At 38.0% G+C, this 72,089-nt stretch overlaps 1 protein-coding gene across 1 annotated transcript; it reads left to right on the top strand.

The window, feature by feature from the left end:
* Positions 1 to 15,580: 15,580 nt before the first annotated feature.
* OLFM3 (olfactomedin 3) lies at positions 15,581 to 62,563 on the top strand. The gene is made up of 6 exons (XM_030226787.2): positions 15,581 to 15,790; positions 47,481 to 47,627; positions 50,044 to 50,199; positions 51,220 to 51,439; positions 57,953 to 58,059; positions 59,824 to 62,563. The coding sequence occupies exons 1-6, from the start codon at positions 15,722 to 15,724 to the stop codon at positions 60,499 to 60,501; spliced, it is 1,377 nt and encodes a 458-aa protein (XP_030082647.1). The 5' UTR covers positions 15,581 to 15,721; the 3' UTR covers positions 60,502 to 62,563.
* The last annotated feature ends 9,526 nt before the right edge of the window (positions 62,564 to 72,089 follow it).

Below are 72,089 nucleotides of genomic sequence, written 5' to 3'. Positions count from 1 at the left end.
CAGGCATACATATATTGATATGGCATTCACTTTTTCCATTAAAGACTAAATTAGCAAAGTATTAAAGAAGTCTTTAAGACTCTACCACACATTGCATCAGAAATGCCAAAGAACACCAATGACAGACATAAATGGAAGCAGGGTAAGTTCTGTTAGCAGGTAGAATTTTAGAAATGACTGCATGATCAGTAGTCAATAGCAGAAGGAATAGTTTACAGTAGCATTAGTAGCAGCAGTAATACCAGTAGCACAGCATTAATAGCTAGTATTAATCTGAGTCACATCAGCAGTTGTCACAGTGGGTGGGTTTCAACTTGAATTACCCCATGGCAACCAAGCTAAAGAACTCTACTGCACTCAGATTTAGCCACATAATATTTGCAGAGTACATGGTTTGTGGCACTTGCTCATATCTACTTAAATCAATGTGCAGGCTGCTATTTGCTCCTCGGCCTTCAGGTGACCTCTTAGGTATAACTGTAGTCATTCTAATCAACAAGAGAAAAAGCACTTGCAACACCATAATATGCACTTGCAGACATTAGGCAGAGAGCTTAGCTAGAGACCATGCAGCATGGCTCTTCAGAATAGAAGCTTCAACGCTGAAATTTACTTCATTAATAAAAAACCTTACTGCATTCAGTATAGCAACCATTTATTGGAAACTGAATTTCCTTAGGAAGATCAATTCAAAATGACTGAACACTTGACTGGAGATCAAGCCTCTAATCAGGAATTACTTGGATTGTAAACCAGATACATTTTCTTAAGAAATTTCATCAATGAAAAGTAAAAGTATACTTAACTATACTAACAAAAATAGACATTATTTCATATGATATCTCAGCATGTAATGGTGTATTTGGTCAATGGATGGGAGAAAAATTGCACTGCCTAATTATACACACTTAAGGTACTGGTTTAGCAGTCCAGCCTTCAAAATTCATGTATATTTTTATCCAGTCTAAAAAGGCTCAGTCTAAAGGACCTCACAAAAACAATCACATTGGCAGAGATTGTTATTCCTTATGCTGATTTCCACAATACCTTTAATTGCCTTTAATACACATCGACTTCTGATTACTCACTATAGAGGCTCTAAACCATCCAGGCAGATGTCTGGATTCCTCAAAGTGATGTTACACCAAATTCACTGAAGTCCTGTGCAGGTTTCTCTTTGCATCAACAGGGGCATTTATTTCACCTGTCACCTACTTTACAACTGGTCTGCTTGAAGTCTGGGTAGAAACTCCTTCTGTCTTCATTGTCTTAAGCATGGGTCATGAACAGAAAGCTGTGCTATGAGGTCCACTATGGGAGCTGCCGTTAGGTGAAAAATTAACAGAATTAATTATGACTGACCCTCAGCAGCACGTAGAGCTAAAAATCAACAGTAATGGCAGCTCAGGTATTTCTATAGCTATACTGTTTAATCTGCTGCAATATATTGGAAGCCTAAGTTTTGATCAAGGGAATGTACTTTGAATACATATGTAGGATTATGTAAATACCTTTTTCTCACCCTTGGTAAAAATAAGAATACTGTTATGTGAAGGACTATTACAAGAAATCATAAAATACAAAGTTTTCACTATAGAGAACAAAGATTTCTTCTTCTGTCATGAACATCAAGCCTTTCTGAGTTCTCATTATGAGAACAAAGATGATGCTGTAGAAAAGGCAGCTATACCATCTTCCCCCTCAGTCCCTCTTGATCCTTTCAGACACACCTTTCATTTCCTTTTGGGTGTTTTTTAGGAGAGGCATTGTTGTGACTAGAATGATAAAGTAATAAAATGTTGCTGGAATAATAAAGTGTTTCAGGAAAAGCACTTGAATGCAAAAAGCCACTCTCCAGCTGAAAAGGAGGCAGCTGGTACCCTGTAACTATGCAGCAAAGAATGCATGAACATTTATTTCAATTATTCCATCATTCTGGGTAACATAAAACATACTGCTTTAAAGCAAACTGTCCCTGTAATCTTTTCCTTATTTCAACCTGAAAACACACTACCTGAATCACTTCTGCTTAGTCTTTATTTTTACATTCTCATTGTGTGTGCACTTTGAAGGCTTGAGATAGAACATTTCCTTGCAGACAATTAGAACAACTGCTTTTTTATACATAAAAGTATACTGAAAGTATCTCTCAAAATTTTTCTTAAAGCTGTCTTATATCCAGACCTCTGATTAAAACTGATCTTGTACTTTGGGAAATAATTTGAATGACAATAAGCTTCTTTAATTTTTCCAGTATGTTCCTTCTTTGCTTGGGAAATTTTTTCTTCTGCACAAGAGAGATATGGGGATGAAGGAAGAAACGTGACTATATTTAGATAATTGTATAAGATACTGTTAATGTTTACAGAATCATGACAAAGGGAATTTTTTTGATTAATGAAGTTACGCAATTAAAAATAATTTAATGTGTTGGATTAGCAGGGTATTGGGGAAAGACTGAAACAGTTACCTGGCAATTGATCAAGGAGCCTTGTCTCACAGAACAATACTAGCATAAAAATAGCTCATAAATCTGAAAAGCTGATTACTGAAACTGTTGTGGGAGCTTTATTTTTTAGAAGAATATTGATTTAATGAGGAATAATACAAAAGGGGAGTTTAATTATTCTGAATAGAACTACCCTGGCCACTCAGGATGAGTGTGATTATGTAGGTCACATATCTAAAATGACTTTTATGCATATTTCATTAAAAGCCACATCTCTTCATGAAGGATAGGAAGCAATAAGCCCTTTTCAGATAGTACTCTCTCTACAGTGCCTTAAAAGAAAGCTATTTCCTTTGTGGTTATGGAGCTGTTCAGATGAGCTATCAATAAACACAAAACCAGGCATATTTCATTTTCACAGTGTTGCTTGCACACAAAAATAAATTGTTTTCTTTCCCACTCTCTCCAAACTCTCACAATTATTTTAAGTGTACACTAATTAGACATTGCCCAGTATTCTTAGTCTGCTTGTACCTCTGGAGGGTTACTATCAAACTGATGAGAATACTAGGTAAGCATTTCCATGTTCTTTCAAACAATGAAGTCTTGATTCTGAGTCAATTTGTAAGAATTTTCTATGAAATTTTACACATAAAGATGAAATTAAACAATCAATAATGAAATTATTGAGCAAATATATTCATTTTTTTCAGTTGATAGCCACTTTGCTGTTTTCGGACAGGAAATATTTTACATCCCATTTTAACTGGGTTTCAGAATTTTTTTCAATGTAATAAAACATTTCTCACTAGATTTACACACGTCAATGCTTTCAGTTTTTTAATCATTGTTGTCATCTTCTCTTAGCTGTAAGACTGAGATTTAGTGTACTGCACATACTTAGGAGAAAGGGGGAAAAGTTTGATCGATTAAGCATCAGAAAGACTAATTACAACTTAAAATGATAATTTTTTGCCTAGTCTTGAAAAGCTAATAAGCACAGTGGAGCATTAGAAGGTTGATAAGATACTGTCATACTTAATGCTAAATCCTGGATGTCTCAGCTCAGTGATTGAGTGTGGATAAAGGTCTGGTTCATCCAATACATTTTACTGGTGAACTGAACCGTGTGTCTCCAGAACATGTCTTCAGAACTGAAGGTCTATGGAATCACTACAACATCCACTTAGATTCCTAAATAATTGCTTGCAATTTTGAGGTTTAGGGGAAATAACTTCCCAAGTATTCCTGAACTCCTATTTTCATATATATTCACACCTTCATATAAGGAACAATAATGATAAAACTGTGCTAAATTGTTGTTAAATTACGAAGCCACAGTTTCTATCACCTCTTGGCATATATCTTGGCGGTGGTACTTCTGAGTCTGAAATGTTTGATGGAGCTTCAGATTTATTCCTCCAAACTTCAAATATCAAAACGAATTCCATTATGATTTTCACAGCTGAACAATTCCAGTCTTCATTGAACACTATAGAAAATGTAGTTGGAGTTGTTAACCAGGAATAAGGAAAGAAAGGCATCATGCGAGAAAGATGGTTTATCCAAGCAAAAACACTAGTTCAGCACTGCCTGAAACAGCACAGATCACAGTATATTACATGATTGTTTCTCTTGACAAGAGAACTGTTATCAGTCCCTCTACTTTGCAGTTGAGACTGTAAAGCCTTCTCTGGAAGCTTTTAACCCAATTCCTCCCTCAGTGTTCTAACACTCCTCAGCACCTTCTTGAATGCCATTGTGCTCTAGTGGCTTATTATGGTACCAGCTCCCTTCTGAACAAACTGTGCCAGCAATCCATTGCCTGATGAACCTGTGGCATTCTGAACTATCTTCTCAATAGACAAAACACACACGGGTCCTTTGGTTGGTGTGAAGTTTCCAACCCACACCAACCTGAGGGGAAAAGCTTCCCATTCCCCAGAGAGACTAACACCCAGAGAGACTTGAAGCTGACAAAAAACCCAGACACATCCTAAACCCAAAGTAGGAAGGGTGGAAGCTGTATTCTTAGTGTGCAACAGAGTTCAGGCCAGAAAGTGCATGGGATTTGTACGCACTCCATGTTGTGTGCAGAAACTTACTGCACTCACCAGTGGTGTTCTGATGTCCCATGCTACCAAATTATGTCCACTCAGAGAAAACCTTCCTTTATCTCCTCCTTACATCAATGTCATTTATAGCCCTCTTCATACAGGTACATGCTAAATGTCTGAAACTGTGGGAGCCCCTCAGACTGACTCCCAAGCAAGAAGAGTCATCTTTCAAAGGAGCCCTGGCATCCTCCAACAGGAATGCACAGAGCAAGGATAGACAGGGTCTACACCAAATGACATTAAATTCTGTCATCACTTCTCCTGACCCATTTTCCCTCACAGGAATTCATAGGCCTTAGCAGATCCCACACTAGCCCACTGCTTTAGTGATTCATACACAAAGCACTTGGAACAGGTAAGAAATATTAACCCATTCAGAGTTGCAAGCGATTCATGAGCTAGTGCCTTGGGGCTATTAAATTTCTACAAGAGAATGAAAAATTATATGGATTTTGACAAGTTTCTTAATAAAAAACCCCTAATGCTATATGCTTACACTTATGGATACCTGTTGTGCTTTCCATTTTTTCTTGTGTTTTTTCTTTTTGCTTAGTTTTCATGTGTTGCTAACATTTCAAGTATTTAATTTGGCATGGAATTAACTCCTAGTCTGTACAAGACCATATGCCTCACTTAGAGAGCAAAGCAAATACAAACAAGGAGCTTTCATATAATCTCTATTTAAATTTGCAACGATTCTGACCACTGTAATATGAAGGAGTACCATACCAATACCAACATAAAATCAGCAAAATACTCCAGAGAGCACACCTACTACAGCAACTAAATTGTGCCTGACCTCACCCACATATAAATTGTGACTGGGCAGAATGTGGGTAGCTTATCATGGGGCTCATAGGAAATTAATATTTTTCCAACAATTACGCCTATGAAACTTATAGAAGAAACAAAATGATACCCAGGATCTGTGCACTCCACCATTTTTAACTGGCAACAACAGTTAGACTTAGTCTCAATATTTCCAGTATTTGCTTGATAGCTCTTGATCTGATCCTAGTAGAGAAACCAGAAGACAAAACGGCACTAGTTTTTATAAACACAATTAAAACTAGAGAGATAAAATCACTGAGTTTAGCACCACAGGAAAAAAAGTAAGAATTGAGTAAATTTTGCATTGTTCAAGTAGATATGGGTAAATTCCAGCTAGCTCTACTCATTCTTTGCTACACCTAACTGAGGTCTTCCTGATGCTACTTTGTGATAGCAAGGCAGCAGGTGTTCATTCTTCAAGAGCTCTTCTCAAACAGCTTTTGAGAAGAGAAGACAGTCTTCCTTTAATTTTGACTGTGACTCAGATGTTGAGTTATAAAAGGGACAACAAAAACATCAACACAAATATTTTCCAGTATAAGGGACACTTCATCATCTCAGCAATGAAACCACATTTTAAGATCACTGTACCTTATACAAGGGGAAAAAACCAACACTGTAGCAACCATACCTTAAGGGTTGCTTTCTTCTGCCTGAAAGTTAAGTGACATTGAACATTTCCAAGGCTCTGTGTTACACAACAGAAACAGCTTTCTTAGCCATGTATGCATGTTATATATGTCATTTACACTGACTGACAGTGACTTAAAGGTCAGCATCCAAGCAAACCAAGACTCTTGGGAATGGCATATTGCAAATTAATGACAAGTAAATTTCAAAAGGTTACTCAATTTCAAGTCAGCTCACCCTCTGTAAGTATGGAATGCTGTATCTATAAAAAGAAGTACATCTATGACACAGGGTTGTATCACACGTCAGTGCTGTCTGAGAGTTATAAACATTACAGATATGATTACATGGAAATTTTTCTGCATTTTCAGTTTTAATTAGTTGAAACTCAAACTTTATAACATAACTCAAAATAAGACAAATTCAATAAAACATGTTTTCACACGTGCTTATGGTTGGGGCTTTTTAACTTAAGTAGGAAATCAGAAATTAAGAAAAAAATTAGTTAATTTTTTTTATTTGTTTCAGTTTTTGTTTTGCTTTGTCACTCAATTTTTTCTTTTGTTTCAGTCCTTTCCCTCTTTTTTTAACCTCTGTTCACAGATCGTCCCCTTCTGTTACTTTCATTTCTCTTCTACTGCTATTTGTATAATAAATATCTGCACTGCATAAACATTGTCTAGGATATGACTAAACTTTTCTAAAAAATCTGTAACTGATGAGGCCAGAAAATATCAAGACTAATCAAAAAGATTTCTTTCTACTTCGTACCCTCTCAGTTACCAAAACCCACCATTTCTCCTCACAAATAATGAAAACTGTTTACAAAACCCAGAAATACTATTTCAGTTAGTCTTCCCTCTGTTGACATAATTTCTATACATTTAAAAATAAATTAATATAAACAGTTTCATATGAAACTTTTCAACCAACCCACCTGAAGACTACAGCTGAAGTTCTAAAACACAAATAGCAGAATTTTATGTAAGTACTTCTAATATCTTCCTCTACTAGCCTGGGGAGCTGTGCCATCTTTACAAATCTTTGTTGTGTCATGCTAAGCTTCTTGAGAAAGCAACTACTGTTTGTACCTGGTTTTGGTTTTTTTGAATGCCTTTGATCCTACTTTGATCTTGTTTCAGTCAGTCTCACAGAATGGGAGACCAAAGTTGTATTATAATCCTTAGCATATTTCTAAAAGCCATCATTTAATACTTAGGAAAAAGTGAGACCACTAAAAATCTTTTAGCAAGTTTTCTGTAGAGCTTTGATTGAAAAAGTTAGTTTTCAATTCTTAGATTATCAATATCAATTATCAATATCTAGAATATAATTAATACCCTAAATCTAGTTAGGCAACATATTTTCTCAATTTAAAATTAATAATAAAATCAAGATCCTCTAGTTCTGTGTTTTTGAACAATCCAAGTATGCAGAATGCCTTTAATTTCATTTAGGGGAGGGCAACTAACTGCGAAATTACATTTTAGAACATAGCTAAGCACATTCCTACAGAATGTAACAAGTATGACAAAGTCAGTTACAAAGTCCTCAAGCCGAGAGCTTGCTCTTTCAAAGGTAATCATACTCCTCTAACACACAGCTCCAAAATGTTTGAATACAAGTGGCAGTTGCAGGTCTGTAAGATAATACCATGTAGTCCTATTCTAATATATTTTGTCACAGACCCATATAGTTTACAGACAGGTATTGATCAATCCGAAAACTGATACAATCCAGATTTTTTTTTTTTTCCTAAGAATTTGTACAGAGGAACTGGACTATTTAACAAGAAATTATCAAACCTATGTCATTGACTACAACTGAAGATTCATAATAAGAGATTAGGAATACTTCTCATTCAAAATGTGCTTGCCTTGTTCAAGGACTTCTCAATATGCAATGCATAAGAGATTCCTTTGGCCCACGACTGGTTTAGAAGTAAGGACCTCCTGATCACCTTGCTAGCACACAGAACAGCAAAATGTAAGATCTCTCTGCAAGCAGTGCTCTTTTAGGTCTCTCCTCTGTACCACCACTAATTCTTTTCCCCCATATTTCAATATTAAAATAATTTCCTTGATACATCCATCCCTCTCTTAAATTTGGATTAAATTAGCCAATATTTCTTTTCAAAAAAATAAGGTGAAGATGAAGCATGGAGCAAACAAAGTGTTTGCTTTTTTCTCCTGCAAGAAACAGGATCAAAAAACCCAAACACTCTCTAACATAGTCCATGCCTTGCCAGTCTGGTACTGTTCAAACAGTCCTCCAAAAAGCATCACATTATTTTTTCTCTTCCGGACAATTATTTTCAAGTATTTAATGTTATTTTGAGCTTAAGCCTCATACTTTAGCAAAGAAATTCTACACCGTGGCAGGAAGGAAAGAGCATCTTCTCAACTAAATGATGCAGGGATTTGATTATGAGGTCACAGCCTCTGTCAGAAGTTTGACTGGAGCCACTGTGTGCCTTCTTTGTGATTTCTAGTATCCAGTTATTTAATTAAATAACAGAGGCCCATGGAAAATATTTTATTAAGGCAGTAAGGGCTTCAGTAACTTTCCAAATAAGTAATTCACACAGAGAATTCAGAAGTCATTAAAACTTTACAAGCTGTTATCATTCTCTTCCTGGTTCACCCTGCAGATCTGACCACTCAGTTTTTTTTCTTTTGCATACTATGCTTTACTGCATCAAAGTATGAAAGTCTACACACAAAAACTGTCTACAGTAATTTGGACAGTTTTGACCATTTCTAAAAGGTGAACAGAATTTCCACTGCAATGGATGTGCATGTAAACTATTCAGTAGTGGCCTAGACAGTGCCAATAACTTCTAACTTGACTGCAGGCATCTCAGCACAGCAGAGTGACAGCTACAAAAAAATCAAACTGAAAGCTTACAGTAGTCCAAACTGTTGGCTTTATGGTTGAATGAATTAATCAAAACTAATGTTCATAGCCTGTCTGTAAAAAAAAAAATTAAAGACTTCCTAGACTAGAGGTGATTATTTTTCTTTCTTCATCTCATTCTTTCAATGCTACATTAATATTCTGAGCTGTGATTTTATGTGGGCATTTATTTTGTAACAAGATCAAAGATGAGAAAGCAAATATTTGCCTTTAAATGCAAACGAAAGAAACATAGATGTTATTATGTGAATAAAGCTCTTCTTTCTCTCCAGCCCTCTTTAATCAGTTGAGAAATTAATACACTTGAACAAAGACAGGAACACTGATTTATGTATTGTGCTCCCTAACTCCTGTCAAACATATTATAACAGTTTGTTCGTGACTTTTACAGAAGATCCAACTGACTCACACTCCATATTAACTGCAAAAAACAATTAGCTGGGAAATGAACCCATTATGTTCTATATTACAGGAATTAAATTTTTAAGGATGGGTGTAGAAGGGGAGCCTCCGTAACATGAAACACAGGATGGAAACACAATGTGGTTTCTTTATGGTTTGACTGGAAACCCCTCTGAAGGTTAAGCACAGCCCTATATCTCCATAAAAAATTTTAATAAGGCATCAAAAAAGCTTCAGAATTCTGCATCCATAATTAACACAAAAATCTGCAACCAAAAATGGTTACAGACTTAGTTCTAAGAGTCAGGGATGAAAAAAAAAAAAAAAAACCTCAACAAACCTAGTTAAATGAAGATCTTATTTTTACAAAGATCGACAAACAAATTTCATCTGAATTGTAATAAATGCAACCACTTCACAGTGATGGAAATACAGACAGGCAACACTCTTATTAACCTCACTGACTGATGTTCCTACCAAGTTCATCTATGATTATAACTATGCATATAAATCTCTTCAGGATCAGGAGCTTACACTGCTTCAGAGAGAACTGAAATTGTAATTAATGATTTTTTCATTAAATCAGTGATCAAAAAGAGCATATTCCTTTATTACCAACTATGTGTAACTGGGTAAAAAATATCTACTCGTTGGGAAATTTTCACAGTTTTCTGAAAAAAATTGTAGTTGTAAGGTTTCTTGTAAGACATGCAGGACTTGGTACAAACCAGCAGTTAGCGCTCATAAATAATTAGTAGTCTGTGTGATTGAGTTTTTTGGGTCACAGTACAATGATCCCTTTATGGACTCCAATATTTCACTAACCTTTCTTAAGTGAATGGAAGATAGTGAGATACTGATTTCTCATCATATATACACAAATACCATCAGCAGACCTTAAAATTCACTTTATACAAACACACAAACAGAAGAAATGTTTCTTGAACAGCTAAAAAGGAATATTTAAAACATTCAGCAATAGTCAAAGTCTATAGCATTTTTCACACAGAAGAGTTCACCTTAAGAGCCTTGGGCAAAATTCAGCATAGCTGAAAAATTCAGCATTTTAGATTTTTGTTTAAAGTATCCCATTATTCCTGTTTCTGCAAATCTGACAAAATTACAATGAAAAATACCATGTAGATTGGAAAAACCCAGGGGGGTTTTCTACCTAACATGGTGATTTGTTTTACATAGTTATTATATGCCTTCATTATTGACTTTCAGAGTTTGATAAAATGTCATTTACTCCACAGCTATGGTCTGCTATTATAAAACAGAACTGGACAAATACAAATGACATGAGTACTGCCATTAAATAATCACATTAAATAATCATGCCCTTTTTTTTTTCTTTCCTTTTTGCATGACCTTTTATGGCCTAATCCCAGGCCCTGATCCTGGTGCCACTCAGATATGCATTTGTGGAAATGTCATATTTGTATTTTAAGGTTTGAAACATTGGGCTTCTGAATTGTTCTCTACTGGTTTTATACATTTTCTTTTTTTCAACATGGTTGTATTCTAGGAAGAAAATTATCTAATTCCACAATTAATTTCTACCTGCTGTGACAGTGCACCCTCAGGGTAAATATGATATTTTATATAAACACACTGAAAGCTTCCACTATGATTGACCTTAAAGACACTCACAAATTAATTACTTTGCTCATCAATATGGCATGGCAGCTAAAAGATTTGAGCAGATACCCAGCCAGTTAACATGAATGCTGCCATCTGCTGAATATGACAAGGGATTTGTACTACTCTCTCTGAAAGAAAAGCTGTGCTGCTTTCCAAGAATATGTTATCAAACTCCTCATTCCCAAATCAAATAATGACTGTTCATGTTCTGTAAAAGAATTGGTAATCTCTCATGGGTTTTTTCACCCATGGGTTTAAAACTAAAAAGGAGACTATCTCAGCAAATTCATTTAAACTTTGGGGTTGAATCCACTGCTTAACAGCTGAAGCTTGGTAATATTCAAAAATATCATTAGATTTAAATAAACCCTCAAGCAGTGCAGATGTGAGAAAGGAAATTCACAATTTATGTACCTCATTGTCCACCCTCAGTACTACTCTGACTTAAAATGCTGTCCTCTGGCTTGGGACAAAAAAAATTGTATTAATGTGTAAGCTGAAATTCCTGTAAAACAACAGTCAGGGGCCAGCACAGAGAAGCAGCTTTTTAAAATAGTTATAAGAGAGTTTTAGACCGTTCATACAAACACTACATCTAGCTTCTGAAAAAAAGCAGAGGTGTTCCAAAAACACATTTTCAACTTGTACACTACCATTCCTGTAATTCAAATTAATAACAAACTGATCTATATTGCAATATATAAATATATCTATACATATAAAACTGTATAATATATATCATGCTGGTCAAAAATCCATACTGATGGGAAATGCAGCACCTACACTTTCTCAGATATGCTGAGGAATAAGATAGGTGGCTGGTTCCAAGTCCTGCTCACAGCAGGAGCTAAGACAGCTGTGCAGATCACCACCACTCACATTGTTACAGGATAATTCAGGCCAGAGGAGACCTCGGGAGGTCTCCAGCTCAAACTGCTGCTCAAAGCAGGGTCAGCTGAGAAGTCAGATTTCAAAGTTACTCAAAGTTTTATTCAATCTGGTCTAGGAAACCTCCACAGATGCAGATGGTATGGCCTTGCTGGGAAAACTGTTCCACTGCTTGGCTGAATAGTGAAAAAGAGTTTCCTTATGCCTTAAAATGTGAGGTATTTATAGTTTTTATGCTTTCTGAATATTAAATATTTTAGGTATTATTTACTTTTTAGATACAATAGTTATAAACTGGGGGTAGTTTTATAAAAGATAAAATTACTGAAATGGAAACCACAGTTTGAGGGAGAAACATGAAATTTTGCTCCAAAGCACAGCTTTATTACAGTTTTTTTTAATGGGTTATTTAATACAGTTATTTCTTCTACAATTTAAAAATGGGCTGATATCTTACAGAAAATTGAATAAAATCTTTATAAACTTTTTTTCTCTAAAGAAGAGATCCTATGTTTACTTTGACTAAGTATCACAGCCAGAGCTATGAGTGGAACTGGAATGAATGGAATCATTGTATCTGTCCTTCTGTGGCTGCTGAGCAACAGGGTAGGAGGAAAATCAAAACTACATGAGAGCCAACTCTCAAGTATTTGGGGTAACACTGGGCAAATGGAATAGGATAAAAAAAGGGATAATATGTCCCACATGCAAGTTATAGACTCCTAAATCTGATACTGCAATGAGAAAATCGAAAACAAATGACACTGAGCGTTGTGGAATGCAGAAGGAGCTGAGCTGCTCAGCCCAGCCAGCACAACTCTTCATTAGCTCACTGCACTGTTTTGAGACCTGGATGAAGTCACCTTTCTAAAGTATTTCTCTTCCTATCATTTACCTCCTGAAAAGCTGCCTGCCTACTTAAACTGATCTCAGAGAGCACACTGACAGGCTCCTTCCACTGCACCCACACCAGTATTCAAAATCTAATCCTAAAGAAGCACCCTGGGGATTCCAGTAAGCCTCATCTTGAAAAATTACCTTTTTTCCAAAATTAATTATATTCTAACATCTACCTGGAATTGAATGATCAAATATGTGTCAACTTACAAAGAGTACCCTAACAGGGCCTGAGTTTATGCCATCAGTTATAAGAAGCCCTTGGCTATATGGTACAGAATCATGAACATTGTAATAGTACCACAAATAGCACAACACTGGTAGGTTCTTTTAAAATCTGAAACTTATTAAAAAATCAAAGCAATGAACTACTGTATTACAGAAAACACCCACCTCTTAAGCCCATTTGTCTTTTTGACAAGTTCTTACACAAATTTTTCTTTCTCCAGTCCAGCAGAAATTTCGGCACCCAAGAAAGATTCTACATAGACTGATTTTTCATGTGATTGGCCTAATCTTTCCCTTTTCATATATGATTGGCCTAATCTTTCCCTTAATACTTAATGCACCCTTAAAGTGATTATGACGAAGACTGGTGCTGCAACTGAACTTTAAGTAGCAATTCCTTATTATTATTTTATTACTTTGAGACCCAGTCCTGCAAGATGCTGAGTCACAGGAACTCTACAATGATCAGCAGTTGAGGATACTCTGGCCTTTCAATTCCCACAAACTTCATGCTGCTGCACCAGAATACTGCAAGCAGCCTCATTACTACGACTCTTTGGTCAATAAGTATTCATATAAATGCTACGAGACACAAACTAGTTTTGCCTGCAGATAAATATTTAGACAATACACCAAAATAAATTCATACACATGTCATCATACAGAATTCTGCTCTTTGTTACTTCTGCAGTTGCATTTGCAAAGTACATTAAAAATACATAAATTAGAAGAGGTATTTAATATTAAATGTTCTATGGATTCCTGAGACTGAGAGTGAGACTTAATCAGCTACTTAGCCATCCTTAATTGTGACTTGACAGGCTAAAATTTATGTATTTTTAGAGATAATAGTCAACTTTAAATATTGCCAAGTGAGTATTATAGCAGTTAAAATCATATTATTCCTAAACATATTGGGTTGGACAAACCAAATTCTATCAAAAAACTTCTAGATTTTTCCATCTGAACTCTATTCTAAAATAAAAAGTATTTTAATCTTAAGTCTCCAAGTTTCACTTATTCTACAGGATCATACTTTTTTGTGCTCTTGTAGAAGAGAATCTTAATCCTTAAATTTTACAATATTAAAAATAATAGAAGTCCATACGCATAACCAACAATCCAATTAAAGGCTCCTCTGTTGGGATGTGTTGTAATGTACTTGGCCATACTGGAAGGGGAAAACACCAGAACACTTCTGAGCAGAGTTCCATAACCTTCCAGGAAAAGCATTTTTGGTAGAGGTACATTCTTTATAGATGCTGTCTCTTTTACAAAGAATGCCCTTCCTAAATTTCACACTGATGAAATCTTTAATTACATTTTCTCATAGCTAATCATAGTGATTAAAATATAACTATAAATCTGAATATCCTCTAGCTATATTTTACTCTAAAGATTATGTTGACTAAAAAAATTTCTAACTATGAACCTAAAATAGATTTTTACCACACAAAGGTAAAAACACATTTATAATAATCTTAACTGTGTCATAAATAAGGTTACCCTGACCATAGGTCTTGAATTTGAGTCCTCTAAGGGAAAATAATTGAACCATTAAGATGCTTTGCCCATGTTAACCTGATAGTGCTGTTATTTACACTTGGGCCATGTTCAGCTGTGCTGAACGCACGTGCCTGAGGAAGCCAAATCCCATCGCTGCCTGTCCTGTGAAACTGACCTGTGAAACTGACCTGTGGAAGTGTCCTGTGGAAGTGTCCTGTGGAAGTGTCCTGTGAAACTGACCTGTGAAACTGACCTGCACAGGCGGACAGCAGCCAAGGCAGAGGCCTGGCTGGCAAAACAGCGCTGTCTTGACTGCAAAGATGCTGGCTGATGTAGGGAAAAGGAAACTCCTGACTGCCCTAGGGCAGGTTTTCAAGGGTTCCTCTCAGCAAATGACCTCCACCTGCCTGCAGCTGCACAGGCCACCTCAGCTCACAGGCCAAACCACGGAGACACGATGATCCTTTGCTGCCCACGGGCCAGCTGGAAAGCATAGGTGGCTTTACCCTCACCAGAGCTCAGTCAAGCCCTGATTTAACTTTCTAGACAGAGATGCGAAAGGGATTTTCTTGAGGAGAAGCCTCTTCCCGCAGCTCCCCACATCAACCCACCCTTGCCATGGTGCCAGGCGCTCCTTTCGGGACAGCGGCTCCTCCCCACCTACAGCTGCGCTCCGCAGAGCCGCCGGCCTCCTCCGACCACTGCCGGGGGGAATAACCCGCAGCCGGGGGCGGGCTCGGCGCTGACCCGCGGCCGGGAGCGGGCTGGGCGGGGCCGCCCTCACGGGGGCACCGCGCCCCCCAGCGGCCCGGCCACGCCTCCCCTCACGCGCGGCCGCTGCCCGGAGCCCCCGCACCGCCCGCGCGCCCCCCGCCCGCGCTGATGTCACATCCGCCGCCCGCTCCCGTCCAGCCGCGCCGGCTCCGCCGTCTCCCGGGCCCAAACTTTTGTGGTGGGCTGGCCGGGGGGAGGGGAGGGGCGGGGTGGGACGGGGCCGTGGAGCCGCTCCGCCAGCTCGGGCAGCGCCGTCCTCGCCCGCCCTCCCCGCGCCGAGGCTGCCCACGGAATGAGCGTCCCCGGGGCGGCTGCCGCTGCCGCCTCCACTCGGGCTCCAGCGGGCGGGCAGAGAGCGCGGCTACCGGCGCGGTCGCTGCTGCGGGAGCGGAGTGAATGACCGAGAGGAGCGGCGCGAAGAGGCAGCCCCGGGATCAGGATGCGGGCGCCCGCCAGCATCCTCAACCTCCTGCTGCTGTCCTTGCTGGCCGGTCTCGATCCCTCCAAGGTAGGAGCCGGCCGGGCGGCAAGTTCGCAGCGGCGGAGCCTGCCCGCACACGGCGTCTGCGGTAGCGGGCGATGCGAGGGGTGGCTCCGGGGAGAGGAGGGTGGCGTCCTTGGCTGTCCGAGCGGCCAGGAGGGAGAGTCCGTGTCGGGAGCGGCTGGCCCCGGCCCCGGTTCCCGGCCCGGGCGGGGGGCCCTGGGCCGGGCGCGCAGGGCAGGGCACCCCGCAGCCGCCCGCGGCCCCGGCAGGAGCTCGCTCGCAGGAGCTGAGCCGTGCCTGCCGCGGAGGGACGGGGCTGCCGTGCCCGGCAGCTGTCCAGGGCCGGTCGCTGTCCAGCGCAAACCAGCGGTGATCCATCCCGCTCCAGGCAAGGAGGCGTTTCCAGCGCCGGGTGACTGCACCAGTTCTGAGGAAGCTGCGAGGCGCTGGGAGCGGGTATCGGCAGCCTCCGACTGGAAATAAATTTGTTTCGAGTGAAACTGGAGGCGTCACGTGAAGACTGAATTTAGTACTACAGCCACGCGTCGGGCTCCTGCAGTTCTGTTATTTACAAACGTAGAGTCACCGAGATATGGCAGCTGAAATTGAAATAATGATAAAAGTAAACAGTAGGTTTTAGCCGTGCAGCCTGGCTGGTGAAGGAGATTTCAGATTAAGTCGTTTAGAAAACCAGAATTGCACTCTACCACTTACAAGCAGTAATGACAAAGCCCCCAGGTCTGCAGATGTCTGTAGCGCTGTATTTTATAGATGTAGAACTTGTCTCATTTGTCGGGGTTTTTTGTGGCATACAGTCTTGTAACTGTGATATTATAAAAACGTGAGAAAGAGAAAACGTGACAAGAGAAAACATTGCTATAATATTGCAGTCCATCACCAGCAGCACTCTGTGCCATGTTACCACGATATACATTACATGGTGGTGAATGTCATATTAATGGTGCCAGTTAGGAACCTGCCAATGGTGTGAGGCAATGCTCAGCTTTTCTGGCAGCTTTTCCATTTAAAATAAAGATATCAATCTGTACATATACAAATATGTACTGAATGTCCAACAATATGGAAGGGATGCTCCTCTTTGAAAACAAAAACAGAACCTAAAAAGCAATTCAGTGGAAATCTGATTTACAGCTGCAGTATTCTGACTGCTTTTCAATCAATAAGATATAGTGGCAACTTAAAGAAGCAGGAGGTGATAGAGGATTAATAACACTAAGAAATTAGTTATATCAGCTCTATTAAATAAGAGCTATTTGGAAGTCAGGTATTGCTGTGCCTGTAAGGAGACTCATCAGGCAATGCACACACAGGAGTTTCACATCTGTGTGAACAGCAGCACATGGTCTCATCATAACTACAGGTTTCCACACACATTTTCTTTATTATTTTGTCTTCTGTTGCACTTAGCAAGATCTACTAAAGAGACTGCATAAAAGCATGAAAAGCAAATTTATGTCTTTCTATGTCCAAAGAAGAGTAAAACCACTACTGAAGCAAACAGATATGGCAGAGCAATTCTTTTTAGTTCAGACCCCAAAATAACACTGGGAAAAAATGTTCCATTTTCTGTCTCTGTCACCATCCAGCACTGAAAAACAGGATGAGGCACTGGAATGAAATAGCACAAATGAACTTTGGTAACTGTGCTTCTAGCCCTTTTTGCTGTGCCATGCTGTGCAAAGGGCATGAAAATGGCCTTTTATTCATCACTCTGTGTGACATTTTCAGACATATTCAGATGTTCTTTCCAGGCTCTTTTGACTTTGTCAAGGGTCAGGAATAAAAAAGCTCAAAAGTCCTTAAGATTACATTAAAATTGGAAGTCTGGTTTTTATCAGAGCTAATTGGGTTTTCATAAATTTTAAAAAGTGAGATCAAGTGGATCCTACACCACATTAAACATAAAAAGGTGTCACATGGCAAACAGTCCTTTTTGTTGACTATGAACAATATATTTCATACTTCTGTGGAAAATTATGTAAAAATTTTAACAACATTTTTCTAGCAGAAAAGTACAAGTTTTGACTGAACACACTTCAGAAATAGAACTAGTGCTTAGTTATTTCTCTTGCTGCATGCTAAATTGAAGTAAAATAATAATTTTCTGCCCTGCAGAAAGCAAATCTATGATATGAACGTAATTGTAGGAAACAAGGGAATGGTAAATTCTTTCTTTTCCAGAAAGAATTGGGCAGTATGCCCATGCCTAGAAAGAGAACTTTCTACATGCCCTTGAGACTCACAAGCTACTTAGCTTATGGAGATGAATCACAAGAGATATTTCTGGTATACACAATACATTTCTAGTCATGTCCTACATAATTTTCAGGTTTTATTGATCAGCTATTTTAAAATAATGCTTTGGGGAGTAAAAAAAATCTTTAATTTAGTACCACACTGTGTCAAGACTGCTGTCTTCAGGCACTCTTGTTATGACAGAGATGTGCTCAACTTACTCAGTTATTTACTGATAGTAAAGTGTTTAAGTATCGCCATCTTATGGTAAAATTTGTAACAAAAATTTATATATTGTTTATTTCCCAGTCTCTGAAACATTAAGATTTTTTTTCAATCATAGTAATTTATTGTCCATGCTCTTGAATTCTTTCTTTTAAACTTGATATAAAATATTGATCACCTTTAGAAATTCTTCTTTAACAACTGGAAGGCAGCTCACTAATGATAATTTTAACACAGTGTTAATTACTGAATTTCAATTTAAGATACTTATTAAACATTACATTTGTTGACTTTATTTTTTTCTCTGTATTACATAGGAATTTTTTTTAATCATCAATGATAATTTATGTCAGTAAAGATTTATTTCCAACAGGGTGGCTAGACATTCAGCAGAAAGCCAGCTACAGCAAAAGGATTTTGACAGAGAAATCTTCCTTTCTCCTACTCACAAGTGCAGTATCTTGAAAGAAGGAAGCATCCATAGGATACTAGGAAATTTCTAAGAGTTACTGCTAGATGGCATCTCTGTGCTGCGTTTCTCCACCTGGAGTTTTCTGTAATGACCTTCATAGTATGTCAAGTGGACTTCTTTTATAAGGGTTGCTTTGCTTACCATCATTTGATAATTACAGTGGTATAACCAAGTAAGCATTTTGTAGTGTGATAAAGCTGCTCCACATAGAAATCAAGCTCAGAAATTTTTGGAGTCTAGATGACATTTTGTAAGTTTAATTTTATAAATCTAAATAGATCTAATAAATATGTTCATGTTTGAGGGCAGTTAATGACCTTTAGGCCTTTAATGGCTTTATATCCTACATCTATTTATTTTCCATTGTTTGAATTTTGCAAAAAAATATTTCAGAAAATGACTGCCAAGTACAATCCCAGATAGAAAGTAAGTACAGTATTATTAAGGACAGTTACAGAAAGGAACTGTGATTTATATTCATTGCATGGGATAATAGGATGGTTTGGAATATTAACATTAAAAAAAAAAGCTGGTTTGAAATCAGGCATCTGTTTTTGAATGCTTAAACTCCTTGGAATGGCTGTGTTACTAGATTTTAAAAACCTATGATTTTCACACATAATCAGACTATACAAATAGCCACTAAAATCATTATTTTTCCTGGATTTCAAGAACTTATCAGTAGGAAGAGTGCACTGCTTTAGTCCTGGTTAGCAATACAAATCAATTTATCCCTATTGCAAGAATTTACAAGAACACTATGTACAGCAAGGGTTACCACAATAAACTATTTTACTGAAAATATGACTCATAGGAATACACTACACTGCTAAATTAAATCTTGAAAATTAAATTACTTTGTTTCCTACAGTATTAGTAGTTAGTCAGTATGAAAATCTGACTAGGTTTAAGAAAAACTTCCAAGGTTTAAGAATGCTCTAAATCATTAACTGCTGACTGTAGACAAGTCTCACTTGGTGTCTGCTCTCCCATTTCTGTGAAGCCTGACTAGACAGCCATTGAAGAACATCCTATTGCTATCAATATGCCCTGGGCTCTCTCCCAGGTGTCATTCTAGACAGGCATTCACTACATCATTTTAAGTAAGATATATTAAGATATTGGAAAAGAATATGCACAAGCACATGAGAGTGACGACTGACATCTGCCTGAGTGCTAACTCCCCTGTTGCTATCAGATATCATGTGGTCTTTAAAGGCTTTTTAAAACTGGTGATGGGAAGAGATCTTTTTTTTTTTTTTTTCCCCTCTGGTTAAAAACCAGTTCCTCTGTTGCTCATGGCTGGTATGATTTTTACTCATTTGAATGCACTCAAAACCAATTATATAAGTTATAGAAAATCTCAAATATACTTGTATATGTATACATATACACAGACATACCCTCATAGGAAACAATTATTTTTCCAGTAGAGGCATATTGCCTTCAGGCTTCCACCTTTCTTCTATGTTTGGCCAAGTCGTGAGCCAGTGAAACAGAATCAATTCACTAAGTCTGCAAAGAGGAAAAAGCTGAAGCAGAGAAGACAACCATCAGAAACAAGAAATGCAGTATTGAAGCTATTAAAACATCACCAGCTCTATAAATGGTATTTCTAGTTGGCTGCAGATTTAACACAGTTGTGTTTAAAATGCAAGTTCAAATATGTAAAATTCATAAGGGACCTATTAAGAAATGAACAGGGAGTCTTCAGAGAGGCCCCAGTCTGGGGCACTGAAATCACCTTTTTGAAAACTGCAGTAGGACAAAAGTGGTTTGGGGCATCACTTAAGCATTCTTAGTGAATCTTGACTGAAAGGCTGGGAAAATTCAAAGACATTCTGTAAATCTTTGCAGCAGAAGTGTGAGACAAGTCCTGTCAAGGACCATCTTCAACAAAAACAGCAATTTATCCTTCTGCTTCGTTCCACAAGGCAGTAGATTTCTTGTTTAGGACCAAACCTAGAGAAAGCAAGGACTTTGTGTGCCTGGGTTTGAGTACAGAATTCTTTTCATGAGTGAGAATTCAGAAACAGTGAAAAAGTAACCTGACTTTCAGAATTTCAAAACTTCTGGAAGAATTTACATACTGAAAGGTTCATGGTGGCATACTTTCATACTATGCTATGCTGCCTTCAGCTTCATGACAGAGGTTTGCACATCAAAAAAGCTAAAGAAGCAACCAGGTATATTTTTCATAACTTAGTACACAATCTTAAATTGGAATGTGAGTTACAGCCAAAAGTAGATTGAATACCAGGCCTATAGATATAGCATTTTGTAAACTCCTACCCAGCTGCTTCTGCAGCTATGTCTTTTCACAAGAAAAACATTTTATGTAATTGCTCATAAAATATGCAGTCCTCTTTCTTTAAAACATTTTTTTTCCTCAGGAGGAATTAAAGAAACTTTAATATTCTAACCTCATCTGAGCCTTTTTCAGACTTTTAAATAACTTAAGTAACTAACCTAAAGCAGCCCCAGATAACACAAATGCAGTGTTTTTCATCCTGCATTCCCCTGAAGAACAGTCATCTGTCTGCTGCACTTTCTATCCAAAAAAATCCTTGTAACTGTGATTTAATGATTCTGTTTACTTGTTTCACTGAAAAGCATGTATCAGTCAGCATAGCAACAGCGTAAGCAAATTCTGAGAACAAGTAGCCCTCTTCACTGCTTTGGTTTTGAGAAATAGTATTTGCACCCTCCTCAAGCTGCAAAGTAACCCATAAGGGGGCAACCAGAACAACTGGAAAAAACTAACTCCAGTCTGAGTGAGAACTGAATAAACTCTCTTATTGAGTGCCATTCATAACATGGTGAATATTATTCTTAAATTATTGGAGCACTTTATTAAAAGATAGTTTATAGAGATTTTAATGGATTTTCTTTCTTAGAACCACAGCTAGAGGAATATACTGCAAAATGTGTTTGTGTGTCCCTTTGAAGGAGACAACTAAGCATATTAGTAGTTTTTCATGTATGAAATTGTAAATGCTATTTGAGTTTGGACTACAGATTTAAAATCAAATTTATATAAATATGAACTTCATTTAGAAACATTTTGAATACATTAATACTTGTGATGACAGCAAATATTATTGACCTGAGATCTCATAAACACAAACCTATCACACCCTTCCTTACTCATATTAAATGTGGTTGCTCAGTCTCAGCCTCCCTACTAAAATTAGGTTTTTGTCTTCTTTTTGTATAACCTCCTACATATTATTCAAACTTCTACCTTCTTATTATAAGACTGTTCATTTTCAAGATACATGTTTTTGCCAAGAAAATTCATAGAAGGCAGTGTAGTTGTAACAAACTATTGTACTGAGTAACCATCAGTACACAGAATACATGATGGTACAAAGAGCACAGGTCCAGTCCTGAAACCTTGTGTGACAGGTTTGCATTTATAATCAGATCTCAGATCAGTATTATTTGCTGTCATCACAGGTGTTTCTGGGCACCTGCATAAAGAATATAGAGATGCATGTTAGGTAGAGTAGCCTAAATACAAAGATTGCCACTGATCTGTTTTCCATCCTGTCCCTGAATACATACACAATTATCAAAACACTAAAAACATACATGTTAACAGTGTCACATAGAATCAGCTTTAGCCACAAGCAAAGAGGATGATCTCCTGCATTTCTGACTTTTTAAAGCCTCAAGTTTACTTCTGATTCTTTAACCTAGAGGCTAATCCTACTGCCACCTCTGCCTGCCACATAACATGTAGGAATTTATGTACCTATAGTAACATGTGCAATTAGACTAGATATGCAAAAATGTAGTTGGAAAGGCAAATGAGCAAACTGGAAACTGTATTCCATACTATGTCATACAAAACTTCAGTTTTTAGTCATACAGAAGTGTCCTGGCCCTGAAAAATACACTGAAACCAGTGTATGCAAAGAATAAGTTCCTCTAAGGTAGGAGCATATGTAAAGAGTGGGAGTGGCTATGTCTTTACCCTTCTGCTGAACTTGTATTTAAAACCCTTGCAGTTACATTTGCACTGCATAATCCTATGTCCTTTGATGTAACAGGTTCACTTAAGACATCAAAAAATCTGTCAGCTGTGGCTCATGCAAGGTTAAATAGCTGATTTGCATTCTAATCCTTTTCAAGAGAAAGTTTATAAAAATAATTTTTAATGACCTTCTGCTATACTAGTTCTGCAGACACAGCTAAAATAAATACTTCCATATTAGCAGATAATACAGATATATATTTCTACTTTGTTTCCTTTCCGTATATCTTGCTGTGATCAGCAGTCTGTCCAGCACAATTCAAGAAGCTCAGATTTCCATGCTGTAGTTTGGGGGTTTTTTTTGCTGATTTTTGCCCTCTGGACTTGCTTTCTTCTAAAGCCACATACATCTGCTGTGAATATCCTCACTGTGGTAATAGAGTAAAATAAGTGTATCCAAAGTTCTGGGTACTGGCCTTGCATGTACATATGGTGCCCTGCTTTAAATGTTTGCTGTTATCCTTATCTGAAGTGGATGTTGCTGTTACCATTCTGTGAGATCTCACAACACCAGCAGTGTTCTGGTCTTTCTTTGAAACAGCAAAATACAGCTTTAGCCTACAGACACACACACACCTATATATAGATCTCCTCTTATCTGTCAACAAAAAAGAGCAGGCATCTGAAAAAAACTGTGAAGCAAGACATTTACTGAATCAGTGTTCTTAGAATGCCCATTTTATGTAGACCGTAGTGTTTTATCTTTTTTAGAGAAAAAGTTCTCCCTCTCTAAGGTGGTTCTGTCTCATCTCAAGTTTTTCTGGAGAAAAACTGTATTGGCTAAAATACTCAGTCATTATTAGAAGTATTTCATAAAGTAATAACTTGATTTTGGGAGCACCACCAGGGACTAGATTGTGGAATATTAGGGCAGGCAGAGAAGTAGTTTCCTGTCCTCAAAACACCTTTATTTATACTTCAGTCAGTGCTAGCTTTCCCGCTCTTCCTCCTCCTGCTCTGTGCTTCAGACAGCAGCATGTGAGGACAACCACAAATGCTACTCATCTGTTCTTCCAACTCCTTCAACATCACCGGTGTGTGCAGGGACATACAGGCAGATCTACTCCTCTACTTGTCAGACTTGACAATGTAATTATCCTGGTGGATATGATGCACAAGGAGAAGGACTGTGTTGGCTCAATCTAAGTTTCTTCCAGCCTGCTTGAGAAGTGAAGAAACATTCTTCCTTTGGACATTTCAAAACCAAAAGAAGACAGAATGACATCAGGCTTCCCTGATGTCTCTGATAAGGCTGCCATACAAGAAGCCACCAGGAAACATGGAAAGCCTCGAATTTTGATTTTTGTGAAAATGAAGGAGAAAGGATTTTCACAGATACTGCAATACTGGCAGTAGTTGAAGTATTCCAACTGAAGGATTCCAATTTGTCCAGCTCTAGATTTGTCAAGTGTGCAAGCTACACTAATGGTTAAGGCCACCACTGCTGTTTATACAGATGAAAAATTTCCCCAGATGCTAATGGCATTCATATTACATTCACCAGTGTTTTCAGGAATAAAATTAATTGCTGATAGAACTGCAAATAGTTCTATCCCATTTGGAAATGGCACAGAAATGAAGTAAGGTTAAGACTGAGTAAGCCAGTGGGTCCATGTCTGTACAAGGGACATGACCCTTGTTCAGACCCTGACAACAGTTCATGTTTTCTCATGTGGTTCCCCAAATCACTTTCTAAATGGATAGTAAGAGTGATGCTGATTACTGAAAAATATGCCTGATATGCCCTAACTGCCCGGCTCTTCTGTTAAAAAGACACAAGGTTGCATCTTTTCTCCTTCAGAATTTTCCCAAACCACATGCAATTGGATATCATCCAGCACTCACATTTCTGTTCTCATTAGCATTCTTGCATATATGCTATTTGTATTTTGTGATTTTCTGGTTTTAGTAGCCTCTAATACTTAAGAATGACCAATGTTACCTTTTCACTTTCTAGTCCCTCTGGACCACCACCTTCAGAAACTCAGTATAACTGAGTGCCATGGTGTGTGTTCATTACAAGTCTTTACTTTGAGATCAACTTCCTTGAAGAGTAGCTGGCTGAAAGACCAAAGATAGCACTGGAGGTCCTGGGGAGTTCAGAACAAACCCTTAAATGCCTGACTGTGGATGAGGGCTATGCCATGCTGACTGAAAAAGGAGCTCTATATCCAACTCAAAACCATATGCAGGACCACCTGCACTGCCTTGTCTCTATTGTCCCTTGAGAAAACAACTTCTGTTGTCACATGGCACCAAAAATGTTTGGTTTGAATTGTGTCATTTGGAACATGAATACATTTTAAAAATGCACAAGATAGGAGTCTTACAGGATGAAATGTAAAATCTATCTCAAATGAACAGGTTGTGAAGCTGAGAGTTTGTGATGAAAAGAAGGATGAAAGCAATAAGCTAACTAGAGGGCACATTGTGAAAAATGTACTAGGTACTCTGAAAAATGGAAAGAATAGGCTTAGAAAGGGAAGATGACAAGGAATCCAAATGATACAATGTGAGGTTAAAATAAATAATTCTACTGGGAACGGCCTGGAAACATTGAAAATGGGAATATGTGAAAAAACTTGCTAATACCTGAAGACTATTTTGTCTTTCATAAAAGCACTGACCTGTTAATAAAAATAAACCTAACAGTACCCAAATAGATTGGGACTGGGATATATTTCATTAAAAAATACACTGCTGAGTGCCTGAAGAAAGCCCTGTGGCTGTATCTCCCGCTGCCCATCCATCAGTTGTGAGTTAAGAGTGTTCCCTTACTTTTGGCTGTGTCTGCAGGCCTGTGCCCATCACAGACCATGTGGACAGGAGATTATTGTGAACAAGCACGTCAGTGCAAGACACCTATGAAGAAAGTGAGGATGAAAAAGCAAATTATTCAATATTTGTGTTTCTTAACACACTGCCCTCGATACATAGGAAGGAAAACAAGTGAAATCTTCCACAAATAGCTATTCCAATTTTTAAACAAGTGGAGGTTAAAAATTGTTTGTACTACTTTCCTATCAGGCAAAATCAATGATGAAGCAGAATGTTAGGTGAATACTATCATTTTGAATACACATTTATAATTTCTACTTGCATGTGTGTAAGATAACAAATTTTGTGTACTCACTTAAGAAAAACCAATATATCTATGGCTTATCAGTCCAATGTTGCTCAAATTTTAGTATTCAGATTTGTGAATTATTCATAAAATAGCTGTGAAGTAGGAATTATTTATAGAAATGTTGCCAAAAACAGCACTCTTTTTAGACTGAGTCTAGTAAAAGAGAAAGCTAATTTTGTTAAATTGTTTAGATCAAATTATCTGCTTAGCCTTATTATTGAGAATACTGTGCAGTCTATTTTTAACTACACAGTGGGGCTCTCAGCACTTCTGAGAAGAGTGAGATAGAGCCTAACACATTCCACTGCTGCTGTTCTGGAGGCCTGCTGTGAATATGCAATTATGAATGGATTCAGTGTATGAATTTGCTTTGAACTGTACTATCTTGTACTGTGTTTCTGGGAACTGTTAAGCCATCCTGTTCTGTTTCTGTCCAGAGTTCTGTCATTTGAGGATATCATACATTACTGCAGAAGAAATAAAAGAAATCTTCCATAAGAGAAAGAGCAGGCAGAGCAAACAACATGACTGTTTTTATGGGATTCACAAGGGATTTGTATAGTACAATCTCAAGAAAATAAATTTTCTTATTCAATAGCTAGAAGGAGAATGTGTTGGAGTCTCAGGTACAATTAAAATGTGTTAGGAGCCCTAGGCCAGTGTATCTGTACAAGAACCAGTGCAATTACAAATGCTGTCTGCAGTGCAGCAGGGAAACAGTGGCAAAGGCTGAGGATTGACTGATGGCCTTTTCTCTGGTCTGTTTCTAATTGAGAGATGCTGCAGCCCCTGAGCACTGTCAGAAGTCAGACAAGTTATACCAGTTGAAGATCTGACCCTAACTAAGTTCCCAGTTGTAATTTTGTGGTGTTACTGAGTCTAGAGTGATTCTGCCATCCCCAAGCCAGTAATTACTGGTTGTGCCTGGGCCTGACATCAGCACAACACTTAAAAGTTAGATAAGATGTAATCTGTCCACCATTATTTAATATCCTTGCCCCCATTTTCTTCCTTCCCTCCTCCTCACTAAAGGAATCCTAAGCTGAAATTACAAGAGACATTTTTTGCATCATTTCTGTCACCAGAGGTTCTCAGAGAAGTCTGGCTGAGGACCCATTCTAGTGCTCAGAGAAAGAAATCTGTTTTCTGTGTAGGGGAATTCTTAATTGCCTTTTCTCCTCTCCTTGAAACCTTTTAAACAAAGAAAGTCATGCTGCTATTTACTCCCTGTTCATCATTAGCTAAATAAAACTCCTTAAATATTTCATTCTGGTAAAACCTTAATATTCAAATAAACCAACATAATCCAGCAAACACATCAATTATTGCAGATTACACTGAGTTGATCAGGCACGTATAAAGATTTGTTTCTGCCCTAAACAATGGTTATTTGAGTTTTATGTTTTGAAAGAGAAAAAGATAATACTGTCTTAATTCCATTTGTCTGGTGAACCAATGAGCAAAAGCAATTTGCAGAGGAAAAAATTGTGACATCCTTAGTGGTGTAAACTAGGTACCATACTGAAGGCAGTCCCTTCAGGGTTAGTCCTAGATATCAGAAGACACAATGTGCCTCTATAATTTTAGAGAAGACAGATACACTTGCACAATACAGTGACATTTAATGCTTAGAGTCATCACTAGCAACCTCCTTAAAGAACATCAAAGTTGCATTTCATACACAGAAATGTTTATGGAACTGAACATCATTTATATTCAGTAAGGATTTTGCTTGTCATTTTTCATTTTTAGTTATCATGCAGACACTGTTTCATTTTTTGCTAACACCAGGACTGGATATCTACAAAACACAGATATGGTAGTTTGAACTCACACTTCTGGGTTTTGGTTTTTTTTAGTTCAGTTTTCAGGGACTAATTTGAGAACAGTGCAATAGCAAAGTGTGAAAAAGAGAATGGTTCCATTCTTTCTGGGCACAGTGACAATGTCTTTTACCATGCACACCTGTAACCAAGTAATTAGGTTTGGTAAACAGGCAATAGGGAATAAAATTCTTAATCCTTATCCTGTCTGAGTAAGAATTTGGGGATTTATCTCTGCATAACAGTTGCTTCATATTATTAATATAAGATTACCTTTACCCTCTGTAATGGTGAGAGAATATGTTGTTACCTGGTGTTTAGTATTTATTGTACTCAATCTAGAAACAAAAGGCATTTATGTGGTCTTACATGCATTTCTATTCTCCATGCATTGTGAAATAGCATATAAATGTGCTACTTCCTTGTACACAAGTTAGATGTTAATGATACCAAATCTGCACCTCACGAGTTAGATTTCACCACCAGTGTATTCAATTACAATCAATAGAGGTCACTTCCAGGTCTACCTCCCTTGCTGTCACTCCAGGGTTTTAGCAATTTAACTGTAGGTTCATATCCATGACAAGAACACACATTCTTCATACCACAGGGAAAGCAACAGGATTTTAGAATTCCTCTTTGTTGCTAGGTGGGACTGAACACATTAAAATATTGAAATTAAATATTAAAATTTGAAACACAATGAAATAGAAAATAATTCAGTCAGACTTGTTCCAGACTTAAATACTTTCTGTGAATTCAAGCTTGGTTGACCAAAGAACCCAAGCTTGGATAAGCTAAGATTAACCCTTATGAAGCAGTTTTGTGGTGTGCCTCTGACAAGCTCCTATGGCCCTTAGGGGATGGCTGATTACCTGCACTGCTGGGGCAGCTTCCCCCTCCCTGGAGTTTCCACTGCATGGCTATCAGAAAATCCTCACTGTTGACTGAACCTGAAAAGATGAAAGTGCCAAGTGACACAAGTTGATCCCTTGTCCTTAATGAAAATTGTGTTCCAAAACCTTCAAGCTTTTGTAGCACTTATATAGGTACAACTCGTTTCCAGATGAAGTGAGACATTCTTTGTCTGTTTATAAAATTGTAAAGAAAGCCTTTGGAAACCATATAGGTCATCTACTTCCAAATTATGTCCTGGGATACAATTCTCAATGACCATTATATTGGTTTACTATTATATGAACAACACAGAGAAAGATTTCTTTCCCCCTTTAATCCCAAAGATGTTAATTATTGCTATTAATAAAAGAAAGTATTTACTATTCTTGTCACACTGCCTCATTTGCAATGGCATATTATCTTGGGAAGAGAAATGGTTTTGTATTCCTCCCTATTCTAAAATTCTCTATAGCTCCCTGTGGGAAGAACAAAAGAACAGGGCTCGTTCTTCCTCAGCATTCACACAGCTGATCTCACAATATGATGCTGAGTTCATAATGCTTCCAAGTGTTTACCAGAATAAGAGAGAAAATGATGTTTGTTGTGTTTGACTTCAGATTATGAGATTTCAGGAGTATGTACTCCTGAACCAATGAGAGGAAGGGAAGACTGGTCCAGAGCTCATTTTGGTTTTTAATGCTCCTTGTTCTTTCCATTCTTATTACTTCCCCATTTACAAAAGCAATAATGTGGAAGAAAAAGTATTTGTAAAGGGACACAGGAGGGACCCTTCTTTTGTTCACTCTGACACTTGGCATTTATTTTATCTCATTTTGGCAAAATTACATTGCAGCTGTCTGGAAGTGATATTTAGTCTGTTATGAACTCTGCATGGAGTATTTTTAGATTTGATTTTGGTAAGCCTCCTCTTAGTAAATTATTTCTAATTCATGTGAGTTGCATGAACCTGAGAGCTCCATTAACCTTCATTATGCCTTCTCCTCACTTCATAGTCTGAGCTCACATACAAACACAAAGAAAATATTTAAATGAAACAGTGTCTTTAAAAAGATTCCAAACTTAAACTACTTGATTTAAGGAGGCACAGCTACCTTATCTATCCTAACATCCCACCATTGTTCTGCTGAACTGTTTTTAGTGGACCCGAGCCAAATCAGTAGTTACTGACATTAGCCTAGGTTTCTTGTCAGCTCAGAAGAGCTCATTTTCTGTCACTCTGTTGCCTTCTAAAAGCATTGCTCATTTTAAAGGTATTTTGGGGGAACCTATCCCCCCCTCCCTTTAATCTCAAATGAAAAGCAAAAAAGTCTCTTAGAAACTTCAGAAATTTCTCTCTATCCCAGTTCACTCCCTCCACCCAGAAACAGATCTTGTGCTCCCTGCCTTCATCAGGGCACTCACAGAGTCATAGAAGATAAACTAGAAACAGAAGCTTCAGAATGGCTTTAATCCATTCCTCCAAAACAGAACCATTTAACATACTTGCATCATAAACTCTTATCCCTGCATCATCGTAGAAATACAGCCAAAATTAGAGTGCTTTATGCTGACCGATGATGTCATAAGAGCATTTTCTCAAAAGTAAAATGAACACATTTGTCTCAAACTAAGACTTCAGGCCATTAGCTCTTAAGTCTTCAAAAACAGTGCATTAATCATCTGAGCATTATGGAGTTTTCACTCCTCCTAACTTGTAACTATGCATGGAGCTGGCTGATGGAATGTGTAGGTGTGATTGAGGAGATCCAAATATTGTGCTATGGAAAAGAAAGGAAAACAGTTGATCAAATGTCACAAATTATATGCAGCCTGTAGCTCAAGAATGTTATTCTAAAGATATCTGGCATTCCTTATGTTCCCCTTTAGGCTTTATATCACTTCAAGTTCATAAACTCCTTTGTTAGTGTTATGTCAGTTGCAAAAGATGGTAACTTATATTGGGACTTCTAAAAACATGATCCTGGTTTCCTAGGTAAATTTCTTAGAGCCCTTCTATTTCAACCAGCAGGATGCTTCTTGTATTAAAATAACCTGAGCCTCCCTCCTTCAGCACTGTGCAAGGTTTGGGTTCAGAAAGTGGGGGTGTTGCTGTCCTCTGGAAGGGCTCCTCTCTTTAGGGCAGCACAGGATGGACTTGCCTGGAAAGGTTTACCTCAGTCTTCTGTTTCAGAAACCCACTAAAACAGAGATCTGTGAAGTCAATGATACTTGGTCTTGTGGCATTGCAAGGAGAAATGTACTAATTGATTGAAAGTATGACACAGTTTCATGAATTCATGTTATATTTTATAAAACTCTTTAAAAAGCTGCAGTACAGGTTCCTTAAATCTAAGTGTTCTTTGAAAAGAGTAACCAGTAATTTGCATATTGCTTCAGAAGCAGAACCCATGTCCAGAGCCTTGCATGTACTCCTTTAGTTATAGGATATCCATGAATCTGTGCAATAAACAGGCAAAAAAAGTACTGAAATAACAATCAGTAAGGTTCTATAAGGTGGAATTTGGAATATGAGGTTTTCTCTCCTAATTTCAGGGATTGAATAATCAATTCATACAGAAAATTCTCTCCAGTTGTTGATTAGAACAATAGATGTTTCACTGAGCCACAAAAAAATTTATTCATATTTACATACCTTTGTGCTTCAGTAAAACTGAATCAGTCCAGGGTAGTGGGATTCTTTCATGCATGGAATAAAAACCATCAAAAAGCACCACTGTACACAAGATTTTTAGTGATATGTCCACACTCCTTTACTATTGATAAGGAACTCATGAGAGACAATAACACACCAGTCCTTTTCCCTTAAATTTGTATCTCAGTACTAGAGGCTGTCATTTCTGCTGCATTTTCCTAAAGATTACAGGTTTGCCTTTCAGGACCCTCTGACATGGATCCAGTAAAAGCACCAGAGAAGGACTGACATGGTCATCAGTCACTTGCCACTGCAGCCTTGGTGTTGCCAGGAGTCCCTGCTTATTGCAGCATAACCCAGAGCTGAGTGCAGCCTGTGATGCCAACTAGTGCCTCCAGGAAGACAGTGAGGAAGAGAGAATCCTGTAATCCAGAGAGTTTTCATGCTCAGACAACCTTTCTCAGCCACTGCAGGACAACTAGAGAGTCCCAAAGCATCCTAACACAAATCAGAAAGCTCCTGTTTCTTGATTTTTGTTAGCCTTCACTCTTACACTTCTTCCATCCTGCTCTCTCTGAAAGAGCTTACTTTTCAGCTGCAGTAGTTTTTTTTTGGCAGACTGTAAGTGTATTACCCAGTAGGAGCATCATACTAGACTGAGGAAAAGTCTTAAGAAAGGGTCACATAGGATAAGGAGTAAAGAATATTATCTTTTTCAGTTTAATCTGTTATTTTTATTTGTATTCTTCGTCCCTGGTTTCTTCTTTAGCATATGAAGTTTTTTTTTTCTTTTTTCCTCTCTTACAATAGATTGCAGACAACTCTTTGCCAACCCAGAAGGCTTAAATTACAATATGAATACAGACTGGATTGCCTTAGATTCTTCACAATTACTGAAGACTGACTTGGTGCAGCAATGAAACTGTCTGTGTAGAATGCTGAAAGGCTTTTATCCTGCTTGTTTCCTTCAGAATGCATAAAACAGTGTCCTATGTTACAGCATATGCCTTTGGCATAAGTAACAGTGTTAAGTAATTTGGGAATATAATCAGTCCCTCAACATCTGACAAAGCACGTTCTTGTTTAGGGGTGCTTTTCTTTTCTAAGATACTGATATTCCCAACTGTCAGCCTTCTCAATTTCCATTGCATTTTTAAAGGGTCTTTGTTGCTATATCAGCCACACTATTTTCCTCAGATTGTCTTAGAGATAAATAATATTTGATTATCCTCTCTAGAGGCATCAAATATTTAAAATATGAAATTTTTTTGCATGCAGACTGTAGGGTCAGTTTTCTCTTTTTTATTATTTGTAGAGTTCCTTGAGGATTGTTTTATCTAATGGAGCAGCACTTGCACTTTGTGCTCTGAAACAATGTTGTTTCCAATTCATTACATAAGGAGAAATGAGGCATCTTGTGAAGTAAGCATTAGAATATGAAGTCAGAAAGTCTGCACTGCTAAACCAGATTGGTCTTTGGGGAAATTGGATATTTCCACTCCACTAAAAAGCTATTATAATAACATTCTTTTGACTGCCAGGCAAGCTGCACTAGAGACTTCATTTGTTCCTTGCTTAATGTATCTGACTTCTGATACCTCACTTTTGAGTCAAAGCAAGAGATTTTACCCTTTTTTTTTTTTTTTTTTTTTTTTTCTGTGAATCTCTTGCACCTGCTGACTCCCAGCCTTCATTCCTATACTGGTTTAATTAGATGCTAGTATTCTTGCCAAGTTCAGGACAACATAAACTTGCAGCAATGCAGGAACAATATCTTCTGAATTAAGCACTAATTCCTCCAAGACCCAAAGTGCAAAGAGAAAGAGTAAAAACAATAAATTACATTTGTATCTAGATAGAATTTGCATTATACATTATACAACCTCAGCTCTCCAGCTTTATCTCTGGAGCACAGTGCTACTGAGGTAAAAGCTGAAGCCTCATCTGCCTTGTAAACCAGGGGTTTTATCTCCTCCATTCTCCCTCCTTGCTCTGGTGTGTTACCTGATCTTATTACATTTTGAAAGAAATATTTCCAAATCAAATATATTCTGAGACTGCTGATCAGCTCAAGGGATTTATAGCAGTGACATTTCCTGTACATCTGGGAATTCATAGCAGAAATTGAAGTCCTCAAGGAACACTGATTGAGATACTAACTTGTCTTTTACTAGCTGGTCTACATGTAGTGCACAGTCCAAAATTTATCTCTGGGTAATTCATTATACCCTCAAGGAACAATGAGGAAAGTCCAAACTAGGAAGGCTTATCACTCTAGAAGGATTTAGCAAAGCTAAGTTTACAGTCTGATATCTCAGTTACTTAATACAGGAACTCTCAAGCTCCAACTCCTAGGAAAATCTTTGACTCTGCAAGGGAAGATGGAAAATCTGGAGCCAGATCTGCAAAGAGATCCAAATCTGTGAATCTCATGTGAACTCAAGTGTTCTAACCCCAGAAAGCAAACTGCAGCACAGAAAACAAATACATACTAAGGGAGGGTTTCAGGTTCATGTATGTATATAAGCCAGGTAAAGCTTTTAGGAAGTTGTATCATTTATTGAACCAACAAATACAGAAAATGGTTTGCTAAGGGAAAAATCGGCAATTTATATGGCTTAAGAAACCATAACCAGGAGCTCTGAAGAATCAAAAATACACAAGAGCTGCAAACAGTTTCTGTAGGGCTCAGACATGTAACTTAACAATAAAAAAACATGAAAGACTGCCAGCAGCAAAACATGAGAGTAGAAATCAGAATAAAACAAGATTGCTTGAATGTCTCCATTTAGGTGTGTTTTTGTAGCCTGCTTTCCAGGCACTGGAGCATTCCCATAGACTGTGGATGTAAGCAACAAAAGCAACAAAATAAATGTATTTCAGGTCTCTATCAATTTTTCTAAAGAAATTAAGTGCCTAAACTGATGTTTATTCTAAATGCTTTGAAAAATAATTTGTTGCTTAGCCAAAGATATCCATTCTTCTTACTAATGAGCCATTGAATTTATGTGAAATGACTTGTTTGACAAGTTTGAGGATCAAAAGGTCATTTACAACCTAAGGACTTGTCTTTCACCTATTAATAATTTATTAAAAGGAAACATTTTGTTTTACATCAGTCATTTAATAAAATCCCCAATAATGAATTTAATATTTTAAATTCATCAGAATATTTTTTTATTCATACTGTGGATGAGAAATGAGCATGTCACAAACTTTATCTACTGAGTTTCCCTTTAACTCATTAATTTTTCTGTATCATGAGTTCACTGAACAATGTATCAAAAAATCTCACAGTCCAGAGCTGAGTTTAACCAAGTGAGCAAAGTACAATGTGCTGTGTAATCTATCCAAACCAGGAGGATTGTGGTAGAGCTCTGGTGTAAATCATGCAAGTCACACTCAGCCTTTAAAAACTGGTTTTGACTGTAATGAGCACAACCTGTCTGCAGAGTGACTGTCATGTAAATAAGTCACTCCAGAGCTAAAACTTAGTCCTTTATTTAAAACTCCAGATTAAATCCCTCCAGGAAAATGTGGTATAAAATCAGGTTGGGTTTTGTTGGAGTGCCCTTCAGGAAATTACTTGTATTGTCTGTAAAATGCGTGTGTGGCAGTAAAACAAAAAGATCTTCCAACAGGGATAATTTAGGAAAGTATTAACAGTCTGGAGGCTCAAGTTGTCATCACTTGCATCAGATATAAGACCTGCAGAAGTCTGTTTCCTAAATAATCTAAAGCAGATGAGAAGCTGCAACAAACTAATGCTTGGTTTCTTTGGGTTTATTTCTTCTGAAAAAGCCAGTGTCTTTTAAATTTTCTGTTACTGCCTGTTCATTGGGAAGCTTTCCTGTTATTCCTCATGGTCCCCTGCTGAAATACTGCACTAATGGGCCTGCCTGCTTTCCCCTTGACCCCAAGACAGAAGTAGGAACACAGGAGGTAAATCCCTGCAGCAGCCATATTTTCATATTAGAGAATGTATTTTCACCTTCTTTTTTCTCCATTATGTTATACTAGAAAAAAAAAAAAAAACAACCTAACTCTTTCAAATAGCCCTATGGCATTCCATCTGGCCCCAAAGAAAACATTTTCCCAAAGCACTGGCTGAAGTAGATTCCATCTGGAATCACTTTTCTCTTTATATGTGACAGATTGACTCTGTTGTATTCATAAGAAAACAAATAAGCAATAATTTGTTCCATCAAAAAGCAAAAAGTCAATAAAAAAGTATGTGTGAAATACAGTATCTTCAGTTTCCCACTTTGAATTCCACAATATTATCTTCAGCATCTTCCCATTTCTGTCAAACCATCTCCTTTTATATAGATTTTAAATCATTTTTTTTTTAGTTTTAAATCTGAAATGGATATTCAAAGCTACCATTATGAGACTTCATGCTTTTTTTATTGCTCTTTAATTGCCTTAACACCACAAGCACTTCAACAAATTGGCTAAGGGTTTTTTTTTTTCCAGTTTCATCTTAGTAGTTTTTACTGTTAATGTGTAATGTTTTGGTGCTTTTTTAGAAGCAGGAGATGGGAATCTTGGCTAGGAATACACTAATGCAAGACAAAAACTCAGGACAGAATTTTTGCTTGGTTAGGAGAGAGGGCTATAAAATACAGATGAGAAGTTTATAGTCTGAACTGTACAGTGGCTTTGATTGAAATTTCCTGTTCTTGTTTTGTGGTCCTTGATATGAGTTTGTGCATGTTTTTAAAATTGTATTTTTGGATTGAAAACACTTTCAGGAGCTCCAGTACAGGTTTTGTGTCCAAAGTTATTTTTTGCCCTTGTACAAACAGCTCTACTTTCTATAGCACTGCTAGCCAAGCTGCAGAAACTAATTACAAGATATAGCAGAAATATTTTATTAAATTTCTCTGCCATTTGCTAATAAGTTAGTTAAATTTCCATGTAAAATTAATATCAAATCTTTAAGGTTATGTAAATGCCTTTATTAATCAAAATCTTGGCCCTTTTTTATTAATTAGATGTAAAAGCTTATGTAAAACTTCACCAGCATTGCCCGTGAATTTTATTCTCACAGGCACATTGCTAAGCCATCCTTTAAAGACTCAGTGACTTTGTGATTCTCAATTGGTGAATTTGCCCTCATTAAAGCTAGAAAGAATGCCTGCATTGAACTTCTTGCGGACAGAAACCTTTTTCTCTGTAAGTGAATCTTTGCTTCTGAGCTGTTCACTGATGCTCACTCCTCACACATTTCATATTTTTCTCCTGTGAGATAATAGTGGTAATTTAATTTTGGTATTGTAAGCACTGCACACGGGGATTAAGTGCTGCTTTATAAAAGAATAGCCTAAAATGCTGAAGAGACATTTAAAAATACAAACTGAGCTGAAACACAGCACGTGGCTCATTGTATTCAAAGCACTACATAGCACTTAGAACAGGTTAAGTATCCAACTGAAACTGCAAGAAGCATTTTGCTCAACAGAACAAAGCTGGAGTTTGGCCACAGCGTTTGGATTAACACCTCTGTCTTGCAGGCAAGATTACCCACAGAATTTTCTCAATATTCACTTACACAGTGTAAGCTTTCCTCCCTGTTTAAAAGTAAACCAGGCCTTCCAGGATGGTGTCAAGAAGCAGAATACATTAAGAATGGATTTGCTTGCAGTGAGACACATTCACAAAGTCTTGTTATTTTAAGATGTTCCAGGAAACATGTGGTGCTTTCTGAACAGAAATGTAATTTTCTTTCTTGGACTTTCTGCCTACAGAAAAAGATCTTTATATTTCAGGAAGGAAATGTTGTTAATGCCACTATTGTTAGAAAATCCAAAGAGGAAGATGCTTCAGCCTTTAAATGCCATTATCAGTGCCATGCTGGTTAAACCTATAAACTCTTGTTTAGTACTGTAGCCTGTGGGTTGCCAGACCACTGGGGGGAAGCTCAGCTTTAAACTTCTGAAGAATTTTTCCTTATTTCATCTCTATAGAATATATGACAGATATGCTAGAAAAGGGTATCAGCACAATGTGACAGTTTAAGAGACTTGCCAAAAGAATGTTTGAAAACATGGTGGGATGAAGGGCAAGTCAGCAGGATAACCCTCCCCACCTTTCTTTTTATTAGTCAGTCTTGATAATTATCTGCATTGGGAAATATAGGAGAATACAGCCAAGTGTTTCTCTAACGCAAAGCTGTAAATTTACAAAGAACAAAGACTTGCTTGTCAGAATGCAGCAGAAATCAAACAGTACATGGTTCCTTTGCTCTCAGTTCCAAAGACAGCACTTGGCCAGATGCAAATACAGCCATACAGCATACAGCTGCTAAATAAAAAGGAGATGAGCTGATTTCTGAGCTCTGAGGGACAGCTCCTTTCCACACAGCAAAACTACTCTTTGAAATGCTGTATCCATGTCCAAACCATCTAACTGAATCATGCCCTGGCATGAAAGGAAAAAGTAATTAGGGATTGTGGCACCAACAAACACTGTGGTTTGCTGTGGGCCAGCATTCAACCCCATACCCCAACCCTTTTCTATTTGTAAGTGGAGACATACCCCACTAAGTCTTTTCCCAAAGACAAAATTCACCTTAGACAGGGAATTTTGTTTTGCAAATCCTTTCTACTTTCTTCATTCCTGTCTTCTCACTTGGAAAGACTCAAGAAGATTTTAGAAAGGCACTGAACAAATTTACCTGTATCTATTAAATGTGACCAGCAACTCCAGTTCAGTTAAGTGCTGACTGCAAAGCTGTACGCTTGCACTAACCAGAGGAAGGGCCAGTTATACTGCCCATTCTCACAGGCTAAATGCACTTTGGCTCTGATTAGCTCAGGTCTCTGTTTTTGACTATCTAGTTGCAGTCAGAGCCAGCTGAAACCACTTATTTTATTAAATTACTACAGAATTTACTGATTTTCATTGCTCAAGCTCTCTCCACGATTATATATGATCTAACTTCATGGGGAATTTCAGTTTCAGCTCCCTTAATTTCTTAACATTTACTCTCAATGACAGCCAGCTCACCTACCTCATCCAGCCTCAATAGAATAATACATATTTTCAAGATGGAAAACCAAAATTGTACATTAAGCACAAGAATTACTCCAGGAGGAATTGTGCATAAGTTCTCATATCCAGTCCATACAGTTTTCAAAGGAAAGCAAAACTGCAACAAATTCCAGTCCCAGAACCATCCAACATTGCATCCTCATTGCTCAGAGCAAGATAAGAGGTCCCAGAATCCTCTAAAAACATACAGATTTCCATCCTCTGTTAAAAGAAAAAGGACTGTCTGCACCATCTTTAGTCATTATCTACTAAATAGGTGTCTCTATATATTTTAGAAAATATGCTCTTTCTCCCATTAGATTCATCATCATATCAAAAATTTGAGGGAAAGGCTTATGAAGTTTTATCGAGTACCTGATATAAATGTTACTGAAAATTAAATGGCAGGAAATCAACAGAAGAAGCTTTTCTTTTTATTTCACTTAGTTCTTCCCCACCCATTTGTTTTTCCCAGCTGTTTCAATTAACTGCAGACTTTGCTAAAGCAGACTGCCCATGGTGTTTCCTGTTTCAGTCAATTCTCATAATGAACTAATTCTTCTGTAAAGACACTACTTTGTTATTCTGTACACTTGGGATTTGCTAACAGCAGAACACAAGAGAATAGGTGTGAAAAAAACACAAAAATGTTCTTTAAAGTCTTCATTCAAAAGAAGCTCCCTGAAGCCTGAAAAATTAAAAAGCAGATAGCTAGGACCACTTCAGAAAGGTCACCTCAAGAGCATTGGTACTGCATGTAATGGACAGCAGACTAAAAATCCCTTGCTCAATACTTCTCTAAGTGGAGACACCTGAATGCAGAATGCCACTGTCTATGCACTGATGAGCTGTGAAAAGAGATTTTCTAGAAAGGGCATATACTTCTCAAACTGCCCTTAAAAAAAACTGGAAATTGCTACTCACAAGTAGCACTGCAAAGCCACAGGGTTTTGTTGAACAAAACCAGAGTAAGATGAAGAAGGCACAATTCTCTAAATTCAGAGAGCTGCAGCACAAGTCTGTGCTTTCTCAGTCCATCTGCAGCTCTATGAATGTTAATTGCCAATCCAGTTCTGAGAACTTTGCTTTGTGCATGCATTAACCTAATGTGAATAAATAATCATGCTCAGGAACATGACTAATGAACTGCCATTTTCTAAACCAATGTACTACTGATCACAATATATCACATGAAGATAAAGAACTAAATACAGTATAGAACAACAGTGCAATGAGGGAAGCTTTGGCTTTTCTTCTTGAGCTTAATTTCTAAACCTAACCTGTCAAAATACAAACTTACTGATTTTGCTCTGCTTCAAAGGAATCTAGTTAAGCCAGCTAAGCCATGAGTGTGCAATCACTTCAACATAAAATGCAAGGTGTCAGGTATTTACATGATAGCATTTACCCATGAGCACAATTTTGAATTGTAAGAATTTTTTAAGGTAGCATTGTTTTTCACGTATAATAAATACGCTGACATCAGGGTTAAGTGGCTGCGGCTGAACGTCACAATTCCCTCTTTCTTGCTTCAATGCTTTCCTCTGGCCAGGAGGTAATTAGTTTTTGGGCTGGGTGGATGGGTATATTTTCACATGTTGCTGACTCAGGACATTTGCTCTGTTGCTTTTCCTAGTACTGATGTTAATTACTTTTTACAGTACAGAGATCCTACTACCTCACTTGTAATAAGATAATGTTGGGATGTGTTCTCATTTTCAGTAGACTTAATTCCTATCAAAATGTAACAGGATCTCAAAGCAAAAGTAAATATCAGAGACTATTAAATAAGGCTCTTAAATAATACCTCTAATGACCCTAGTAATTTGTAATATAATAATCGAATATTACAGGACTAGCATACAATAACATTAACATTGAAATTGCTACAGATTGACAGACTTTTATGTAAGATCAAAATATGGCATCTGAAGTTATTCTGTATGGATGCTTCAGCTTTTACTGGCTTTAGAAGTTAACTAAAGAGGAAGTTCTCATACCAGCAGAAATTTAGGGTAATAAAGAATGTTGTTCAGATTTTAGAATTGCTGTTTTATTCTAGCTTTTATTCAGAGCAGTTAATCATAAATAGAAATGTGAAATTGAAGCTTTAAAAAAAGAACCAACAAAACAGAAAATACAGAGCTGAAATGAAACATAGATCATAAAATTTTGTTTCTACTTTCTAACAATATGAGAACAACTCTTCAGCTATTCTGTGGCTTCCTTTGTATATGTGACCTCAGAGGTAGAAAAGTTTCCTTCTCTTTGCTTGCCATTTTTTTATTTTACTCAATCATTTATGGTAAAATTCAGCTAAAGTTAGTTTAACACTTAATTTCCTTAACAAAAAGGGGTTTGAACACTTAGTTCTGGTAGAAACACAAAATATAGTTTCATTGAGTATTTCCACTGTTCAGGAAGAAAACATTCTTAAGACTGTGCTCCCATGCACATCTTCTCTAGCAATAGAAGGATTGCTCTGAAGCAATACTTGACAAATGGGTGCACAAAAATATCAGATGTGTGGAATATTGGCAATTCCCCAGAGCACGTGCTGTCCCTGTCTGTGCAAGCACACCCGGGGCTGCCATTCCCTTTGCAGCTACCCTAGAAGAAAGGGTTTTCATCTTCCCAGGGAGAGCCTCACTCCTGCAGCCCCCGGGCTCCCAGACACTCATACAAGCTGCCCTCATCCCTGCACTGCAGCACAAAGGGGCTTTAAAGCCCCTGTGCAGCTACAGCAGCTCTGACTTCAGCAGCACGGGGATGCCAGAGTTCTGGTAATGTTAAATTATATAACCAGCCAAGAGGACTAGAGTTCTGCTCAGCCTGCTGAGTTCTGTAAAGATGTCTCCAGCAGCAATACTGGGAATCACATGGCAACAAGCTTTCTCCTCTGCAGTTAAAGCAGTGGGAAGGAAATAAAGTGCTAAACTGCATTAATGAATATTCTGTCACAAGAATCAAGCAGCATGTCTTCTGTTAGGAATAATCATGATGGCTCAACAAACAGCATTCTTTCCAGGAGCTGACAATACTCTGGATGGAGGATAATCAAAAATAATTTTTAATCTGGGCATCAGAAAAGTCTTTCATTGCCTTTTGAATGTATTTTGTCCAGTGTTAAAATTCAAGAGGAGACCAATAACATTCTTCTGTAAAACTGCAAATGTTGAAGAGAAGAAAACCAAAAATGTCAAAAGCTGCAATTCAGTGTGGTAAAACAAAACTCTGTCTTTACGTTCAGGAAACATTCTGGAACTGAGGGAATTAGTGTGCTTACTAAACTTCTGAAAGAAGACAGGAATAGAAAAAGGTGATAAAACTGGTGAATTAGAATCTTTTTTTGTATTAGGTCTAGATAGGATGCTGAGACACTTCAGGACAATCTAATAAAATTGGAAAATTGTCCAACATTATCAAATATTACCTGATCCATATTGGAAGTAATCAGTGCAGGTCCTTGGGAAACTGACAAATGGCCAATGAAATGTGACAGTTCAGCAAAAAGCCTCACTTTTGATGTCAATCTGGACATTTCAGTTTGCACATGTGTTCAGGGGACAGCTTTGAGCCCCTCTCCCCAGAAACAGCGACTCAGGGAAAGGCTCAAATGCCTCCTTCCACTAAGCCCTTCATCAGGCTGAGCTAAAGGCCTGACTCAGCTCTCAATCTCCAAATCACCATATCAAGAATGGACCACAGGGACTCTCTCTACAGAGAGATGTACAGAATGACCACTATCAGGCAATTCAAGCTTTACCTCCTGAAATAGAAAATACTCTGAGCAAAACAGCTGTGATCACATAGCCTTTCTCCAATTTGCCATCTATGCACAACTCCTAGCAACAATGTATTTCAGTGGATTTCATTGTATTCAGATCTCTTCAGCGAATTAATTTTTTGAGTATTTGAAACGTTTCACAGTTCACCCTACTGTGTAACTACCACAAGATACCTAATACCTGGATACACAGATTTTTTATATTCTGTTGCTGGGTGAGTCCTTAAGTTTATATAATTGCTCTCAAAGGGTTTTCATTGTATTTTTTAAAAAAATAAGTTTATATATGTCTTCCTTAAACTGCAGAGATTTATGGAAATCATTCTGAATGGATATTGAAAGAGAAATGTCTAGCCTGAATTAGTGCACAAGCTCTGAGAAGCTGAAGTACTGTTTGCAGAGTTACAGTTGCTTTAATAAATACATCCATGTTGACTCACACCCATAAATACACATCCCTTCAGTTTCATTGCACGCAGGATTCCTTCATAGCACTGAGAAGTCCTTAAGAAAAAGTAATTTGCTTCTTTGAAACAAATTCATAAACTAAGTCCATAGCTGCCCTGGGGAAAATGCAGTAGCCTGTCAGCAAACTTTATGCAAGTTTTCTCTTAAATAAGTGCCATTAGAAGTCCTCACTCAGCACTTCTTTCACGAATAATTCTTAAAAAGTAAAATTGGCCCTGTGGCACAATGATTTCTAGACTGTTTTTTCTGCTTTTCTTCCCCCCTCCTACACTCAATATATGAGCAAGATAAATTGCTACAGAACCTACAGCTCCTTCTACAGCACTAGGGAGCAGTAGATTTCACAGCAAAGCCAAAAGAAGTCTCAAAATGTGTGATCCCCAATTTATCTTCTGTTTGCATCCCAGCACCAATGAAGACATAGTGAGTCTGCCAACCCTGGGAGTAATGCAATAACTCTTGGTACAAAAACTTGTAAACTAACAAGAACACTGAGAAATGTGACTCTTCACAGCCTCTATGGTCTTTGATGAACAATAAAGATCTTAATAACAGGCTGTGCAAATAAAGTCTCTGTTGTTTGTAATTTATGAGAGATCAGCAAATCACAGGAGGTCCAGAAAGGTTTCTGGTGCTTTGATGAGCAGGCTGACAGTTCTGCCCCTTCCCCATGGACAAGTACAGAACCATATTCAAAACAGGCTGGAACATATTTCTGCCAAAGCACTGATGGGAAGTGGGGGGGGGGTGTTATTTGTGCTCAGCCTTTTGCATTTCAGACAGGAACACACTGCTCTGCCTGGACTGAACTAATTAAGGGCTAATTGACTGTCTAGCACCTATAAAGAGATAATTCACCCAACACCATCTCCCACTGGAAACTGCAATGACTATTAGCACAGAAATGATTGTTTATGTAGTGGTCAGCATAAGACACCCATAAGTATTTGTTAGTAAGAGCAGAAAGAGGGCAGATGAGGATATGGAGGTTTTTAATGGATGATTAAATCTGGGTAGCTTGATCTCCTTTCATGCTGTGGATGTTGTGTGCTGCAGTCACGCCTCTCACTGCCAGCCTGCACTGGGATGATAATCACTCACTATGAAAACTCATTAGCTCCACAGCAATGAGCCCTCCACTGCTGAAGCTTGGTGCTGTCCTTAGTACCATGGCAATGATCTCTAACTGGATGTCCCAAACTCTCCCTTCTCTGGTAGGACTAAATACCACCAGAATAACCACTTCAGATTCTCTAGTAAGTAGCTGTTATATGTTGCAAGCTATCTTAATGCTGAATTAATATTTAAGTGCCAGCAAAAGCATTAGTTTGTTGCATCTTTGTAAATCTCTTTCTTAGTTACTAATCTTCCTGTCATTTCTTAATGCATGCTTCTTTTTGGGCATCATAAAACTGCACATTGGTGAGCGTGTTGTGGTCTTACTATGAAAGGGAAGGTTTCAAAATAGTATCCTTAAATATGTAGAACAAATGCCTTCATCTTGAGCATGAAATTCTAAAAAGAGTACAGCAATGTCTTTTCATTTGTCTAGACTGTTCTTCCCATCTTTACTGCTCCAGAAAAATGCATTGTGTTGTTTAGCATATTATATCTGGCAGTAGCTTTCTTTTTGAAAATTGGAAAATGTTACCTAGTAACTATTCAGTAGAATATGCAAAGGTTCTGATTCCTTCATAGCTTTCTTTATTGGAAAACAGTTAAACAAATAAATAGCTGTTAGAAACAAAATAAAAATGGTACTAGGAGGTTAGATACCAGAATTTTTGTAAGGCTGATAATGGGAATAATACAAATGACAGAAATATCACTTTGTATCATTGATGCTCATATACAGCAGCCTCAGTCAATAAAATTCTCCAGGAAAGCTGTGAATAGCTATGAACTCATCAGAAGCCTAAAAAGTCAAGTAACTTTTTACTTTAGAGGGAACACTAACCTGGTATTCATAAATTAAATTAGAACATAATTTCCTTAAAATCTTAGTAAAACACTCTTATCTATGTATCTTTCTGTACAACTGCAATCAGATGTTTACATAATAGTAAGTTATGTAAAATATAAATATAACTGTTTGTATAGCAATTCACAATTCTCAAAACTCAGAATTTGGTAAACAAAAATTATGTATTTACTAACCAAAATGGAATAATTGAATATATGCATAGAGGAAAAATACTACTGCAGAAAATCACTGTATTTAGTCTATAAATATTACTACTTCAAAATTAAAGAAGAAAAAATCTGTTACCTTTTAGAGCAGCAAGATGAGAATACAAAGAAAAGCTCTGTTTTCCTTAAATGTAATTTCATTTCACTGAGTCACAGTATATATTGCTAGTCCTTGTGGCTGTATAATATAAGCAGAAGTTCCCTATCACATTTACATCCAAGTTTGAAGTTGCCACTGTGTAACTACAAGATGCACATTAGTTATTACGAGATATATATATTATAAATATATATATTTATACACATACACAATACATGTGTTTGTACTGATATGTTCAGATTCCAAGTAGCACAAAACTGCCATCTCCCCTTGGCTACAACAGGGCACTGCTGATAGAAATGCCTTCTAAATATTAAGAATGCCTTTATGAATGCTCTTTTCACTCTTTGAGTTGAGCTATATGCATATTTTTTCTTTTGATAATGGTAGAAAGAGTGCCAGTAGAGCTGAGAAAGTGATCTTTAAAACTTGATTATCTGAGCTAGGCAACATCTGCTGAATAAAGAAAACATGAATTGTAATCATGAAGGGTTCTTTTTATACAAAACTGAGCACCACAAGTCTGGTACTTTTCTTAAAACTGTAGGTGTTGGTTGAAAGACTTTATGGCCCAAGTGCTCAGTAATACCAGGGTCATCACTGACTGATTTTTGGCTGCCATCCAGAGTTCCCCACTTGCAGCTTCTCCAGTGAACTCTGCAGCACGAGCACTTCTCCAGAATTTCTCTCCCAGCACATACACAGCTCATAAATTGTGTATATTGTACAATGTAAAAAAAGGACAAAACCTCCCGAATTCCTGCCTTCAGCAGGAAGAATTGTACAAGAATGTGGGGTCAGCTAAAGGGCCTCCTCTTCTGAGCTGTTTCAGAAGCAGGCTTGAAATTGCAAGACAAAGCAGAAAATACTGTTTATGTTTAAGCAAGCATCCTAAGTAAGGCACTGTCCTTTGACCTGTCACTACAGTAACAACAGAGGTAGCTGTAACAGTTTGATTAGAATATATGAAAATGCAAGGGAAAAAATAAATCTTTTAGAAGTGAACTAAGTCTTTAATACAGCAGCCTGCCATGGCAGTGGTTAATATTGGACTTCATAGGGACTCCTCTGTTTTCCCCAGAATTTGAAAAACTAGTAAAAGTTACTCTTGTTGTTTTCCACTTATTTCTTTTCTTTCTTGTTTACTAAGACCTGTCAGCAGTAAGGCTGCATTTGAAAAGTTGATGCAGTAGCTTCTGTAAGGTTTTGATGACTTTAAGCTCTTTTTCTGCACAGCAGTTTCTGCTTGAAGTAGGGACTAAATATCAAACTAAAACAATTACAGGAAAATAAAGTGCACCTTTGCACACATGCATGTTCTTCTCTGCCATCACTCATATTACCCATCCTAATTAATGAAGGAAGCCTAAATTTCCAAATATAGGGAATAACAGAAAAATTCATAGGACTGTAGCCAAAATTGTAGAAGGTTACTGCCATCTTCAATGACTTCTTCAGAGGAGTCTGTCCACAGAGATACTGGCACCTCTTCAGAGATGAGGAACTCTGCAACTCCTGCACTAAGCTGCCAGGAAAGCATCAGAATCAAAGCTTCCCAGTTTAAATAATCATTTTCTCTGCTGGCACTGAGTACAATTGTATAACATAAATAGCAACTGATTCCTACTGTGTCCAGACCAAAATTACTTCAATGATACCCATTAGCATCTGTACCATGAAATTCATCACTCAGTACAATATTTGGAAAGAATAAAGCACAATATTAACTGTAATTTACAGTTTAAAAAGGAAGTCCAAAAACTGTTTCTGTTCCATCACCTGAATGCTTTCAATCATCTCATTATATTGTTTTCTGTCATTCCTACACTATTTCTGTACATCCCATTAAAGAGATACTGAATCCCACACAAACATTAAATGCAGTTTAGTGTTACTCTGCTCTGCAAATAAATGTGTTGTGGTTTTTTTGCCTTTCTCTCTCAGTCGTGGTTGCTGTATAAAAGAACAGGTTAGGAATTTCCAGTTTTCTACTGTCCCAGTGAAGGACATGCAGTGTCTTAATCTCCCTGTGGCTTGCTTGCCATGAGCCCCATTCCCCTGGCCCAACCAGACACTTTTCCATCCCACCCTGGGCAAGCCCCTGTTCCCTTGGCTAAGTGCAGTGGGAGCCTGGGGAGCAGTTCCTGTGAGGTGCAGCTTCAAGAGCAAACCTGACCCCACCTCCAAACTGCTGCTGAGCCAATTCCCACCTGTGAGTCACACACTGTGCTCTCCCCAGGCTCATATGTTTGTTCTTTCCTGTCTTTGTTGTTTCCATTAGTCTAAAGTAAAAGTCATCCAGGCTGAAAGGACATGTTTGTTCTCTGCTGATGAAAAACTCTAATGTCCCTTTGCAGAGAATTAAATCACCTGGTTTGTGCTGAATCACAAGCAGAGTATCATTCTCATCCACCCTGGAAATTGTGTGTGCTAAACTCCTCTAGAGAACTATTGCAAAGGTGTGAGATATGGCCAAACTGGGAAACTACCAAACTTAATTAGTGAAGAGTAATAATTGTTGGCTAGTAGGAACCTCATTGCAGACATGCACTGCAAAAATAAAAATATTCTGCTGCAGTGTTTTTTTCAAACAATAAAAAATCAGTTCAGATCCTTTGATTGTTATTATTTTGTTGTTACAGACTCAGATTAGCCCCAAGGAAGGGTGGCAAGTTTATAGTTCAGCCCAGGATCCTGATGGCCGTTGCATTTGCACTGTTGTTGCACCTGAACAAAACCTTTGTTCAAGAGATGCCAAAAGCAGGCAGCTCAGACAACTACTAGAGAAGGTAAGTCTTCCCAAAAAATTCCTCCTCTTGGACATTATACTTCCTGTGGAAATCTACTGCTTTCCTTCTCAGTTAATACATAATGAACTAATGAATAGTTACCTGATAAAAATTGTTCTTCAGGGTATATCCCCTGCCTGTGTTCTCATCTCTGATTGTTATTTATCTGTTTTCCTTACACAACACTTTTCCCAACCAAGTTGCATCTTCTCTCTTAGTCACTCCTCCTAAATTCCTTCTTACATACAACAGAACAGATTTTCCTGTGTAAAATCAGTTACAAAAATCCCACTTCAAGCTAGCTCAGGGATTTAAACTATGGCTTCTGCTTTGATCATGTGAGACTGCTGAATGTCATTTCTCATCTCTTATCAAAAAATAATGAGAGAGACACTACAGCATCTTGAAAGCAAACTGTGCAGAGCATAAACAGTTGTAATTTTTTCATTGTTTCTTTTTCTCAAGTTTATTTATTCATTTTCTAATGGTGCAAATTTTCCCCAACAGCCCAATTCTCAATTCCAGTATTATCCACTATTGCACATATCGTGAAACCAATCAAGTCTTTTGTTTTGCATCAACAGAAAAATGCTGCAATATGAAAACACAAACATTCTGGATTCCCTGCATAAGTAAGCAAGGTTATAGTTACTGTATCACAGCCAGTAGCACAGAACCTGAGGCCTGAGAGAGTGTTTGAACAGCAGCAAAATTCAACATAAAATGTAGACTTGAAAATACATTTTTAGCACACAATTTTTAGTATTTTTCTAGCTATAGAAAAATCATTCCAGTGTTAATATAGTACCAGATCCCCATAGATTTTTGCTCACTATGCTTCCATCAACTTCAGAAGGGACAAATTTTCAAGCTGACAGACCCCATAACATGAGATGCATGGAGAGGACACTGATGGACCAGCAGACAGAAAAGGAACCTCCTCCCCTCATGGTGTCTGTTTACTTAAGAAAGGAACACTCCAGTCTTTGCTCCAGGATATTCCCCAAATACCCAAACATTACTAAAAAACCCTTTTATTTTGAGGTGGGGGTTGGAGGAGTGTTATAAGATCACTACATAGTTTTTGAGCTGCCACAGAAATGAACTGAAATCATCAGCCTCTCAAAGCTGTTCTCTTATGATTAGGACTGTGGCAACCATGGATACGTAATTTTGTATTACTATTTCCTGAGTCCATACAGTCCTTTAATTAGAGCCTCTAATGTGCATGTCTCTTCTGCCACATGGAAATTCCCAAAGTTCTTCCAGCACCCAAAGGACTTTATTTGCCTGCTTTCAACAATTAGACAGCAAAAAAAAAAAGCCTCTGCATTTTTCATTAAAAATCCTTTCTCAGAACTATTAGTGGCAACTGTACAATATGTTGTACAGTTGCCATTACAAAACTGTAATGTACACTATTTTTAAGAGTAGTTTCTAAATCCATACATTCTGTAAATCATGAGTTAGCTCCAAACATGAATATCCCTTGAAATACTGCATATTCTTGCTAACCACAGGAGTACTGCTGGGTTTGTCTTTCCTTAGGAAGGTACAATATGTTTTGTTTGAGCCAAAACTTGAATAAGGTGCCTAATACATTTATAACAGTCTAGTTTTCTCATGTTTTAGGAAAACAAAACACTTCCTGAAATAGATAACTACACTCGGAAAATGTTTCATTTTTATGGCTGGCAAAAGCATTGCTTTTATAACATAAACTTTTAAAAGTAGGTGTAATTTACTCTTGATGACTGTTACTGTTGCATCACTGTGGTAAAGTCCTCACTATAGCTACAAAGTCACTTGCTCTACAAAATTTACCTAAACATTCACTACTTTTTATCTGAAAAAAAAAAAAAAAAGTGGTTTTCTACCAGTGAGACAGTTGGATAAAATTTCTAATTTTACATTTACTTATGGAATTATGGGGAAGTACCTCTGCAGTGATTAACACAGCCCAGCTTATCTCTGGGCAGTCTTATGAATGCCTTATATTGAATGATTCTATAAATGCCTACTAAAGAAGGTCATGCTCCTTGTACTGACCAAAATCCTCCAAAGTGCCTGGAAGGAAATATATGCTATATGAGCACCTTCTGAACCACACATCTACTACAGGTCTCAAAGACAACTCTATTGCCTGACAGCATTTCCTGAGCCCAGTGAAAATTATGCTTAAAGGATCGATCTCTCTCTCTCTCTTTACCTCTAATTAATCCAAACAATTTTTGCCTTCAAGGCCTTGCCCTGTTCCCCACTATTTGTACCTTCATGCAGTTACAGAATGTAGAACTGTACTGTGGTAGAATGACTCACAACTAATTGACAGAAGTGCATCTCATTGCCTGACATTTAACCAGGGAAAACAGCAAAGCAACAAAAAGTGCATTTAGAGAGTGTTGTTCTTTAACAGGTTCAGAACATGTCCCAGTCTATTGAAGTTTTAAACCTACGGACTCAGAGGGATTTCCAGTATGTTTTGAAAATGGAAACGCAAATGAAAGGGCTGAAGGCCAAGTTCCGGCAGATCGAAGACGATCGGAAGACATTAATGACAAAGCACTTCCAGGTAGCTCCAATTTTTACGGTAACCTCCAAGCCTGTGGAAACAATGTGCTAAGTGATAATGCATGGACTGCTAAGGTCTCAGCTGGAAATGCTCCTACAAGGGGTGCCATTTAAAAGAAAAGCATAATAAATCTTCCTTTATGATGATAATCTTTTGCTCTATTGAATTTAATTGTAATAGGGAGGAATTATTAATTATTAAGTCATTAGAAACATGTCACCATAAACAGATTCCTGTTCTTTCTGTATCAATGTGCATGTCGTACTGAGAAATTTATATTCTTTCAAGCTCCAGTGCTAAAGGAAGAGATCCAGTAGAATTAATAGCAAACAAGTAGAGTTCTGTGCTCATAGTGTTCCATGACATTTACTGCAGTTGAAGGGAAGAAAGGTTATAATAAATCAGTTTATTGTAATTTTTATCCAGTGCAATTAAGATCTAATTTCATGTCTGAAGGTCTGCTGTTTTGAATTTGGGATGGTTACAATCTAACCAGTGTGTGATTAAAAAAAGGCTTCCACTGAATTTTAATGACAACAAAAACCACAAGCCCATCCTTTTGTGAGGAAGAAGGGTTACAGATATTACAAGTAATATTCTGTATTCTGAAAAAGCTACCTGAAGTACTCTTCAGGAGAAAAATATTTTAATAGCATATGTAAATTCTTTTAATATAGTCTGATAAATTGATCTTTCAAGACTCTGAGACCACAAAATAGGTGCTAGAAAATACATTCTGAGGATTACATTATATTAAGCAAATATATATTTTTGAAGTGTTTCTGAAAGTTCACTTAAAATGAACCTAACAGAAGACTATTCTCTCATGCATTGAATCTCCTGCTTACTACCATTAAGTCTGAGGTGTCTGAGACTTTCAGGGTAGATTAATAATAGATTTGTAACTAAAATAATAATTTTCAAGTTGTTTTAATAATCAGGCATAAATACTATGGTGAAGGAAATCAGGGGATTGAACTCCTTACACATCTCTAATGCACATATGATTGCCTTTAACAGGAGTTGAAAGAAAAGATGGATGAGCTTCTGCCACTGATCCCAGTTCTGGAACAATACAAAACTGATGCCAAGTTGATCACGCAGTTCAAGGAGGAAATTAGGAATCTGTCTACTGTGCTCACTGGGATTCAGGAAGAAATTGGTGCTTATGACTATGAGGAACTACACCAGCGTGTAGTCAATTTAGAAACCAGGCTTCGTGACTGCATGAAAAAGCTCAGTAAGTTAACAAGTTCATGGCAAATTAGGTCCCTTGGCTGTGCATTTTTAGTTGTCTCTCTTTAGAAAAGTTAAGGTTTGGTGGGAGAATTTGTCTGTTTCTTTGATGAAAGACTGCATTATATTCTGATCTGTGCCACCCTAATAAAAGACAAGAGTAACTCAGCCTAAGGTCAGTTATATCATTCTAAATACATGACGTAATGTAATGCCTTACTTTATACAGAAGGAATTAGATGAAAAATCATAACAGATGGCAAACTTGAAATCTGAGGTTTAAACCACTTGGAGAGTTACAAATATTCCTTCAAAAAAGCTCAGACAAACACTGCTACTAGAGTTATCTTTGGGCTGTCAATGTGAAAAAAATAGTGAAAAGTATAATGGAATCAGTTTTGAGATGTCCACATTATAACCATGGCATCTGTGTCACCTGAGAGGCCATTCTGACTGTAACGTCTTTAGCCTGTACTATTAGTGTTAAGGAGATCTCCCATTCTCCAATTAACATTACAATCTAACAAACTTCACATCTAACTTAAAGAGACCAAAGCACAATTTCTGCAGGATGCACAGAAGCAATCCATTGCTACTGCTGCAGCTGGTTTACCTCAGGCCACCTCCACCTTGGCTGCTCCCATGCTGCCTTTAGAAGTCAAATGTTGAACATTTTTGAAAATCAGCACTAGCTCAGTATCAGCTATAAAACTAAGGGCCTGAAGGATCAATATCAAGTGTCAGCCTCAACTTCCATCAGGGATGGGTAACCTGTTTACAAACACAATGCAGTCTTCCCTGTCTATCCATGCATTTGGAGATTTCTGAATGGATCACTATTGCAACCTGAATAACTACAGCAAACCATCCAGCCCCCCCTTATGAAAAATAAACACTTCACATTTTACTTAACACTAAACAATTTACTTAGCACTAAACATGAATAAACTTGAAATTTCAAGGTTTAGGCCTGAAACACTGTGATCAGTGTCTCAGTTATCAAGTGTGGGATATTTACTTTTAAATGCTACCCAGGACATTAAATATCATCTTAACTGGATAAGTAGAGCCTCCTTATTTTTGTGATGCAGTAGAAGGAGAAAAAATCTAGGTTAAGTTACCCTCTTCAATAATTTATTTCTTTATTTTATTCTGGAAATAGCATAGTAGTGGTGTGCTAAAATACATGAAAGACTTCTTCAAACAGAAATTTCTTATGATCCTATTTTGCCCTCAGTACACACACAAAATAGCACTTTACTGCATTGACAGAAGGCAGTCAGGAGAAAACAGCTGTGTTGCAATACTGCAGCAAGCAAGAAAATTCCTGTGAATAAACAGTATTTTCTGATAGTGAGTGTTCCAGTAAGTTATTAGATACCAAAACTCATCATTTAACAAGTATCTTGTTTTTCTTTGTCTTTACAGCATCTTGTAACAACAGTTAGTGAAGCAGTGAGTGCGAGATATATTTTGTGCAATGGAATTACTCGGTGTGTTGACATTCTATCTATCCTGAATTCCTGCAACACATTCTAATCTCTTGATGTACCTAATAAAAAAACCCATTAAAATTATGTGCATTAGCAGTAGAGACAAAGTTTTGCATAAAATAAATTATTAAGCATACCCATTAACAAAAGGGAGTGGACCTTCTCAAGATGTAACACAGATTCATTTATCCTTATTGGCATTATTCCCTGGTCTTAGATGCTTAAATGACTTTTATGGTCCCCTACTAGGCTGTTTTTCTGGCCTATCCCTATGTGTCCTTTGAAGCACAAGCAGCCTCAGTTTGGCTTCCTGTAAGCACTGAGAGCTGGGGCTGTGTGCTCAGATCAGAGAGCATGAGGAGAAAGCAGCTTTCATGCCAACACCTGCTTTGTGGCCACACTGGCCATGCTGGAGATGACCCAGCTGTGCCTTCCATGCCAGCCCGATAGCCAGAAGCCAATGGCCCCAGTGTGCCACAGGATCTGGCTTCAATCTTCACAGATTTTGTTGCATTCCACAATACAATTTTCTAATCAGTGTATGCAACAGCTACTCTCTATTCTTCTCCCCAGCAGGTGTTTTTCAGCAGTATAATGCATTATTTATATTGTCCTGGCCACTTAAAAGGGTTCTTCCATCTGCACTGGCAACACTTTCAACACTCATTGCAGTACACTAAGCAGTTATCTTACTCTCACTGAGGTTTAATGCTTACCACAGCAGCTGTGATGACTGAATTTTGCTCCTTCTCTTTGGAATAAGAGAAAATTCAAGATGAAGCTGCTGGGAAATTAGTTGACAAAACTTTTAAAGGGTACATGCAGCTAACCATGTAGGAATAGAGTGCATGTGATTACACACACCCCAAATTCACATGTAATTAGGCATGTATGGGTCCTTTGCTGATAGTCCTGTAAGTCATGGGTATTTATAAGAGAATGCAGGTTGCACAGGATGTTTGGAAGCTTCCTATTCTTGTCATGACATGTTTATGAAATTAGAATAAAACTTACATGGGTAGCATTCATAGCAGCCAATACTCTGACATATAATTAGAGCAGATTTATATCAGATTAAGGTCTAGCTGCATCTGATTATAATGTAGACTCTGAGCAATATTTTACAGTAACATTTTTTCTTAAAAAATCAAAAGTACAATATCCTATGTATCCAAAGAAGTTCTGTTACATCAGTGGTAGAGGAGCTACTAGTGCAGGAATGAGACTATTGATTGCAGTGGTACTTGTGCATCCAAAGCATCCTTCCCTTTGAAATCTGAAGAACTTTACAAATATCATTTAGTATAAAACTGGACAACAGAGATACAGATACGTATCCCTATTTTGTAGATGAAGGAACAAGCAGCCCAAAAGTATAAATAGATTTTCCAAAGATTACAAAGCAAGTCATGGCACTTATGCAGAAAAATCCAGGGACTTCCTCTCAGCAAACTCTAATAACTGTATTACAGTGCTTGCTTCCTGGATTGATATTATGCAGGAAAACAGACATACATTCATTAAGAACTAATTCTTCATTCACTCATTTTAGTATGTTATGACAAATTTGACCATAAGCAGAAAAGTGCAAGCAGTAAAACATTTGGAATTCATTTGTGCAAGTGCCAAAAAAACCCCTCACTTCATTTTCCCTTATTTATTACCTTCAAAAAAACAAAAAAAGGCAACATAATAATGATGCTTATGAACACTTCAAGAGAATGTTGTGATTTTATTTCCCTTGTCAGTCCTTCTACAAATGATACATTCAGTTGTTCTATATGGCAGCTACCAATATTCAGCCACATCACAGAGAATGGGACTATCCACCCATTTCTAGCTATTTCAGAACAGCTTCTCTCCAGCTGCACTATCACAGCCTCCTCCTGGCACTTGCTCACTTTGGAGCTTTCCAGACACATTCTGCCTCATGTACTCAAAAGTACATCTGTTTTCTGTTCTAATGGTCACTTCATGTTCAACTTCTTCCTTAATATATATAAATACTGGAAATCATGGACAGACTTACAGGAGTCCGCTGCACAGAATTGTTGCAGGAGAGGAATCAAGCCAGAAACACCTGGATTCTGCATATAAGATTTCCTTACAGCTCAGTTAAGGATCTAAAAGGACTCTATGATTGGGATTTTCCAACTACTACAATAAGTTATGGCTGGAACTTGCTAATGTAGAGCAGCTGCTTTTTTCAAAGCCAAGGAAAAGAGACTGAGGGCTTCTAAAAATCCCACTGCTTTTCTGTGTAACCCCATCTGAACCTCTTAGGGAAGGAAAAAAATAACCCTAAAGTATCACATTTTTCTTAGAGTTACTAAACTTCTTCACAGGTGCTAGTATGGAGATATATTTGACCTAACTTTTTACTAGCATCTGGTCTTTCTGTTAGAGAATCAAACTGCTATAAACCAAAACTTTCTGTACATTCCCTTCTGCCAGGGGAAAAAAAAAAGGCAGATCTATGGATTTCTGATTAATAAGGAAGGAAAAGAAAAATGGGACCTACTATAGGGCAAGAGGGAAAAAAAATCTTTTACAAAGTGCTCTGTTCTGTTATGCCAAAAAGGGAAGTTTTGTCACTTTCAGTCAGCTGCCCCCCAGCTATACAGCAGCTCTCCCAGGAGTCTTCTTCCTTCCTTGATCACTGCATGCTGTCTGGGAATAAAGATTTGATCAGAAATACACCCTGACTCAAACTGCTGATCATTTAACTGCTGAAGTACGTCATCTCTTCTCACACTGAACAGCATCACAATACATTTTGAAGGATTATTCTCTAAAAGCATCTAACTCCTGTGACAGGGGAACACAGCTCTATTCATATAGTTTAAACTAAATGCAGGCTGAAGAGATTAATTAATTATTAACGATGTGTAACTAACTCTTAATCAGCAAGCTATACATTCAGGATAAATAAAACACAACAGAGGAACCACTGTGCTGACACTTAGGCATGCAATCTCTGAATTGCTCTCTAAACCTCCAAAAGCTCCTCACACAGAGAGCAGCACCCAAACAGCCACAGAGCTGTGTGCACCCCCCACAGGGACTCCAAACACCCCCTGCTTTTATCCCTGTCCTGCTGCATCCTCGAGCTTGCTGTGTGCCCATGCAGCTCCCACCATGCCCTGGCACTGCTGAGCCCACCTGGAGTGTTCGTGCACCTGCCCTGCCTGGACCCCCGACACAAACTGGGAGCCCTCACATCTCTGACAGGGGCTCTTCCATAGGTTTACCCATTCAGAAGCAAAACTTCACAACTCATTATAAGTCCACTTTTAGCTTCCTGGATTTCTTTTTTTCATAGAAGAAACAGAGCGCTTCATATTCCAAATTATTTTTATGCTTTCCCACTAATTGCAATACTGTATTGTAAAGGCACCAATTAGTGTTAGCATACCCTATAAGTCATGCATTCACTGTGTTTTAATTATCCCAGAAACTACAAGTTCAGGAGTAATTGTTATTCTGATTTCTTTCTGCTTATTAGTTTTCTGATAACTCATTCCAAATTAAGTATTCAAAATTCAAACTCAGTCATTCAGAAGGGTTATCTCATGCCCATTTCTGAGACTATTTACCAACAGACCACCTAAAAATAAAAGCCTTCATTTTGATAGGCTATTGTTCTCTACCTTTCAAGCCAATAATGATTCACACTGCAGAAAAAGAGCACTCAGCACACAATGCTAGCAGCCTACCTACAAAAAAGTCCAGAATAAAAAGTTGTCCTATCATAACCAAGTATTAAAAGACCAATAAGATTCTTTAAAATGGAAAATCCAAAAATATCTTCAATAGATGGAGATATGTCTCCTAATAATGTCTCTTAATTGACCCAGAAAAGAGACACAGCCTACCCTGCTCATGGAGGTCTCAGCATGCATTCACTTATCTTCATTTCCAATACCTCCAACTTCCCTGGATGTGAAGCAGCCTCTGAGTTTTCACCACAGCATTAACCCCATTCTAAGTGTCCCAAATAGGCTGGCATGATACATTCCTTCCAGAGTAGAAAATTCAGCCTTGATGTGACCCTCTCTTTTGAGCTGAATAAATTCATTCTCAACTCCAGACACCATTTGTTTTCTACATTTCCTAGATAGATATAGTTATCAGTGTAGCACAGAGAAGCACTTACTTTTAAATTTTAAAAATTGTTTCACTTCTTTTTACATTCTTTTCTTTAAAAACATGCTATTCAACCTAATTACATGCACACCACTGTGTGATGTTACATCTTGATAAACACATGAATTCCACCAGGAGCTTGTTTCTAAGAAGCATCTTATTAATGTCCCCTAAAATATAGATTTTTGAGTTGTTAGGAAGGTCAGCATCCGAGATGGTATCGACTTTCTTTATTTCCTCCCAGGCAGCCAAACAGATTAGAAGCCAACCAATACAGCCAAGCTTGCTAAATAATTCTCACACTCACTTTCTTCAGGCAGCCTCTGGTAAAGAAGGAGCCATGTGTGTGTAAGCATGGGGCAGTCAGGCACAAGCTTTGAGTACAACAATGTTGTGTGTACAAGCTCATTTTTGTGTCTGCCCTCCACCACTTTGTTATCCTGGCCAATGGAAAACTGAAACATCCATCAGTCCCAGCTTTATGCTGAACTTTATGAGGGCAAAAGAGGGGGGGGGATTATGTCTTCATTTCAGTTATTATTAAATGTTCTTCACTTCAGCTCAGAAGATATTTTACCAGCTGTATTTTAGCTTATACCCAAAGAACATAACTGTGCTTTGATGCAAGATGTAAATACAAAATTTAAATTACAAAGATGTAAATACGAAAATACATAGTAATAAAATTTTATGTGTATATTTTTGCATATTTATATTACTCTTCAATATGAAAAAGTTCCTCCTGTGAAGATGACAATCAATCTTCAGCATAAGCCTGAATCCCCTGGAGCCACTATGTAGTTTGGAGCATTTGGTCTTGTGCTCTAACTGAAGTCAAGGAGAGTTGTGCATTAATGCATTTGTTTTTTTGATTTCAGCATGTGGCAAATTGATGAAAATTACAGGCCCCATTACAGTGAAGATCTCTGGAACCCGATTTGGAGCCTGGATGACGGATCCATTGGCCTCAGAGAAGAATAACCGAGTATGTTAAGGCACTGTCTTTATGTCCTGGAGTCTTACTTGCTTTATTTTAATCTTTTAAAAGATATTTTACCCTAGGAAGTTACATTCCCAAGCATGTTTTTCTACTTCAGTCATTTTCACACTCAAACAATTCCAGAGAAAAAGCAACAGTATTTTTGGAAAAATATCCAAAAACAAAAGTTATCTGAGCATGTTTGTGCCATTTACTTCAACTTTTTCAGGGTTGACAATCATCAATCAGAACTAACAACTTTTTTAATTTCCTAACATATTTAATTGTGCCTAGGTCTTTTAAGAACCAGAGTAATCTAAAACATCAACATTTTTACCCAAGAACAGGACCCACAATGCAGCACAGTTAAAACTGGGAGGATTAGGCCCCATAAAGGCTCTGGTGAGATCATTTGCTCTATCACATCCAAGTTATGTTATTGTTTTGTTATTTGGATCTCCAGTAGGATCACAAATTTGCTACAGTTTTGAGAAGATGCTTGCTCCATCAAAGAGCTTTGGAAGTCAAAATGCTAGGTTTCATTTGTATGAAACCCACAACATTAATTCTTTGAATACAGAAAAAAAAAACACAGGCAACAGAAAAGGCAACAGAAAAATGACAATAAATAAGGATTGGTGTGCAGCCCTCCCCTGCCCACTGTATCCATGCATGTTTGCTACTGACTCCAGAAATCTCAATTACCTTCAGGAGAGCATCAAACTCTGAGAAACTAAAAGGAGAAAAAGCAAATTGCATGAAGGAAAAAAAAATGGGGGAATGGAAGTTGCATAAAGAACATTTAAAAAAAGTAATAATTCTGTTTTAAGGGGGGGAAATGGCTTTGAAACTTTACTGTTTCATTGCTATTGGTTTTGTTTCCTTTACTAAGACTATTTTTCCTTGAATATAGAATCAGCTAAAAAAATTTAACCACATTTCTTCCTAAGTATAAATTCAAGTTTATCTCACATGCAATTTCCCATCTCTCTCTCTTAGATTATTATTAGTCTCTAGAAATACCTTTAAGCAAGCATGATATAGCAGAAGCCCAAACACTGAATAACCCAGAATTAAATTTCTCTGAAAAGGCAGACAGTGTAGTTAGTAAAGGTGGCATTGAGAGTTCACCTGTACAGATAAGTTTGATTCAGAAATTCAGGACTTCCTCCTGCTTTTGTAACATGAATGTGGGCAATATTGCACTTTCATAGCCTGCTGCACAGCTAAAACTTGTTTGCCTTCTTTTTTGCAAGGTCTTTTTGTAGTGGTTTTGGTTTGCCAATTTAAGATTTCCCCAGTTTTAAGATTTCCTGGCCAATGCACCAAAGAGTGTGGCAGGTTTCAGTGCTGGCCAATCACTCATGCACTCACTTCCTGCTGTGAGATAGGATTAGGAGAAAGGCAAAGCAGACACAAAACTTTAAAATGGTATAAAGAAAATGTTATCAACAGTAACTAAAAGGAAAAAAAAGTAGTAGGAATCAAAACAAACCCTTCAGGACACTTCTCCTCACTCCACAACCTTTTCTTTCCCACTGACAATGTAAAGAAACAAAACCTAAAATTCCCAGTCAGTTTACCGCCTCTAAAATAGTCTTTCATCAGTTCACTTAGGGAGAGAAGTCCCTCTTGTTAATATTATGAAGACTTCTCCATAAGAGGAAAACACATTGACACCAAGCCATGACACTTCCTCCTGCCAGATCATGATCACATACCACACACCGTGCTTGAGATGGTCACTCCCAATCTTTGTTTCCTTTCCAGGTCTGGTACATGGATAGTTACACTAACAATAAAATCGTCCGTGAATACAAATCAATCGCAGACTTCGTCAGTGGGGCCGAATCAAGGACATACAACCTTCCATTCAAATGGGCAGGAACCAACCACGTTGTCTACAATGGCTCCCTCTATTTCAACAAGTACCAGAGCAACATCATCATCAAGTACAGCTTCGACACGGGGCGGGTGCTGGCACAGCGTAGCCTGGAGTATGCTGGCTTCCACAATGTCTACCCTTACACCTGGGGTGGCTTCTCTGATATCGACCTGATGGCAGACGAAATTGGGCTGTGGGCCGTGTATGCCACCAACCAGAACGCAGGCAACATTGTCATCAGCCAGCTGAACCAGGATACGCTGGAGGTGCTGAAGAGCTGGAGCACGGGCTACCCAAAGAGAAGTGCTGGAGAGTCCTTCATGATCTGTGGTACCTTGTATGTCACTAACTCGCACTTAACAGGAGCCAAGGTCTACTATTCCTACTCCACAAAAACCTCCACTTATGAGTACACAGACATTCCTTTCCATAATCAGTATTTTCATATATCCATGCTTGACTACAATGCAAGAGATAGAGCTCTCTATGCCTGGAATAATGGACATCAAGTCCTGTTTAACGTCACCCTTTTCCACATCATTAAAACTGAGGATGACACATAATTTTATTTCCCTTACCCCTCCCTCCCTCAAAGCAGTCTCATTTGTGATTAACTCTAAAAGCATCCATCTCTCTCAGTTCCTTTTAATTTACATTTCTTTCTTCATTAAACAAAAGCAACATTTTCTACTATGTAATGCATCTCAAATTTGGCTGAACCTGTCAAAAATGCTGCAAGGTCTGTCAAGACCTTGTCTTGAAAAGCACTAAAGAGGATTTAAATGGCTAAAGACAGTTTTTAAAAGATTATGATCTGCCTTATTTTAGAGTCAGAGACTAATGGTGGCTTAAATGCATGAATGTCTTTTTTTACCTCATTTTTTGTTTTAATATATTGCTTAACTTCAGGAAATATTTCAGTAGTGTCATATTGCACATTGTATTTTTTTTATTTATTCCAAAAAACAGATTCAGTAGGAATTTAATTTTCTTAGACAAGGCGTATGATTCATTTTGCCATCATCCAATTTCAGATGTGGTGCTGTACAGTATGTTTTTAAATCTCTTGCAAACATTTTATCAACAGTATGTATTTCTACCATTGTAACCACCATTGTGCAATTGTATCTCTTCACTTATGTGAAAGTAAACTAAGTACTATTTTTTATAAACTATATTGAAGCTTAATTGCAGTTCTGGCTATGAGTCAATTGAAAGTGGTAAAAATCTGATAAAAGGTTGTTATTTCTGAGAAAGCCCAGTAGCTTCTCAGATGCATGATTTCTATTCTCAGCTTTGCTTCCTAGATCCCCTCTTCACCAGCACTGCTTACTGGCACATTTGCAACTTTGAAGCTTCATACCAGTCCCAGCTTTACAATTGTTTGCTCTGCCCAGTTTTTATCTCCTGCTGCTGCTGGCTCCTCTCTCTCTCTCTTTTTTTTCTCTTACTTTCTTCCCTTCCACCATTTGACTGCCCTTGTTTATCCCTGCTTATCCCTGCTGTGAACTTTACCAGCCAGAAGCTGGAAGGAGCTGGTGCCCACCAGCTGAGAGTGGGAGTGCATCCCATATTTGTGCTGCTCTGGGGCAGTGAGGAGCAGTGGTAAAAGCCAAACTGCTCTCCATCTACCTGTCTTCTTATTCATAATAGGGGAACATTTATCTGTTGACAAAACTCTTCTCTGGGATGACAGTAATCACAGAAAATACACCAGGGAAGGTACAAAGCCCAGATGATCAGTGTGGCCCCTGGAATTCTTCAAAATTCTTGTTAGGGAAGAACATCAAGGCCAAGGTCTTGCAAAGAGGTTTGGGGCTTGCTGGCAGTAGAATTGCTGCACCCAAACTGATGCCTTCAAGAAACAAATATTTCTGAAAACTCTGGGGGTTGCTGTACTATCTCATTAGAAACTGGGGGGCAGGGAGAGACATGCATAATTGAGAAAAAAGCAATGAGGTGCTATGTATCTCTTTTGGCAAAAGTAGAAAGAAATTACCATTAAGCACTAGGAATCAGACTTTTTTAATAGCTGGGCTCTAACATAATGGTAAAAGACAGGTACCTGAAAAATTCTGTGAAAGCTGTGTCCCTCACACTATCTGAGCTTCTATTTTGTATATCCTTTGAAATTGAAAAGCCAGATATTTTATTTGCTGGTTCTTCTAATGTACCAGCAGAGATCACCTAAAGTCTCATTAATGTTTTCATTCTTATAAATATATGTGTCTATATATGTTTACAAGTATGTTTTATAATACAAGCCCATGTGAAGCTGAACAAATTGCCTTATTTTTCATACCAGCTGCAAAACAAAAAAATGCTAATAAGTTTTCAAAAACTGATAAAGGAGGCAAAAAAAAACCTGAAAAACAAACAACTAATTACGTTACAACATGACCAGAGAAAAGTTACTTTCTTGATCCCATCTCCCCTCTCCTGTCTAGATGAAATGGTAGCTGTTATCCCATACAGTTACACAGAATTTGGACAGACTCAGTTCAGCTAAAATGACAAATTAAATCACTTCCCTCCTGTAACCACCTTACCTGTATTGACAATGAAACCTCCTCTGTGACATGTGAAAATGTTTATGACTATTCATTAAAGAAGGTATTTTATGTTTTACAGGGATGTTTTATGAAAATGGAGTATGTTCAGATTTCTATCAAAAGCCATAAAACAAATCTCAGCCTTTCCCCTGTACAGAGTAATTTCAACAAAATAGTTTTTTCAACCAGTATAGCATTTCTAAAAACATTAGTCATTAGATTGAGAAATTAAACTTCTTTCTACTCTATCATCATAAACTTGAAGAATAGTCACAATCACTTTATCTGAAAGCAATGATTACTACCCCCTATTTCTTTATAAGAACACTGTGTAATTAGCACACATACAGTAGTACAGGTTGATAACAGTTCTTACAGTAAGATTAGTCTCACCTGATTTCTCTACCATTTACAGGGTAATACACCTGTTAGTGAAAGAAAAGAACACTACTACAGGGTGCTAGAGATGGATGCAAAAGAGGGTTAGGAAAAGCACCTTTGTAAGGTGGTTTGTCAAACCAAGACAAATCCTACCCTTCTAAATTAGTAACAACAGGTTGGAGTCCAATATTTAAACATGAAATAACAGCTTCTACACAACCTATACAAAACATGGTGAGACATTATCAAGTAACACAGCTTTTTGCTAAGGAGCACTTGTTTTTCTGTGTTTGTGTTAATCACCTGTCATTCCAAAACAGGAAATTCCAAAGTAATATTCCCATAAGGCTGAAAACACCATGCCTCTAAATATAAGCAGATTTCTGTTACAAGCTTTGCCTTCGTAACTGGGCAGCACAAGCAGAAAATCTTGGTGATGTAGAAGCAACCTACAAGTTTTATAGGTGAAGCATATGCTTTTTATTATGATAATGGGATATCTGTAGTATGTAGGGGAAAAAAACATCTCCCTAAACATGAGGAATTTAATTGTAAAGTCTGTTTCAGTATCTTAATGACCTCCTGTTTCAAGGGATAAACATGTAAAAAGGATACGTCACTCCTCAACCCAAAACAGGATACCTAAACTTCACCAAGCTGTGCTGGCAGCAGAGACGGGTGCAGACAACCCCAAATCTACCCCAGGAACACAAGTCTGCCAATCCTCCAGGCATGGTGAACCATGTACACCACAAAGGCCATAGCACTCTCCCTGCAAGGGACTGACTACTCCCCAGGACAAAATAGGCAAAACAAACCTTCCCAGAGAAAGCTTCCTGCACAGTAATAATCTTCTGCAGTCCCTTCTGGCAATTTGTGTCAGCCAGTAGCTTCCAAGTCTGTTGTTTCACACAAAGGCTGTGCAGCCTGCCTTGTCTGTCACAGCATGCCTAGCAGACCCCTGGAAGGGTGATGTGGAGCCTCCCCAGCACTGTAATCACTGCTAGCAAAAGATGGGATTCAATTTGAAAAATTAAAAGAAAATAGCTGAGTAAGATGGATTGGTACAAGGTTTTAATCACATATTGCTTATATCTAAGAATTCTCCTTTTCAGACAAGCCCAGGGGCACTAGCTGTCACTCAGCCCAGCAGGCTGGATCCACAGCAAAGGCTGTTTGTTTCAAAGCACAGCCTGAACAAACCTGTTACCTGGTAATTTGTCATAATCAATTGCTTAGAAAATGCCAGAGTAGAGATGTACAAACCATTCACAGCAAATTATTCATCCAGTAAATTGTATCCTGTTCCAGTTCAAGAATTGGCAGGGAACAGTCTTGATACATACTGATGTTTGTGCCAGTAAAAACATTTTTTGGAAATCATTTGAATAAATACCTCTTCCTATAAATCACCCAAGCATTCCCTGCTGTGAATCTTATGCCCTTGCCACGCAGAAGGCAAAGCTGAGCATTTGGCCATCTTTTCCACAAAAGGCAAAAAAGGACTGCAGCTGCAGATTTTTGGGCAGAGCTGCATCACAGCCTGCTGTGCTGACAAGCTCCCCATACCACTAATTCCCAGGGGAGCAACTCCTGCACCACAACAGTGTCACAAATGCATCCCCACCAGAAGCTCACACTCAAAAGGACTCAAGCATTCAAACTACCTTCCACAGATCAAAAACCAAATCCTGAAACTCGCTTCCCCACCAAGAGTAGAGACCCCCTTATTTCCAGAACTGAAAGCAAAGCCTGTTTTCTAAGCTGAACTTTCCTCAGTAATTCTCCAAGCACACGGCCATATACATGGACATCAACATGGAAGCAAATAAATTAACTATAAAATAATCCTAGAATTATAGAATAATGTTACTTTTTCTACAGAAAAAACCATTTAGGTTACACAAATATCATTTTTATGAGAGTTTCTGCACTCTCTTAATGGGAAACTGAGGTAAAACAGTTACCCAGCACCAAGCTGTGGAAAGTATACAAAAATGACTGTTTTGTATAGTGGCTTTTGCCTGGCCCTAGAAAACAGAGATTCTATATTGATGCAGTAGTTATGACCAGAGAGTCCCTAAACTGAGGTGTGCAATTTTCTCAAAACTGCAAGCACATCATCCTCCTGAATATTCTGCTATTATGATTAATTACCATTCTTATAATCTGTGGACTCTGTAGACTTCTAGTTGTGGTTAGTCACTGTATTTAGTAAGCATTTCAAGATAACTTCTACAGGGCTCCATCTCTCTCTTTTTCCTCAGAAGCCTCTCACACATGTAGCACACATGAGGCCATGAGGGTCATGAACACAAGGGATACATCTTTTCTGCAGCTCTCATTACTCAGAAGGGATCCTTCATAAATATAGATATTGACCCCTGATATCAAAACTCTGTTTCTTCCAATACTACCTCTGGAGGGAATCCTCACTCTTAAAATACAAACAATTTTTATTGATTTAATATGAACAGGAGTTGCACCAGCTTTTCACAAAAACATCCAGCCTCCTAAAGACCAAGGATATTTGTCTCTGTCTATGAAATATAGACTGAGAAAAAAAATTCATATTTCCTTAGAATCAGAAATTTCTACTCAACTCATATGCTTCTTGTCAGCTGAGCATCAGCAGAAGAGCCTGTGGACTTTTTCTGTATCTACTGCTCCAGAACATTCAATGAAAGTAATTACACTGCAGAAACATGTTAGCAATCAAAGTGAAACAAAGCTTCCTCAGGATTTTGTTTCAAAATGGCAGAGTTTTAAACACAGCTCACTATAAATGAATACAATATTCAGATCAGCTGCATTCTGGCTCCACCTCTGCATCCGCTGTACAGAGGTACCACTTTCCCTAGAAACCGTGTGACTGATATACCAGGGCAGCACAGGAAAGTATATGACACATAAAAATGACAGCTAACAGCTCAAATTTGACATCTCAAAACATTCTGTTTTACTGTGCCTTTTGTACAGAAGTTTAAATTTCTATTTGCACAGTTCTTACAGTGAACATAAACAAGAAGAACCCACTGGGCCAGAATACCCATTTACCCCTCACATATTATCAGACACATGCACAAACCACTCCAGCTTATTTTTCTTTGTATTTTCTCTTCTTTTGTTGACTTTAATAATCTTGTTCTTCACTTAAACCAGCCCCAACCCCTCTCATCTTGTAGTATGTTTAATGAATGGCTCTTCAGATAGAACTCAAAGTGCATAGAAGATTTATAGTTCAGCAAGTTTCATCTGGAGAAGTATAAATTTATTTTTCCAGTTTAGCTCTAGCATGACCATAAAACTGCCTACAAGCAATACTGATTTTGTATCATGGATTGCTCTATAGAAATAATTTAAATAAGATTCAAGGTAACTTTCTTCCCTTTTATTTATTTTAAAGGAAATATTTTGTTTCATATCTGCCATGGCAAGAAATTCATTCAAATTAAATTCATCATTGTCCCCAGCAGGTTTAGACATCCATTTCTCCCTTCTGGATGACAGCCTCAAGGTGGTCAGCAGCATTTCCAGCTGCAGGAGATCAGTAATTGAGTGTGCACTCTGTCAGAGGGGCTTATGCCTTTCGAGTTCAGCTCCAGGTCTGTGTCACACCATGCAAACAGGCCATTCATTTGGGCTTCCCCCATCTCAGTAAATGAGGCTTGCTGTCACCTTGAAGGACATCCCAGACTGATGGTGGCTCAGGGCTGTCCCTGTCAGTGCAGCACGGGTGCCCTGGGGAGGTGAGGGGTGCAGGAGAGCCGCGGTTCCTCATCACCACGGCTCTGGAGGCACTCACTCCCCTGGGGAAGGGCACACAGCACCTGCCATTCCTGCCCCAGCCATCTCCTCAGGACTGCCAGCTTATTCACAGACATTAACTTAGACCATTTCCCATTCAGTCAGGAAAGAACAGACATTTGTACAAATCTCAGTGTTGAGGCTGAGCACCTTGGACATGGAAGTGCTCAGCTTAAGCCCAGCAGAGCTTCTTTGGCTCACCAGCAGCTGCTGTTAGATTTTCAGTTCTCAAATCAGTGTATCACTCATGAGCTCACTTCTGCAGAGACAAACACGTGTGCCCCAAAGTTCAGTTCCCACACTCTTACACTGATTTTTGATGTTTGCCTGTTTTGGTTTTAGCCTTGTAAGGAGGCCTGTGTCCATTGGTAAAGTGGCTGGTTAATTCAGTCACAGTATGCCTGCCTTGGGTGACTCTTCCAGTAATTTCTGAAGAAAAAAATGTCACTTTATACAGAGATACTTTAGTCCCTTTATGGAGGAGGAGTCCAAAGGCTGCTCCCAGCCCTGGCAGTGTCAGGGATGGGCATTACCTTGGGCACAGAGCTCTGCCCATCCCTGCGCATCAGACCCACAGCGCAGCCCAGCCGTGCCCGGGAGGAGCAGCAGGTCCCTACCCAAATACATTTTAGGTTCTTCCATCTCTGGACTAGCTCTCCTCACAGCACAAATCTCATCAGAGTATTTACAAAAGCAGTTCTGCTCGCCAGGCCAAATGAGGGAGGAAAACATTACAATTTTTATATGCTTTGACACTTTTTTGGGAGATTCGCAGGCCTCATCCTGGCCCCGTGCCCAGGAATGAATTACACTCTAAAATACTAAACTGCACTCTTATGGCAAATGCTAAAATGCTGTTATTCTAATAGCAATGCAATATCATGATAGAGAGCAGAGAAATAACACACAGCAAAGCTCCTAATCTGAAAAACAATAACACTGTAAAATATAACATATTAAGAAAATTATCCCAATTAGTGTTTCCCAATACATGCTGTAGCTTAATAACATTCATAGCTTTTCAACAGAATATACCAAATACCAGCTCAGTTGATTTTATTGGTATTACTGAATAATAATATGCATTACATGACTAGGTAATCATGGAATTGAATATTTATGTACCATCTAAAAATTAGTACTTATGTCATTCAAGAGACTCACAAAAAAATTTAAATCCTATAATTATGAGCATGGAACACTGCTTATGTGCCATATTAAATTAGAAGAAAGCACATTTAAATAGAAATGTTTTATGCCACGGCGTAGGATGATATTTCTGTTAAAGATAAAAATTAGAAATCCATGTATATAATGCATCAAATAGATATGGATGAAAGTGCCTCATAAATTTCAGTTTTGTGTTTTCCTTTCCAAACTGCACTTAGAAAAAGCACAAAATCAATTTCAGATAATATAGACAGATGCAGATGTAAATACAGACACATGACTGTACCGAGGTTGTACATGATATTTACAACTATGCCTGGAGAGAATACAGCACATGTGGACAAGAGCTTAGACACTGACTGAAGCAATAACAGCCAGAAAACAATCCAATATGCAACATAAGAAAAGTACTCCCCTGTTAGCAAGACTTCCCAAAATGGAGATATTTCTTCTACCTGAAACAAAATTAGTCATGCCTTGCAGAGGCTGCAGCCAGCCAGAGAGACTGGCACAGCCACAGCCCCAGTGTCCAGGCAGCTGCCACACTTTGCAGTGCAAACAGCAATATGCTCATCCTGGGGAAACTGTGAAGCTCTCAGCAGACGGTCTTGAGAAGCCCTAATGTTCCACACAATGGTCACCCACATAATCACAGGAACCTTTGTAATGAAGTCAAGCAAACTGGACAGTGGGACAGGTTTTGTAAGAAAACAATCTTAGTCTAAACAGGTTCTAAGTGGTTTACAAAGCTTTGTGCCACTAGTTTAGCTAGTCCACTCAGTGGGACAGCCCCAGGAACATTTTGTCCATGACTGCCACCTGGCCACCCAGGAATTAGGGGAGAAAGACTAGGGCGATTTATTAGCTTTATTACAAAAATTCTGATAAATAAGCAGATAGCTACAGCAAGTCTAGAAACCCTAATTAGGGTTTTTTACCCTTTTTTCTGATTTTTATTCTTTTGGAATGCTTTAGTCATCTGCTACTAAATAGGGATTCCTCTGGCCTGCCAAATAACCCATTTTAAATAGCATAGACTTACATATATTGAAATAGAAATCGGCCCCGTTGTCATGCCTGGATGTCTCATCTGTGTGAATGCGCCTACCAATATTAACAGCTAAATTATCTTTCACTGACACTACTGGGCCCTGTCCTATAAAATTTCAGAGCCCTTTTACAAGGTGTTTCACTAAACTACAAAAAGGGGCCTTTGGCATTTCAGGCAATTAATTAGAAATCTCTCCAACAAATACTCTTTTGTTTCCCTTCTACATAAATAATGCAATCTATTAACTTTTAAAGAGGCATTAAGAAACCATATCTGAAAATATTTTTATACCTATAGGAGCTGTAAAAGAACTGACTGAATGATTTGTGTGATGCTGAGGATGTATGAACAGTGGGAAGTTTCATCTCCGTTTTGCTTCAGTCAATCCCAAACTATCAGACTCAACAAAGAACCAATACTGGAGTCAGTTTTGGAGAAGTGTAATGGTCTGTGAAATAGGAAAGGTCAGATTAGGTAATGCATTATTCAGAGATTTACACTCTGTATGAATCTCTGACAGATTCAGATCTAAAGCGTTTATCAGCACTTTTGGGTGCAGTCTTCCATGCAGATTTGTTAAAACTGAATAAACACAAAGCAATGCTTCAAGAAACATAAAAAGGTCAACATTTAAAAATTGTCTCATCGATTGGGACTTTCCTGCCCTTACTGATCTAGAAAGTCCCATGAAAGTTGTTAAGAGTTTGTGAGTTTTTGCTCCAAAAAGTCAGAAAATGCTAAACAATGGTTACTTTGGGCTGTCTTTTGGCAATACACATGAGATAACCAGCATTTAATCCATTTTAACAATTGTCATTAACATAAAAATTAGACTGGGAGTATATTGGGTAAGTGATTTACTTGTAAATGTTGTAGAATGATTTCTGGTTTTTCAATGACTGTTACAGACCTGCCAGGAATCAAGACCAATCACAAGCTTTTAAAGAGTATAGCTCCACCCTTCATTTCAGTAGTAGTAAATGCAGTTAAAGAGCTTCCCTCTTTTCACCTCCTGTCTGTTTACAGCTCCCTGCTACTACTCACAGCCAATTTGAGCTGAAACAACTGCGTGGGGTGCTGTGTAATTGACAAATGGAATAATCTAGAGTTAAATAGGAAAAAAAAAATTGCAGGGGGGAATATAGAAAATAGACAACTAGATAGATATTGCCACATAAACACAAAAACAGCCATAAGTGTCTCATGCCCTATAAATGTGGTACTCATTGATTTGGTTTACAAATTCAGTTAAGTTAAACAGAAAAGAAAGATTTTGGAACATGATTACAGCCTTGAATCATAGATTCTTCCAGGCCTCTATCTTGACTACAGTAAATTTAACACAGCACATGGAATATAAATGTTAAAGCAAGAACCCCAACAGTGGGATGCAACAAATGGACTTTCTCATTTTTCAGAGAAATTTAAGAAAACTGCCTTAAAAAAAATAGCTATGTAGGAGGAGATCATGGGTGATGGTGAGCTACTGATGGATTAGGCTGAGTAAACCTCTAAACCTCTTTGGGTCAGGAGAGAAGCATTGCAGGGACTGCCTGAACTCCACCAGCCCCCACAGAAGTAATTCTCCTCAGTGAGCCTGCTCTGCCTCGGTGCCCGTCCAACAGAAAAGGCAAATCCCAGGCAGGGCACTCATCCTGTCCCAGCATGGCTCCCAGAAACTCAAACAGACTGAAGTAACCACAAGCCAGATAATCTTGGCAGGTATTAGACTCCAGATAAATGTGCAGAAGTAAGGGGCAGGTTATGTCTGGCTTTTTAATCACCATGGTTTGTGCCTGGATGATGCTTGCTAATAAAAGCCATCTTTCCTAACCACCACCCTTTATTTTGCAAATACACAGGAATGAGTTAGATACCTCCATATTTCCATTTAATTTTATTAAAGAGAGAAACCCAATTATTTTAATTTTTTTTTTTTTGCTTTCATCCTTGAAGATGCAATAGTCCAATGTGAATATTTCCTTTGTCTACTCAGCTTCCAATTCACTGCATTAAAATACTATGGGTAGACATATTTCTAAGGGAATGTATGAAGACACTACTTCACCTTTCTGATCTTTTTGTGATGTCTGAGTTCTCTTCTTTCTAAAATAGCTATCAGTTCTTCAGGAAGTATTTTCTTGAATAAAAGATCCAGGCCCATCCATCTAATTTCAGCAGAAAAGGCTGAAGTAAATACCTTTCACACTGTATTACAAAATTACATGGACTGTAATTTAGCAAATAGCCACAAATTTATACAAAATATCTATAAGAAAAATTCACTTTATTAGACAATTTTCTGGCTCAGTAAACCATCTTCAAGACTCTCCAAACCTGTACTAAGTAACCAATTGTTGCTGTGTCACTGACTCATGACAGGCAGCTTTTGCTTCATTAATATTCTAAAGAATCTTCCATTATTTCAATTTTACAGAGCCCATTCATCAGTATCCCTTACAACAATTCTGAGATACTCTCCTAGCATTCAGCTAAAATTTCCAGAGGTACTAAATAGCTTTTTTCTTGTTAATAATTCATTACAGAATCTGAAGTTGCCAGACCATATCAGTCATGCTGTTCACAACCATTGAGGCCAAGGCCTTTTTGGGGAAAAAAAATGTTCTACCAGCTTCACAGCTACCTTGCAGAAGCACAAACCTGTATAAATAGTTTTGCAGCTAAATGTCTATCTGTGCCGTCACACCAGGGTGAAGCAGCTGTATCAAACCTGCCACTCCTGGAGAGTGGAAGACATTCTCAGGATAACAACTCCACATCTTATGGCTCAGGGTGTATGAGGAGGAGTGCCCAGCTGGTGCTGATTACTGCATCCCTCTTTATCATTGACCAGTTGTGGGAAATCTCATTCTTTTTTTCCAATTTTGGGACCATACCAAGCATAAATTAAAAGACTGTATTGAATGTAGTCAATAACAAGAATGAGAACAGGCAATTCAAAGCCTTAAAAGAAATAATCCCATGATTTACATTCATGAGCTTAGTATCAGCTTCTATAAAGGTCTACATTTTAATACAGTAATACTTTGATGGGACTTTTTCTTCTTGAGAGCTAGATCACATTTTGTATACTTAAAAGTATCTAAATGCTAATAAAATATCTTTGGGAAAGAAAATTCCCACTAGAACTTGCATATTAAGTTAAGCTTTTCTACTGAGAATATTATTA

This window comes from Serinus canaria, chromosome 8 (genome assembly GCF_022539315.1).
Source record: "Serinus canaria isolate serCan28SL12 chromosome 8, serCan2020, whole genome shotgun sequence".
In the NCBI taxonomy this organism is placed as follows: domain Eukaryota; kingdom Metazoa; phylum Chordata; class Aves; order Passeriformes; family Fringillidae; genus Serinus; species Serinus canaria.
Note: the sequence above shows the minus strand (reverse complement) of the source record. Positions and strands in the feature narration are given on the sequence as shown.

What these genes read in the sequence shown, in the direction of transcription:
- OLFM3 (XM_030226787.2), top strand. Translation starts at nt 15,722, where the DNA reads ATGCGGGCGCCCGCCAGCATCCTCAACCTCCTGCTGCTGTCCTTGCTG. An exon ending in CCGGTCTCGATCCCTCCAAG is followed by an intron (nt 15,791 to 47,480) that starts GTAGGAGCCGGC and finishes TTGTTGTTACAG; the next exon opens with ACTCAGATTAGCCCCAAGGA. An exon ending in TCAGACAACTACTAGAGAAG is followed by an intron (nt 47,628 to 50,043) that starts GTAAGTCTTCCC and finishes GTTCTTTAACAG; the next exon opens with GTTCAGAACATGTCCCAGTC.